General features: G+C 34.2%; 6 protein-coding genes and 2 long non-coding RNA genes across 13 annotated transcripts in view; 4 read left to right on the forward strand and 4 right to left on the reverse strand.

Annotated features, from left to right (window-relative positions):
• Positions 1–184: 184 nt before the first annotated feature.
• LOC107916539 (uncharacterized) lies at positions 185–1388 on the reverse strand. The gene is made up of 2 exons (XR_001689497.2): positions 732–1388; positions 185–433 (listed from the first exon to the last, which is right to left on the reverse strand). It is a non-coding gene; the product is annotated as an uncharacterized lncRNA (long non-coding RNA).
• A 5518-nt stretch (positions 1389–6906) lies between these two features.
• LOC107917274 (uncharacterized) lies at positions 6907–9970 on the forward strand. The gene is made up of 3 exons (XM_016846643.2): positions 6907–6974; positions 7084–7776; positions 7894–9970. The coding sequence occupies exons 1-3, from the start codon at positions 6907–6909 to the stop codon at positions 9968–9970; spliced, it is 2838 nt and encodes a 945-aa protein (XP_016702132.2).
• A 5722-nt stretch (positions 9971–15692) lies between these two features.
• LOC121205091 (uncharacterized) lies at positions 15693–16476 on the reverse strand. The gene is made up of 2 exons (XR_005900198.1): positions 16264–16476; positions 15693–15966 (listed from the first exon to the last, which is right to left on the reverse strand). It is a non-coding gene; the product is annotated as an uncharacterized lncRNA (long non-coding RNA).
• A 6435-nt stretch (positions 16477–22911) lies between these two features.
• LOC107917918 (transcription factor ILR3) lies at positions 22912–26258 on the forward strand. The gene is made up of 5 exons (XM_016847334.2): positions 22912–23274; positions 24625–24687; positions 25233–25310; positions 25391–25553; positions 25707–26258. Exons 1-5 carry the CDS (start codon positions 23135–23137, stop codon positions 25977–25979), a joined length of 717 nt encoding a protein of 238 aa, XP_016702823.1. The 5' UTR covers positions 22912–23134; the 3' UTR covers positions 25980–26258.
• A 281-nt stretch (positions 26259–26539) lies between these two features.
• Positions 26540–30104, forward strand: LOC107917899 (uncharacterized). Its single transcript, XM_016847303.2, has 2 exons — positions 26540–27616; positions 29568–30104. The coding sequence occupies exons 1-2, from the start codon at positions 26646–26648 to the stop codon at positions 29581–29583; spliced, it is 987 nt and encodes a 328-aa protein (XP_016702792.2). The 5' UTR covers positions 26540–26645; the 3' UTR covers positions 29584–30104.
• LOC107917898 (probable galacturonosyltransferase 12) lies at positions 28478–31677 on the reverse strand. Its single transcript, XM_016847302.2, has 6 exons — positions 31109–31677; positions 30361–30416; positions 30071–30226; positions 29395–29985; positions 28986–29288; positions 28478–28906 (listed from the first exon to the last, which is right to left on the reverse strand). Exons 1-6 carry the CDS (start codon positions 31320–31322, stop codon positions 28622–28624), a joined length of 1605 nt encoding a protein of 534 aa, XP_016702791.1. The 5' UTR covers positions 31323–31677; the 3' UTR covers positions 28478–28621.
• A 15192-nt stretch (positions 31678–46869) lies between these two features.
• On the reverse strand, positions 46870–52105 carry LOC107917807 (autophagy-related protein 18f). 4 transcript variants are annotated; one of them, XM_041076035.1, is made up of 8 exons: positions 51228–52101; positions 50558–51013; positions 50062–50481; positions 49507–49620; positions 48570–49400; positions 48106–48272; positions 47431–47801; positions 46870–47188 (listed from the first exon to the last, which is right to left on the reverse strand). In XM_041076035.1, the coding sequence occupies exons 1-7, from the start codon at positions 51423–51425 to the stop codon at positions 47609–47611; spliced, it is 2379 nt and encodes a 792-aa protein (XP_040931969.1). In that variant the 5' UTR covers positions 51426–52101; the 3' UTR covers positions 46870–47188; positions 47431–47608. The 4 variants fall into 4 exon arrangements, with proteins under 4 accessions (XP_040931969.1, XP_016702618.1, XP_016702620.1 ...); XM_016847129.2 differs by having other exon boundaries at positions 49493–49729; XM_016847131.2 differs by lacking the exons at positions 46870–47188; positions 47431–47801 and having other exon boundaries at positions 48228–48272; positions 48501–49400; positions 49493–49729; positions 51228–52105.
• A 13662-nt stretch (positions 52106–65767) lies between these two features.
• Positions 65768–71040, forward strand: part of LOC107917787 (uncharacterized) — an 8805-nt gene continuing 3532 nt past the window's right edge. The window contains exons 1-14 of one of the 3 annotated variants that reach the window (XM_016847102.2): positions 65768–66086; positions 66169–66257; positions 66765–66874; positions 66992–67046; positions 67363–67451; positions 68179–68245; positions 68332–68394; positions 68594–68764; positions 68893–68986; positions 69085–69164; positions 69266–69341; positions 69672–69715; positions 70270–70337; positions 70858–70943. In XM_016847102.2, the coding sequence (XP_016702591.2) occupies positions 65975–66086; positions 66169–66257; positions 66765–66874; positions 66992–67046; positions 67363–67451; positions 68179–68245; positions 68332–68394; positions 68594–68764; positions 68893–68986; positions 69085–69164; positions 69266–69341; positions 69672–69715; positions 70270–70337; positions 70858–70943 (1204 nt within the window). In that variant the 5' untranslated portion in view covers positions 65768–65974. Of the gene's footprint in view, positions 66087–66168; positions 66258–66764; positions 66875–66991; positions 67064–67362; positions 67452–68178; positions 68246–68331; positions 68395–68593; positions 68765–68892; positions 68987–69084; positions 69165–69265; positions 69342–69671; positions 69716–70269; positions 70338–70857; positions 70944–71040 lie in introns of those variants that run through there. The other 2 variants (XM_016847103.2, XM_016847104.2) reach the window with 2 other exon arrangements.

Consider the following 71040-nt stretch of genomic DNA (forward strand, 5'->3'; position numbering starts at 1 on the left):
ACATGTGCACATGGATAATGAAGTGTTTGAAACCTCCTGCAATCGCATCGTCTGTTTCGAAGATCAACTCCGTAGGATCTAGGTGGTATACCGGGTCGACGACCGATAGTCTCAGTAACTTGAAACCTTTCTGTAAGGCCCAAATTCTGCCTGGGCCCGAGCAATAAACCAAAAAAAAACCATAAACAATAAATAAATAAATCAATAAAACAAAGTCCATTTAGTTAATTACAAGCCCAAAACAGTCCCTCTAGCCCAAATCTAGTGGCCCAATACCCAATTAACCCAAGTGGCCCAAGGTTCAAAAACAGGGCAGAATCCTAACAGCAAGGAACGCCGCAGCCCTAGCCTCCAGCGTGACTCCATACGACCCCCTGGCACCTCCGTACGGTCTTCACGCACCACCCGTACCCGAACTCCAGCACACTAGCACCTGCAAAGAGACAAACAAGCAACAACAGCAAAGAAAAACAAAAAAGACAAACATTGTATTTGATTTTTCATTAATTTTTCCTCTTTCCTTTCGGCTATAAAGCCAGATTTTGAGTCTTTGTATTTTTTTTACGCAACACAAAAACAAAGATACAGATATCAAATACAAAGAAAAGACCACCTATATTCGAAGGTAATTTTCCGATTCAAACTAGTGGGCGTTCTTTTTTTCTTTCGATTGTTCTCTGTTTTTGTTTTTTTTCCTCGAAAGTGAATAAAGCGAAGAGGAAAGGATTTACCTTCGCGAATGAACTGTCGGAGACCACATCTCCTTCGCTAAAAATCGAAATCGGAGATGGGACTTCAGGGCTTAAATCGATAAACACCGTGTTGGAGTAAACGGAGGAGCAAAAGGGGGGGTCACCAAAAGTCATCTTTCATCGTCGCCGTGATGAAATGAAGGCCGAACGGCGCAGAACCTTCGAGCTCCCCTCTCCCCTTGTTTTGACTGAAATGCTAGGGTTCGGTTAACTGATAAGTTTCAGCCTTTTTAAAGGACCAAATACGACGTCGTTTTGAGCCTGTTCCAGTGGTTCAAAAACGACGTCGTTTGGTAAGAGACCCGACCCGGTCCGATTTGCTGCCCCGATGACCCGCGTGTTTTTGCGGTGAGGGTTTATTTTCAGTATTAGTCCTCCCCATTTTGTCCCATTTTCAAATTGGTGAATATTTGCATTTTCCTTTTCTTTTAAATTTTCCCTGTAATTTGCATGCGTTTTGCACATTGGTCCGCGCTTAAATACTGTGTTTTGGGGGACTGGAATATTTCCAGTTTAGGTCCTTCGACATTTACGCGCGTCGCATACTGCCTCTTTTGGTATCATTTTTGGTTTTCAAATTATCCTTCTTGTTTCAGTTTAGTTCTAATTCGGTCCTTTAAATTCATAGTTTCTTTTATTTACTCGTTTGTACATTTCTTCATTGCCTCGACATTTACTTCTTTATTATTGTATTTATTATATATAATACTATTGTCATGTTTTATATATTTTGTGCAAATGTTTTACACATTATCACATATACATGTATATGTATATATATATTTTATAATAAATTAACTTTATTCCATGCACATATATCTACATATGTAATTATATATATATCCATTTATTTGTTTTCTTTTAAATTGGTTCGTTTTAAAACATTTTTTATACATGTATATATATTATGATAAAGTCAATGTATTTTCATGCATGTCATGGTTTTTGACTCTACCCATATATTTTAGCAAATGGTTTTATCATCCTAGCATGTTTCGTATTTATATGTTTTTGTATAAAATTTAAATTATTTTTATACTTACTTATATGATTACACATTTCATTTTATATATATTTCTAAATCTATTCATTATATATATATAGTTTTCTTACATATACAAGTATGTTCTTAAATCTACTATGTAGTTTATAATAAAATAAGTTTAGTCCTATACATGTTATTATCTCTATGTTATTTTACATACGTTTTCTTTCAAGTTTATATGTATATGTATATGTATATGCGTTTATTATTTTAATAGATTCTTTATCTAAAACACATTTGCTTTACGATTTATCAAATATTCTCTTTATATATATATATGTGAAATTATTTTTAGAAGTCTAATTTTTTTTAAAATTATTAAAATCATTATTTTTAGTATATCTTCATATTATATTACATATGTGTTTTATTATAGCCTATTTTTTAAATGTTTTAATATAAGGGCATATGTATATTTTAAGTCTAACTTAGAATTTACATCATTAATCTCATGATTTCTTTCCGATAAACTTACATGTATATGTGACTTATAAGTCTATCTTGTGTATTGTGTCTTGTCATGCGTCTTTATTATTATTCTTTTATATTATATGTATATAGTTTTTGAATCATCATGTAGTTGGCCGACTTATATTTTACACGTCCATTTATTCATCATTATTGTGAAATAGTTTTATACCAAGTTGCTTCTTTGATTTGTATTTTATTTTTGTGCCTCTAATAATTTTATTATGCCATGTATACTGCCGTTGCATTTTATTCATTGTTTCATATGGCCTTGTTAATTATTATTCATACATAGTTGAAATTAGGTCATAATTTTTAGATTAATTATATTTAGTTGCTTGTTTTGCTAGTTGACTAATATTTTCATTCGTTAAGCATTGCATCTCGCATGTACATATTACCCCATTCATTGTTTTCCTTTTGATTTTTGAAATGTGGTTCTAGAAACCCAATTTTTATGATTAATTTCATCTTATTTCAAATCGAATTAATATGTTTTAAGCTAGTTTTATAAGTATCCATTTAAAAATTCTTTAAAACGAAGGCGAAATCTGATATTTGACAATTCGCGAAATAGTGCCCTAACGTGTTGGGTTGCAATTTCACGTTTGCTCAAAATAATCGAATGTCCTTTCAATATTTCATTCATGCCTTTTAAAAATTCTTTAAAACGAAGGCGATGTGCGATATTTAGCAATTCGCGGAATCGTGCCCTAACATGTTGGGTTGCAATTTCGTGTTCGCTTAAAATAATCGAATATCCCTTCAAAATTTCATTTATGTCTTCTAAAAATTATTTAAAACAAAGGCAATATTCGGCGTTTAATAATTCGAGAACCATGCCCTATCGTGCTGGGTCGTGATTCCTCGTTTGTTCGAAACGATCGAACATTCCTTTATATTCTCACTCATTTTTTTTTTAAAAAAATACTTAAAAAACGAATACGATGTTTAATGTTTGGCAATTTGAGAATCGTGCCCTACCGTGCTGGGTCGCGCTTTTTCATTGGTCCGAAACAATTGAAGATCCCTTCGGAATTTCACTCACATTTTCTAAAATCTTTCAAAATGAAGACGATATTCGATGTTTGGCGATTTGAGAATCGAGCCCTATCGTGCTGGGTTACGCTTTTTCATTTGTCCAAAATAATCGAATATCTCCTCGGAAGTTCACACGTATTTTATAAGGTAAGGCAATGGTCAATATTTAGAAATTCGAGGAATCGTACCCTATTGTGCTGGGTTTCGATTTTTCGTTAGACTAAATAGTTAAGCATCCTTTTGTAATTATCGAATTATAAACTTTCGAGCATCAAAACAAGAAGATTTTTGACAATCAACTCGGGTTATTCAAATGTTATTAAAAAAGGAACCACATTTCAAAAATATTTTTAATTTTAGACATAAGGACATTATTTAATCGATTTGGTACCAATTTTGGGCGTAGTGAGGGTGCTAATCCTTCCTCATACGTAACTGACTCCCGAGCCCGTTTTCTCATATTGTCGTAGACTAGATTCGTTGTTTTAATAAACCAAAAATGTTTTATTAAAATAACCAAATTCTTAGGTGACCCGATCACACCAAAACAAAAGGATCGGTGGCGAGTCCATATTTTATTTTCAAAAGGTCGATTCCCCTGTATTTTCATTTCATTGAAAATTTTAAAATATTTGAAAAAGGGATGGTTTCGATAGCTTGGCGACTCCGCTGGGGACTTGAGATTCGAGCCATAAAAATCGATTATTTATTGTCCTTTTGTCAAAAACCGAAAATGTATTTTTAAAAAAAATCATGTATCTTTCGATTGCATTCGATTGTATGATTGTTTTGGTGCGGGTCTTGTAGAATAGCACTGTATTTCATTGCATGACCCCTGTGGTCACACCTTCTAAGTGGGAGTAAGAAACTACGCTTTCGTGAGGTTTTCACCTCCACATGGGCTAGTGGATTGCTTCCGGGGTACATCCGTACCTATGATTTCGTGAGATTTTCATCTCCGTATGGTCATAGGGAAATGTATCCCCCCGAACTGAACTCGATCTATATGAGCCTATAATGGGTGAGGATTGAGGAATCTGCTGGTTCATGTACCTTATCCCTAGAACTAAACCACATATAGTGAACCTTAGGAGCTATCATTGGGTGAAGCTACGTCGAGCCTTAGTACTTACCCATATATGAGTTATAATTATCGTTTATATGCTTGCATTCTATCGCTATTATTTGATACTAACCGGTGTTTTGTTTTGATTGTCTTTTTGCATGACATTGCATACTAAAGGAGGTGTTAATCCATATTCAATTACTAAGTTAGAAAATTTGACATGGAGAATGAATTTCTTAGTAAAGTCGAGGATAATGCGGCCGTTCGTGCATGGTCGGAGAGGCTACAATCTGAAAGAAGGGATAGCTTGGCAGAAGGGTATGTGTCGGAGCTGCAGGATTTCACTCGTGTCAATGTAGTACAGAATGAGCTGCAAGAGTTGAGAGACATTTGGGCTAGTTGGGATAAAGGGATCAAGCAGTTGTTTTACCAAAGCTATGGTGACATATCCTACCTGCTAGACATTAGAGTGGATAAGCATTTGTTCCAAGCCTTGGTGTAGTTTTGGAATTCTGCGTACAAGTGTTTCACTTTTGGAGAAGTGGATTTGGTACCTACAATGGAGGAATACACTACGCTGCTTAGGTGTCCAAAGATTCAAGTCCGGAAGACTTATGCCCGTGTCTTTAGTAGTCAGACTTTCGTGAAGAAACTGATAAGTATTTCTAGGATGAGCGAGCCTTGGGTCATTGCTCGGGTTCAGCAAAAAGGAGACAACAAATGTATTCCTTGGGAGAATTTGCGAGATTTGATCTTGACTCATCCAGATGAAAGAAAGAGGGTCGACATATTTGCCTTAAGCATCTACGGATTAGTGATTTTTACTAAGGCTTTGAGGCACGTGGACGAAGCAGTCATTGATTTATTCGATCACCTTGAGAAGGGAATCACACCGGTACCGGCGATATTGGCAGAAACATTCAGATCTCTGAGCACATGTCGGAAGACGGGCGAAGGACGGTTTATTGGATGTGCACAATTATTGATGGCGTGGTTTCACGGGCACTTCTGAAAGGTAGACAAGGTTTCCTATCGGGTCTTTTTTGAAGATTATTCCCCGTTAAAAGAAGAGGTAGCTATACAGAGGAGAGAGGATATCTCGGAGGAGAAGTGGATGGACATCTTTCAGAACATCAAGGAGGGGGATATCGAGTGGAGAGCTTATTGGATGGTTCCTGACGAGATCATGTACCGATGTGGTAACTTCGATTGGGTGCCGTTGTTAGGAATTTGGGGAGCTACTGGGTATACTCCATTGATAGCCTTGAGGCAATATAAGTCGAGGCAGTTTGTACCCACGACTTATGGGCTTGCTCAGAGTGAATTCTCGTTTAAAGGTGCTCATTATAAGAAGAGAGTTTGGGAATTATCAGATGCTTGGAAGCAGACTTGTTGGATGAAGAGGTTAGCCGTCGGTTCCATGGTAACACTCGAGTACAATGAGTGGTTTAAGAAGAGGATTAATGATAATATTCCTAGGCCAAGCTTGGAGAATGCTCGACCTATCGGGGAACAATTACAAGTCGCCCCATCAGAATTGGAGATTATAAGGTAAGATTTCAAGAAGAAGAGTTTGGAGCTTGGGAAGAAGATCGAACAATTGGAGAAAGAGAAGATGCACCTGAGATTAGACGCTAATGTTCAGAGGTCAGAGGCTGAGAAGTGGAGAAAAGGAAAAACTAAAGCCGAAGAGGATCTAGACAGCTTGAAGACGGACTACAAGAAGCTGCGCCTATCTATGAGAACTGCGGGTTTAGCTAAAACTTCCGACCAATGGCGCCATAAAATTCGAGAAAAAAAGGCTAATACCGGCCGGTAGGAAAGGAAATTCCGAGAAGCTCAGGCACGAAACAAATATTTGGAGAAAAGTCTGTCGAAAAGCAGAAATGAGCGAGGGGAATTAAGAGCTAGAGTGGCAGAACTCGAGAAGTCTCTACATCAGTACCGAAACCGCAACACCGCATTAGAATTGAGGGCGAGCTTGAGCAAGATAGAAGAAATGAAAGGAAGAATAGAAGAGTTAGAGGCGTCACTGCAAAACTGTGAGATGCGGATCCAGTTTTTCGAGGTAAATGAGGATCGTTGGAAAGGGCAACTTCACCATGCGCAAGACCAAGTCAGAAACAGAGATTACCTTATGGGGGAAGCCATAACCCAGATTCGGGAGGTAGCGGACTACTTGCAAACTTTAGCGGTTCAGGTGGACACACTGAGCGTGAAATATGAGTTAGAGTCGGAGCGCGAACAAGAGCTGGCCTCGTTGCTTAGAAAAATTAGGACTTTAAGTGTTAGAACGAAATTTTATTTGTAACTCGACTTTTTTGTAAAAGATTTTATTTTCAAGTGAAATTTTCTAAGGGCAGTTGAATCAAAATTGATGCGTCCTTTGCATTCATGCATTTGCATTACATCATAACATTATGCATTAAATGCCATAAGGGTTTTCTAATTAATTAATTAAAAATTATTTCAGTAACCTGGAAAACAACGAAAACCAACCAACCACACACCCCTACGATACAAGGAAAAAATCAATGGATAAGAGACTCGAGAAATTGGAACAGATGCAAAAAGACATGCAAGAACAAATGCAGTCTCAGAGGTAAGAGCAGTTAGCCAAGATTCAGCGAGAGATGAAAGAGCAAATGATGGAGTCCCAGAGGGAAATGATGAGTCAGTTATCCCAATTGTTGTTGGGAGGAACGGATCAGGGAAAGGGCCCTATGGACAAAGTTAAAGAAACTAACGAGGATTCTCAATACCCCTGGCTTCACTCCGGCACATGTACCGATGAAGCCCGAGATTAATTTATCAAAACCATCTGTCACGATCATGCCCCAGCAGGTTCAGGTCGGAGCTTCAATACCGATGAATCTCCAAACTGGCTCAGGCTCTAACTTTGTCAACAACCCGAACTATCCGCTCGTTCCCGACTTGGATGAAATTGCTGAAGGAGAAAAGGCGAGGATGGATTCGAAAAAACAATTGGAAGAACGGTGTAGATGGCTTGAGGAGAAATTCAAAACCATGGAGAGCGCGGATCATCATCAAGGGATTGATGCCAAGGACCTGAGTTTGGTCCTAGATTTAGTCCTTCCCCTCAAATTCAAAATGCTCGAATTCGAGAAATACAATGAAACAAGCTACCCTAGAACCCACATCACTATGTTCTGCAGGCGAATGATAGGTTACGTTAACAATGACCAGCTATTAATCCACTACTTTCAAGATAGCCTGGTCGGGGCAGCGTCTAAGTGGTACGACCAATTAAGCCGCTCTAAAATTAATTCGTGGAAGGACCTGGCTCAGGCTTTTATGAAGCAATACAATCATGTGACGGACATGACCCCTGACAGAATCACTCTCCAGAACATAGAGAAGAAATCGAATAAAAGCTTCAGACAGTACGCATAAAGGTAGAGAGAGGTGGCCATACAAGTTCAGCCGCCACTTCTAGAAAAGGAGACGATAATGCTTTTTATCAACACCTGGAAAGCCCCTTTTTATCACTCATATGTTAGGAAGTGCCACAAAAAGCTTCTCCGACATAGTGATGAAGGGGGAAATGATCGAAAATACGGTGAGGAGCGCAAGATAGAATTGGGAGAGAGTGCCAGGAAGTCAGCCCCGAGGAAAAGAGACAATGAAGTGAACAACACGAGCATATCCAACAAAGGTCAGCCCAAGTCATTTACCGTAAATCAACCCAACACAGTGGCCACCAATCGGAAAAGTTCTGTAAGACAAGAATCCAACGCAAGGGAGAGCACGGAAAGGCCACAATTCACCCCTATACCCATGACGTATAGGGAGTTGTACCAGAACCTATTCAATGCTCATGTGGTGTCTCCTTTCTACCTGAAGCCATTGCAGCCCCCGTATCCCAAATGGTATGACACAAACGCCCAATATGAATGCTACGCGGGAATCACCGGGCACTCTATCGAAAATTGCGTTGCGTTTAAAAAATTAGTCGAAAGACTCATTAAGATGGGGATCGTGAGATTTGACAACCCAACCATGCCCAATGTAGTAGGAAACTCACTCCCCAATCATACCGACCAAGGAGTGAATGGGATAAGTGAAGGCTTGAACAAGAAGACCAAGTATGAGGTGGCAGAGCTTAGGACCCCTTTGAGGCCGGTATGGAAGGAGATGGCCAAGAGAGGATTAATCGCGTTGGATTCAATAGAAGAATCCGAAAAAGAGAGAAACTACTGTGAGTTTCACGACGAGGTGGGGCATGAAATCCAAGATTGCGTGGAGTTCAAGGCCCTAGTACAAAACATGATGAACAATAAGGAAATGGAATTCTATGAAGAAACCGAAGACTTTGTAGAGGGAGATATATGCGCATCAGAAGGAGAATCGAATGCGCGAAATCAAATAATTAACTATCCCGTGGTCATCATATTAAGACCCAAAAGTAATGAAGCTGGAGTACAAATGCCACCGAGGGTCATAATCCAAAGACCTGCAGTATTCCCTTACAAAGACAGCAAAAAGGTCCTCTGGAATTATGATTGCAATGTGACGATGCCAGGAAAAGAGAGCCCGGTTGACGCCTCAAGAGGGGATCAAGATAGGAGTTCCTATACACATAGTGGGAGACGTTACGATATAGCGAATGAGGAAGCACAGCCCATAAAAGGAAAAGCCCAAGTGGTAGAGGAAACGAAGGAAAAAGTAACCAAACCTATTAATGAGCCAGTTAACGAAGAGGAGGCCAAGGAGTTTTTAAAATTCTTAAAGCATAGCGAATGCAGTGTGGTAGAACAGCTACGTAAACAACCAGCCCGTATTTCGGTGCTAGCCTTGCTTCTAAGCTCGGAAGTTCATCGCAGCGCACTAATGAAGGTCTTAAACGATACATATGTTGCCAATGATATCTCTGTTAACAAGCTGGACCGTTTGGTGAGCAACATAAGTCCCGACAATTATATCTTCTTTAATAACGACGAGATACCACCCGGGGGCATGGGGTCGACTAAAGCTTTGTATATCACCACGCGCTGTAAAGGGTATACGCTGCTAGGTGTACTGATTGATAATGGGTCAGCTTTGAACGTCCTGCCTTTGATCACGTTAAATAGGTTACCTATAGACAGCTCTCACATGAAGGAGTGCCAGAACATCGTGAAGGCATTCGATGGCACGGAGAGGAAGGTGATGGGCAGAATCGAGGTACCTCTTCAGATCGGGCCAAACACATATGAGGTGGATTTCCTCGTGATGGATATCAAGCCCTCATATAAATACTTATTGGGGAGGCCCTGGATACATTCAGCTGGGGCAGTGCCTTCCTCGTTGTATCAAAAATTGAAGCTGGTATCGGAATGGAGGTTGATAACGATTAAGGCTGAAGAGGATATTATTGCAACTGTGAGCAAAAATGTGCCCTATTTGGAGACAGATGACGAGGCAATCGAATGTTCATTTCGATCTTTGGAATTTGTTAATGCAACCTTCATCGCCGAGGAAAGCAAGATTCTGGTGCCAAAATTGTCCAAAACCACAAGGATAAGCCTACAGTTGACGATTGGAAAATGGGCCCTACCCGGAAGAGGACTTGGGAGGCATCTACAAGGAAGGATTTAAACGCCAATACTGAAGGACAAGAGAGACCGCTTCGGCTTAGGATTTAAGCCGAATGCGAAACAAATGAGAAGGGAGCTGAAAAAGAAGTAAGAAAGAATGAGAGCACGGCTAACGGTGAAGGAAATCAAGTGGGAACCAATGATATACCACCATATATCGAAAATGTTTGTGTCTGGGGGAATCATTCACCCCGAGAGAGGCACGCCAATAACGGGAGCTATAGAAGAAAGGCTGGAAAGCTTGGACATCAACGTCATGTACGAAGATGAGACTGAAAGAGAAAATTTATCTGGCATTTGCCCCTACACACCTGAAAGTGTTCTGGACAACTGAACTGCAGAAGAGATTCCTGTAGTTTTTAGAGCAGATTTAGAGTAATGTCCAAAACACACTTATTGCTCTAGGCCTAGGAGTAATAAGAATATTTTGTGAAATAGGCCGATGTTTAAAAACGTTATTTCAATAAAATGAACGGTTATTATCATTTTTGAGTAAATGTTCTCTCGTCCTCTCAATTTCATTCATAACCATACAAATGATTACTTTTGGATTATTTTATTCTTGAAACATTCTTCTAAATATTCTTTCATTCGTCATTCATAATCATATCATGCAAACAAATGTTTCGAATTCTTTTGATTCTTTGTATCTGCCTTCATCCTCATAACAGGTCCCTAGATATTAATGATATGAGTGACACTGCTAGCGACTCAGAATTTCCTTTCGAGCGAGATGTGTGTATAGATGATTCTCAAGATTTTGAAGATGACCAACGCTATAACCTATCTCCTGATTTGTTGAGGATGGTAGAACAAGACGAAAAACAAATCCTACCTCACAAAGAATCAGTTGAAATCGTGAGCTTAAGAGAATGACAAGAGGTGAGGATCGGAACATGTATCACTACAGAGATGAAGCGAGACCTCATTGAATTACTTCAAGAATTTAAAGATGTCTTCGCATGGTTATACTAAGATATGCCCGGGTTGGACACTGACATCGTGGTACACCGACTTCCCATAAAGGAAAAATGTAAGCCAGTTCAGCAAAAACTCCGAAGAATGAGGCCCGATGTTTTGTTAAAAATAAAAGAAGAGGTTCGAAAGCACTTCAACGCCGGATTCCTGAAGGTGGTAAAATACTCATATTGGGTAGCCAACATCATCCCTGTCCCTAAGAAAGATGGAAAAGTGCGAATGTGTGTGGACTACAGAGATTTGAATAAAGCTAGCCCGAAAGATAATTTCCCACTGCCTCATATCGACACCCTAGTGGACAACACAGCAGGATACTCACTGTTTTCATTCATGGATGGTTTTTCTGGATATAACCAGATCAAGATGTATCCTAAAGATATGGAGAAAACCACATTTGTAACCATGTGAGGGACGTTCTGCTACAAGGTGATGCCGTTTGGACTGAAGAATGCGGGGGCAACTTATCAAAGAGCCATGGTAACCCTTTTTCATGATATGATGCATAAAGAAATCGAGGTCTATGTCGATGACATGATAGCTAAGTCTCGAACAGAGAAGGAGCACATACAAGTTTTGAGAAAATTGTTCTTGAGGTTGAGGAAGTTTTAGCTGAAACTCAACCCTGCCAAATGTACTTTTGGAGCCAAGTCTGGAAAGTTGTTCGGATTTGTGGTTAGTGAGAAAGGGATTGAGATTGATCCAGACAAGGTTAAAGCCATACAAGGCTATCTCTGTCGCGCACTCAGAAAGAAGTTCGAGGCTTTCTAGGAAGATTAAATTACATCGCTCGGTTCATTTCACAACTAATCGAGAAATGTGATCCTGTTTTCCGCCTCCTCAAGAAACACAACCCAGGTGAATAGGATGAAGAATGCCAGAAGGCTTTTGATAAGGTCAAACAATACTTATCCAATGCTCCGGTGCTAATGCCACCGAACCCTGATAAGTCGTTGATACTGTATTTGGTAGTATTCGAGAATTCTATGAGATGCGTACTGGGTCAACATGATGAGTTAGGAAAGAAGGAAAAAGCTATTTACTATCTTAGTAAAAAGTTCACATAATGTGAGACAAGGTACTCGCCGATAGAGAAGTTGTGTTGTGCCCTAATTTGGACAACTCAAAGACTGAGGCAGTATATGTTGTATCACACCACTTGGCTCATCTCAAAATTGGATCCCTTAAAGTACATGATGGAGTCAGCAACTTTGAATGGAAGGATGGCCTGATGGCAGATTCTACTCTCCGAATTTGACATAGTTTATGTGAATCAGAAGGTAGTAAAAGGGAGTGCAATAGATGATTTTCTAGCTAGTAGAGCTTTGGAAGACTACGAGCTTTGAACTTCGACTTTCCGAATGAAGACCTAATGTGTGTTGCTGCCACTGAAGAAGGTGCTCTGGAAGAACTTCCTTGGAAACTAAACTTCGATTGGGCATCAAACGCCATGGGTAATTGAATCGGGGCCGTCTTGGTATCCCCAAACGGGGATTATTATTCATTCACTAGTAAATTGGATTTTGATTGTATGAATAACATGTCGGAATATGAAGTGTGCATCATGGGTATCCGCGCAGCCATAGAACGCAAGATTAAAGTGCTAGAGGTGTATGGGGATTCTGCACTACTGATTTATCAACTCAATGGAGAATAGGAGACTAGAGACCCTAAGTTGATTGATTATCGAAAACTGGTCCTTGAATTGGTCAAAGAGTTCAACGACATTACCTTGATTATCGAAAACTGGTCCTTGAATTGGTCAAAGAGTTCGACGACATTACCTTCCACTACCTTCCACGAGACGAAAATCAGATGGCTGATGCTTTGGCTATCTTAGCCTCAATGATCAAGGTAAACAAACAAGAAGATGTCAAACCCATCCGGATGAGCATTTATGAAATTCTGGCCCACTGTTACAATATTGAAGAAGATGAAGAGAAAGATGATCACCCTTGGTATCACGATATATTGAAATACATGAAGAACTGTGAGTACCCGAACAGGAAAGCGAGAATGACAAAAGAACGCTAAGAAGATTAGCCATCGACTATGTCTTAGATGGGGATATCCTATACAAAACAAGAAAGGATCAAGTGCTACTAAGATGTGTAGACGCTGTAAAGGCTAAGAAAATCTTGGAAGAAGTCCATGAAGGCGTCTGTGGGACACACGCTAATAGCTTTACAATGGCCAGGCAAATTATGAGATTCAGGTACTATTGGTCCACCATGGAAGGAGACTGTGTCAATTACGCTAAGAGATGCCATAAGTGCCAAATCTACGGAGACAAAATTCATGTGCCTCCTTCACCACTGCATGTCATGGTTTCTCCATGGCCATTCTCTATGTGGGGTATGGATGTGATTGGACCATATCGCCAAAAGCTTCCAATGGGTATCGGTTCATATTTGTGTTTATCGACTACTTCACCAAATGGGTAGAAGCCGCTTCGTATGCTAGTGTCACAAAGTCAGCAGTGAGCAAGTTCCTGAAGAAAGAGATCATATGTCGATACGGAATACCGGAGAGGATCATATCTGACAATATATTAAACCTGAACAATAGTATGATAGCGGAAGTCTACAGTCAATTCAAGATCAGACACCATAACTCGTCCCCATATCGCCCGAAGATGAATAGGGCAGTAGAAGCAGCCAATAAAAATATTAAGAAGATTGTGGGGAAGATGATCGAAACCTATAGAGACTGGCATGAGAAGCTACCATTTTCCCTCTTTACGTATCGAACATCAGCCAGAACTTCAATTGGGGCAGCCGGAATGGAAGCGGTGCTGCCGATTGAAGTCGAGATCCCATCACTCCGAGTGTTATCTGAGTTAAAGTTGGACGAAGCAGAATGGATCCAGTCTCGATACGATCAATTGAACTTAATTGAGGAAAAGAGGCTAAGAGCTATCCGTCATGGTCAGATGTACCAAATACGAAAGATGCGGGCTTATGACAAATAGGTTCGCCCTAGAGAATTCCACGAAGGAGACCTGGTTTTGAAAAAGATCCTTCCCATACAGAAGGATTTTCGAGGGAAATGGATGCCTAATTGGGAAGGGCCTTACGTGGTGAAGAAAGCTTTCTCCGGAGGAGCATTGATTCTAGCCGAGATGGACGGTAGAAACTTGCCCAATCCTGTATATTCGGATTCGGTCAAAAAGTATTTTACCTGAAGAAAGAGAGGCCGAGTGAAAACCAGTAAAGGGCGCTCTGAAATCTGAAAGCAAAAAAAAACGGAGAGGCCAAGGTGAAAACCCGCAAATGGCACTTTGGAACCAAAGGGGCTTTTGAGTTGAAAACCCGAAAATAGGCAGCTCAAATTTTGAATATGGGGCATATGATAGTCTTGTCCTTCTAAAATCAACAAGACAAAAGAATAGTACACCTTGGAATATTAACAAAATACGCAGAATCTCTTGAATACACATTTGGTTCGAAGGAGCCTTTGAGAAATTGGAATAGTGAAACTCGTGCTGCGATATCTGGGGCACCTCTTTTCTCATTTTTATTTTTCACCTTATGAGATTCGTTATCCTATGTATTCACATCAAATTTTTCTTAATAAAATTCCATTTGTCCATTATGATAATCTCTTTCGAGCATTTTTGTTGAAATCGCGATTTTTGGACATGTAATATTCACACAAAATATGTTATGCACATTACTCTGGAAAGTCTCTAAATAGTGCAAGGACCTAAAACAGGGCCACTAGTCAGGACTAACCAGGTTCAAAGTTGGAAAACATTAGAAAAAGAGTAGTCCAAATTAGGACTATTTCTTCAAATTTTCTGTCAGAGATAACGGCTAAGCAGGAAGACGCGATAGCACATCAATGATAGAACTCGGATGAATTATGAGCAATAACACCTTAAGCGTTTAAAAAGAAATCACTCTCATGACATTTCTACATTCATAATCATTCATTTAGTTAGGAGCACTTGATTCATTTCGATTATAGCATTCTAGTTACTTGGCATAAACACCACGTATAGCCAGGGGCATTGGATTCATTTAGATCATGGCACCCTAATTATTTGGCATACACGGATACAGGAAACCCATTCTACACATCATGTCTTTAAAGAACAGTGTAGCGACATTGGCGAATCCAGCAAATTTGGCGTCTCTGTATTGGCGGAGAGCAGATCGAATATAGCAGATTTGGCATCTCTGTATTGGCAGAGAGCAGATCAAAGATAGCAGATTTGGCATCTCTGTGTTGACAGAGAGCAGATCGAAGATAGCAGATTTGGCGTCTCTATATTGGTAGAGAGCAGATCAAAGATAGCAGATTTGGCATCTCTGTATTGGCGGAGAGCAGATCAAAGATAGCAGATTTGGCATCTCTGTGTTGACAGAGAGCAGATCAAAGATAGTAGATTTGGCGTCTCTGTATTGGCGAAGAGCAGATCAAATATAGCAGATTTGGCATATCTGTATTGGCGGAGAGCAGATCAAAGATAGCAGATTTGACATCTCTGATGGGCGGAGAACAGATCAAAGATAACAGATTGGTGTTCCCGAGTTTCCGAGTTTTCAAGAAGTAAGTTGAGGATAGCCAATTTAACACTCATGAAGACATTAGAATAACTTTGGGGAAGATGAGAATCAAGATTTTGAGACTTAGCCAGACCGGGCAAATTTGGTCCTTTTTATAGTCTTTGCTCTATTTTTGTTACATGACAACGAACAAAGAGGGGCAGCTATAAGGCCCAAATTCTGCCTGGGCCCGAGCAATAAACCAAAAAAAAACCATAAACAATAAATAAAACAATAAATCAATAAAACAAAGTCCATTTAGTTAATTACAAGCCCAAAACAGTCCCTCTAGCCCAAATCTAGTGTCCCAATACCCAATTAACCCAAGTGGCCCAAGGTTCAAAAACAGGGCAGAATCCTAGCAGCAAGGAACGCCGCAGCCCTAGCCTCTAGCGCGCCTCCGTACGACCCCCTGCGCACCTCCGTACGGCCTTCACGCACCACCCGTACCCGAGCACCAGCACACTAGCACCTGCAAAGAGACAAACAAGCAACAATAGCAAAGAAAAATAAAAAAGACAAACATTGTATTTGATTTTTCGTTAATTTTTCCTCTTTCCTTTCGGCTATAAAGCCAGATTTTGAGTCTTTTTATTTTTTTTACGCAACACAAAAACAAAGATACAGATATCAAATACAAAGAAAAGACCACCTATATTCGAAAGTGATTTTCCGATTCAAACTAGTAGGCGTTCTTTTTTTCTTTCGATTGTTCTCTATTTTTGTTTTTTTCCTCGAAAGTGAATAAAGCGAAGAGGAAAGGATTTACCTTCGCGAATGAACCGTCGGAGACCACATCTCCTTTGCTAAAAATCGAAACTGGAGATGGGCTTCGGGGCTTAAATCGATAAACACCGTGTTGGAGTAAACGGATGAGCAAAAGAGGGGGTCACCAAAAGTCATCTTTCATTGTCGTCGTGATGAAATGAAGGCGGAACGGCGTAGAACCTTCGGGTTCCTCTCTCCCCTTGTTTTGACTGAAATGCTAGGGTTCGGCTAACTGATAAGTTTCAGCCTTTTTAAAGGACCAAATACGACGTCGTTTTGAGCCTGTTCCAGTGGTTCAAAAACGACGTCGTTTGGTAAGAGACCCGACCCGATCCGATTTGTTGCCCCGATGACCCGTATGTTTTTGCGGTGAGGGTTTATTTTCAGTATTAGTCCTCCTCGTTTTGTCCTATTTTCAAATTGGTGAATATTCGCATTTTCCTTTTCTTTTAAATTTTCCCTATAATTTGCATGCGTTTTGCACATTGGTTCGCGCTTAAATACTGTGTTTTGGGGGACTGGAATATTTCCAGTTTAGGTCCTTCGACATTTACGCTCGTCGCATACTGCCTCTTTTGGTATCATTTTTGGTTTTCAAATTATCCTTCTTGTTTCAGTTTAGTTCTAATTCGATCCTTTAAATTCATATTTTCTTTTATTTACTCGTTTGTACATTTCTTCATTGCCTCGACATTTACTTCTTTATTATTGTATTTATTATATATAATACTATTGTCATGTTTTATATATTTTTGTGCAAATGTTTTACACATTATCACATATACATGTATATGTATATGTATATATATATTTTATAATAAATTAACTTTATTCCATGCACATATATCTACATATGTAATTATATATATATCCATTTATTTGTTTTCTTTTAAATTGGTTCGTTTTAAAACATTTTTTTATACATGTATATATATTATGATAAAGTCAATGTATTTTCATGCATGTCATGGTTTTTGACTCTACCCATATATTTTAGCAAATGTTTTTATCATCCTAGCATGTTTCGTGTTTATATGTTTTTGCATAAAATTTAAATTATTTTTATACTTACTTATTGAGTACACATTTCATTTTATATATATTTCTAAATCTATTCATTCTATATATATATAGTTTTCTTACATATACAAGTATGTTCTTAAATCTACTATGTAATTTATATTAAAATAAGTTTAGTCCTATACATATTATTATCTCTATCTTATTTTACATACGTTTTCTTTCAAGTTTATATGTATATGTATATGCGTTTATTATTTTAATAGATTCTTTATCGAAAACACTTTTGCTTTACGATTTATCAAATATTCTCTTTATATATATATGTGAAATTATTTTTAGAAGCCTCATTTTTTTTAAATTATTAAAATCATTATTTTTTAGTATAACTTCATATTATATTACTTATGTGTTTTATTATAGCCTATTATTTAAATGTTTTAATATAAGGGCATATGTATATTTTAAGTCTAACTTAGAATTTACATCATTAATCTCATGATTTCTTTCCGATAAACTTACATGTATATGTGACTTATAAGTCTATCTTGTGTATTGTGTCTTGTCATGCGTCTTTATTATTATTCTTTTATATTATATGTATATAGTTTTTGAATCATCATATAGTTGGTCGACTTATATTTTACACGTCCATTTATTCGTCATTATTGTGAAATAGTTTTATACCATGTTGCTTCTTTGATTTGTATTTTATTTTTGTGCCTCTAATAATTTTTTTATGCCATGTATATTGCCGTTGCATTTTATTCATTGTTTCATATGGCCTTGTTAATTATTATTCATACATGGTTGAAATTAGGTCATAATTTTTAGATTAATTATATTTAGTTGCTTGTTCTGCTAGTTGACTAATATTTTCATTCGTTAAGCATTGCATCTCGCATGTACATATTACCCCATTCATTGTTTTCCTTTTGATTTTTGAAATGTGGTTCTAAAACCCAATTTTTATGATTAATTTCATCTTATTTCAAATCGAATTAATATGTTTTAAGCTAGTTTTATAAGTATCCATTTAAAAATTCTTTAAAACGAAGGCAAAATCCGATATTTGACAATTCGCAGAATAGTGCCCTAACGTGTTGGGTTGCAATTTCGCGTTTGCTCAAAATAATCGAATGTCCCTTCAAGATTTCATTCATGCCTTTTAAAAATTCTTTAAAACGAAGGCGATGTGCGATATTTAGCAATTCGCGGAATCGTGCCCTAACGTGTTGGGTTGCAATTCCGTGTTCGCTTAAAATAATCGAATATCCCTTCAAATTTTCATTTATGTCTTCTAAAAATTATTTAAAAGAAAGGCAATATTCGGCGTTTGATAATTCGAGAACCATGCCCTATCGTACTGGGTCGTGATTCCTCGTTTGCTCGAAACGATCGAACATTCCTTTATATTCTCACTCATATTTTTTTAAAAAAAATACTTAAAAAACGAAGACAATGTTCAATGTTTGGCAATTTGAGAATCGTGCCCTACCATGCTGGGTCGCGCTTTTTCATTGGTCCGAAACAATTAAAGATCCCTTCAGAATTTCACTCACATTTTCTAAAATCTTTCAAAATGAAGACGATATTCAATGTTTGGCGATTTGAGAATCGAGCCCTATCGTGCTGGGTTGCGCTTTTTCATTTGTCCAAAATAATCGAATATCTCCTTGGAAGTTCACACGTATTTTATAAGGTAAGGCAATGGTCAATGTTTGAAAATTCGAGGAAACGTACCCTACTGTGCTGGGTTTCAATTTTTCGTTAGACTAAATAGTTGAGCATCCTTTTGTAATTCTCGAATTATAAACTTTCGGGCACCGAAACAAGAAGATTTTTGACAATCAACTCGGGTTATTCAAATGTTATTAAAAAGGATCTACATTTCAAAAAATATTTTTAATTTTAGACATAAGGACAATATTTAATCGATTTAGTACCAATTTTGGGCGTAGTGAGGGTGTTAATCCTTCCTCATACGTAACTGACTCCCGAGCCCGTTTTCTCATATTGTCGTAGACCAGATTCGTTGTTTTAATAAACCAAAAATGTTTTATTAAAATAACCAAATTCTTAGGTGACCCGATCACACCAAAACAAAAGGATCGGTGGCGACTCCATATTTTATTTTCAAAAAGTCGATTCCCCCGTATTTTCATTTCATTTAAAATTTTAAAATATTTGAAAAAGGGATGGTTTCGACACTTTCATTACGTCGTGAATATACTTCTATAGTCATTGACCTCGCCATTCGACGGTTTGTAGTAATTGCATCCTTGAAATCTTCTACAAACACGTGTCCCGCCTCCATTTGGTTAACTTGTTGTTGACCCATTCTTGGCATCAAGGTAGCCAACCTGTAGAATGTAGCTGAGAAGATAGATGGAATTGGAAGATGTCGTGTTTTTAACAACACAACATTGATCCCCTCCACCAAATTTGTTTTCATTTGACCATAACGAAAGCCCTCGTCAAAACTTTGAGCCCATTGCCATGGCTCCATAGTACCTAACCACTATCGGAAAGATGTGTTTGTTTGACCCTCCATGTCGCTCTCAAGTTGAGTCATTCTTTGGCGAAAAACATGTGGCTCTAACTCGTGCGCTGCATATGTATTAAGAAAAGATAAGTTACAGCACTGCCCTAAAACATTAAAACTTATATTGAAAAGATAAGGTAATCCTTTACCCATTATCACAACTTGTCTCTTCCAGTCTACATTCTTATAATCTCGCTGGAAGTTAGCCGCGATGTGCCGGATGCAGTAAACGGATCTCCATGGTACACCGGAATGCCTAATGGCGGCAATTAATCATTTCCCTCTATCGGAGATGATGCAAATATTATCGTTGCTAATAACATACATCGGTAAGTTGGTAAGGAAGAATTCCCACGATTCCATGTTCTCCTTATCGACGATGGAAAATGCTATCGGGAGCATGTTCCTGTTGCCGTCTTGAGCAATAGCAAGAAGTAGGATCTGTGTATATTTTCTATATAGTCAGGTCCCATCTACTTGCACAAACGGCTTGCAGTGAGGAAATGCATGCACACATGGATCAAACGTCCAGAACATTTGATTAAAAATTCTTTTTCCTGATTGTAGTTGGTCATCCGACCCGTAATAAAGTCGTTTCTGCAACTCAATGACAGTCCTCGACACGTACTCCCTCATAGCGGCTATCCATCCCTGTAACTCATTGTACGATGTATCGAAATCTACGTACAATTGTTCCATTACCATTTGTTTAGCTATCCATGCCTTTTGGTATGATACTCGATACTGGAATCATGCTTGTATTTTGGCAATCAGTACTGAAACTTTAATGGTAGGCATGTTTTTCACCATTGGCATGATGCACGTACAGATAGTTTTGGAATCAAGTTTTCGATGATCTTCTGTCATACGTGTTGAAGTACATGTGTGAAGCCCAACAAATTTTCGTATCTCCCACATATGCGACTTCTGGATAAATGCAGCTCATATCCGCCAATTGCAGCCTTCCGCCGACCTCTAACATTCTCCAATAAATAATGTCGGTTTAGACGTTACAACTTTATAGTCTACTGATATATTCATGCTATACCGCTTAATGGCAAAAACGCATTCTTCCTTACTTTCGAATTTCTGGCCCAGAACAACTCCTCAGGATTAGAATATACAGCCATCCGGTGAGCAGATAGTATTTCAAGGTACTCCGAAAACTCAGCTGCGTGCGCTGCATCGGGATCTATCCGAGACATGTGTACCCCAGGATTATTGTGTATCACAATACGAAGAATCTGGTTCCCGACTGAAGACGCATTAACGTTTCCATCATCATTCACGCCTTCATCGTCAATATCATCCGGGACCTCGTCTACGTCGGGATTACTCTCACTTCGACTTCGTGGTCAGAAGGATCACTACTATGGTATACATCATTACCAACCACATCAGTCTCGGATGCAACATTAAGATCAATGTCGATCCCGTGTATAGTTGATTGAATATCAACGTACGATATCGAAACCATTATACACGACTCTTGAGCTCTATCTTCTTCACCTAATGAAGTGGGATCTTCAGTTGCCTCTATACCAGCTAACTCAGCAAATAACTGAATCGATGCATTTTGGTTGTTTCGAGTCCCACAATAAAGAGCGACCATTGTCTCCACGTCTTCATCTTCGAAACTGGAAACTGGAAATAACTTTTATGGGATTCGTCGAAACTGGAAACTTGTAGAAAAGTTTCGACATCCTTCTCCCACAACGTCTATAAATTTTTTCACTAATTTTTTCCTTCATATCATCAAATGAGATATTTTTATTAAATCTCATTGCTACTTATTTGCGACATTCAAATATACATCCCACGGTTGTTATCAAAATTTCTCTATCGAAAAAAACACATACGAAAAACTGATTCTCCATCCTAGATCTGTTAAAAAAATTTCAAAATTTTCAAAACTATTTCGAATAGCAAAAAAATACATAAAATTTTTAATGCAAAAATTTTCATTCATAAGTTAACAAAATTAATAACCTAACAAAATAGCTTTCAAATAATAAAATTACTAACAAAACTTTACATTTTATTTGCAATAAAATATACTAAAATACCTTATCCTCCTCCTTGTTTTCTTCTCCTTTCTTTTTTTTCTTCTCCCTATCTTCTTATTTCCGTTCAACTTGCTATGCTAAATTTTGTGTATGTGTTCATTTGATTTTCGGGGTATATATAGGGCAAAAGGTAAGCACGTATGGGCACCATTTGCGCCTCTGGGATAGGCACAACCATTTGCGCCTCTGAGATAGGCACAACCATTTGCGCCTCAGAGAAAGGCTCGATTAGTTGCGCCTCTCAGGTAGGCGCAACCTATATTCGTATTTATACACGAGTCATACTGACCTGAAAATAAAAAAATAATATTTTATTTAAAAAATAAAAAATAATATAAAATAATGAATCGCGCCTGTCAAATAGGTGCGAATAAAAAAAAATCTCATTTTCATATATAATCGGGCTGACAATCTATTTTGATAAATAATTTTTTTAATTTATTTTAGTAAAAAAGCCAAATAAAAGATATTATGTGGCATGAAAGTTAGATTCAAAATCTATTATACTAATCCTATTAGCTATTTCTCATCTCCGATAGTGAGTTCTCTGCTCAACAGTGCTTGCATCAGTAGGCATAGGAGGCACCATTTTGAGGCTTCTTTATTAATCAAATTAAACACAAACAAAACTTGTTATTTATGTTCATAAATAAATTTGTTTAAAGCTTATTTAATTGTTTATTATTTTATTAGTATATATTAATAAAATTATTATAATTTGTATGATTATAATTATTAATATTTATATTAAACTATTTTATATCTAAAAGATTATATATTATTTATTTGTTATTATTCATGAACACTTATGTTTATTTAATTTAAACGAATAAATATAAAACATATAATTTTAATAAATAAATAAATAAATTTATAAATAAACATTGATTTAAGTCTACATGAAAGAAAAGACAAATCTTAAATACAAGACATTGATATGATTGAACAATAAACACACTTATCAGAAAAATGATTGAGCAATAAACATGAAACACACGCTTCCATCAAAATTTGAGCTAAGTTGCCCCCAACTGAGCTTTTGAACCCTAAAATAGCCCAAATAAAATATTCCAATTGAACAGGCCTGTCTGCCTGCCACCTACCTCCATTCCCCAACATTTTCCACCATTCTTCCCCCCACGCCCATTTCTTCATTTTCTCTCTTAACAAACCCTTCTTCAAAGCCGGCATATCTAACCTAACACTTCAATCTTTCCGGCCAAGATCAAAGTCGGCGGAGAATGGTGTCCCCTGAAAACTCCAATTATTGGTCTCACTTCGATTATGCTACCTTGATCGACGATATCCCTGTCCCTGATGATCCTTATGCCGGTTTTGCTTGGTCTACGCAGCCAATCGACGCCCCTTCTAATGTTGTCAGGTATCCTCCTGGGAAATCTCTGCCTTTTCTCCCTATTTTTTCTTATTTTCGATTAGGGTTTTGAGATTTTTTTTATTTCATTGTTTGGCCTTGTGGGATTATTTTAACCTTATGGGGATTTGATTTTGTTTTCATATGATTGGGTTTCATGGAAACTTTCTTGAAGTTTCGATTTTGCACCTGTTTTCCTGGAGAAGTTACGAGATTTTTGTGTGTGGGCAGTATATCTTTTTTAAGAGTAAATTATGTAAAATGTTTGGTTTTTTATCTTAGATTCGTGAACTTAGTTCTTTTAAGGGATTTTATTGTTAGATTGTTATTTAAAAAGGTTATTAGTTTATTTTATTTTTTCTGAAAATCTAGTGCTGAGGATTGATAAATTTCATCTATGCTTCATCTTAGCCAACGGTTTAGATTCTCTGAACTAGACAAGGAGGCACTATGTTTCAAGTAGCTTGTTAAGTCTTGCATTTGCTCAAGACTGTGCTGTTTGTTTGTATGTTATAATACTTGAAATCGCATTTATTGAATGCTCCTATGTTGAGAGATGTGGTTTTGTGTCCATTTTTTATTCATGCTGTCATGCATCATACATTCTATCAATTGCTTGGTTTGAAAGGATTTTGTGTTTTAAACTTTAAATACAATTTTTCATGTACTGGGTTTTGTGGTCAAACTTCTCTTTGAAACCAAAGCAACGTTATTATTGGAATTTGGAAGTAGAATTGGTTGAGTAACCATGTTTTGTAGCTGTTGAGGGCTGAGGATGCTGTAGGCTTGTTCCTTTGCAGCGTGTTACTGTGCAATAACAGTGTTGATGTGCACTTCATTAGGCTTATTCTTTTTACTGAATATGTGATTTTTTTCTGTGCTTCTCGAGTCTTTGAGATATTTATGGAATTAGAATTCTGATCCATTGGGAGGGTAGGAGTGTGTCTTGACTAACATTTTGGAATAGGTCAGTGGGAGCCTAATTGAGGTCTTTGGTCAATGGTCCTCACTCCCATGTGCTCCTGTGTTTCGTGCTTTGTCCACCACACCGAGAAACCTTGGTTCTGAAATGGCTTATGATGTAAGCAGATGTCGCCATTATTGTCTTTATGTGTTTTGGGATTTTAATTTTGGCACATTTATAACTTTCATTCCAGTTTTAGATCTACCAATTCTTTGTTTGTTTTCATTTAACCTTGGCTGAAATGTCATACTTCAATACTATTGGCAAGCTAGAGGGGGCACCCCGGGGGGTGGGGGGGGGTAGTGGTTCTTGTACCTTTTGACTTGGATATTTTGCTGCGTTTCTTTCTCCTATCTTGTAACTTTTCTTTATTGCCGGTTATGATATGTTCCTAGTGTGGAAATTGATGGCTCATTTGGAGATTCAGACGGTCTCAAGGAATCTGGTTCAAAGAAGAGGTAATGTTCTATTCTGTCTTTTCAAGCTCTTTATGATCTGGTAATAATTTTTTCTAAAAAGAATTAAAATATATGTCACCCCTTCCACTTCCTCACTTATTCCCTCATATCTGTGTTTTGAAAAACAATTTAATCAGTGGACACTTCTTTGGGGCTTAGAATATTTTTACTAAAGGAATAATATAAAAATATTCCAAACTTTTTAGGCCATGAGATATTGAGTAGACAAAACGTAAAAATACATAGGGGCATTTATGTAACCAAAAAAAAGGGGCATTTACTTTTGAGGAGATAAAGCATTTTCATTTATCTTAGCTTTTAACCTGCTGCGATACAATATAGTTCGTCAAGTATGCAGCAGTTCATGTACTTCAATGAAATTATTTAGATGTAGCATGAGCTTGAGAATCTTTTCAATATTCCTTCTGTTATATTATTGACATAATTGACTCTGAATCTACAATTTTTTCAGTTACAAAAGCAAACTGACCTGACACGAGTTTAATATCAGAGGAATCTCATCTCTTATTCCATTTCTGTTGCAGGGTTAGGTCCGAATCGTGCAGTGCATCTAGCTCCAAAGCATGTAGAGAGAAGTTGCGTAGAGATAGGCTAAATGACAAGTACTTGCATCTCCCTTCTTTTGCCTTTTCTTTGCTTTGCTTTTTTCCCCTTCCAAGCGTCAATGTTTGCGTAATAACAGGTTTATGGAGTTGGGTTCTATTTTGCAACCTGGAAGGCCTCCCAAAACTGATAAGTCTGCTATTTTGATTGATGCTGTCCGAATGGTGACCCAGTTACGAGGTGAAGCCCAGAAATTGAAGGATTCAAATACTAGTCTACAGGAAAGGATTAAAGAGTTGAAGGTGAGGCTGCTTTGAGTGTCTTTTTTGCATAAAAGAAAGTCGGAATCTTTAGCATGCAATTTTATATTTGGAAACTGCTGGTGTTGTGAAAATAATTAAAGAAGTATCAATTATATCCACTGCATCATATTAAACTGGACTTTCTCTTTTTAGGCTGAAAAGAATGAGCTTCGTGACGAAAAGCAAAGGCTGAAGGCAGAGAAAGAAAGGCAGGAGCAGCAACTCAAAGCAATGAATGCACAACCTAGCTTCATGCCACCCGCACCATCAGCAATCCCTGCTGCATTTGCTGCGGCTCCAGGTCAAGCTCCTGGGAACAAGTTGGTACCTCTCATTGGTTATCCTGGAGTTGCAATGTGGCAGTTCATGCCGCCTGCAGCAGTGGATACTTCACAGGACCATGTCCTCCGCCCTCCGGTTGCCTAAGTTGGCAACCAACAATGATTGGGGTTGCATTTTGATGCAAACAAGGGTATAAGTTAATGTTCTGGGGTGTTTAGATTTCACTGAAGTTTTTCTAACTGGCTTTGTTGGGTGACTGTCATTGTACTCCTACGATTTGGTGCTGGTAATCACATGTAAATTTCTAATAAGTTAATCTGGCAACCTTTGTTTCTCTTTGTGTTCTGGGTTAAGGATAGGTACTCATGTTTGCAAAACAATTTGTTTTGTGCTCAATTTTTATAATTGATTTTACTTTGCTTCTATTAAGAGCATATTAATATCTAATTTAATCACATTCAATTATTTTGTTTTACAAATATTAATTCTTATTTATTAATACCCATCTTTTTAATAAAAGAGTTAAATAGGGAAATAAATAAACAAAAAAATGTTAATATTTAATGCAAGTTTTATGTTAATAATTAAAAACTTAATTATTATTCAGGAAATAAATAAAAAAGACCTAATTAATATTTTAATTAAAGATACCTTTTATTACTATTATTATTTTCAGTTTTGAAATCCCACTTCTTGATAATGTTTGATTTTCCTTCTTGTAAGGCTGCAAAATGCCCATCATACCTTATCTTTTTGCACATCTTTCAACTACCTCTGCTCAAAGTATCAAAATTCAGTACACCTACAGATATGGCATCCAATTTTCTCAAACTTCATCTTCAAACCTCTAAAACCCAGATACCATTCTCTCCCACGCACCCAAACTATCATTCCCATCTCTCTTTCATCAACCCGAATGCCTCCTACAACCACAAGTTCCCCACTTTAACACTACATGCATCACTTATTTCCCCTTCTACACCTCCCTCATCCAGAGAAGAAGCCATTCTCCAAGCCAAAACATGCCTTTCCACCTGCTTGGAGAAGCCTCTCAACAATCCCAAGCTAGTAGGCAAGCTCAAGAAGCTAAAACAACCCAGGTTTCAAGTTGAAATTCCACTCATTGATGACTGTCCATCATCTCTAGCTCAACTAGCTCTAGACATCTTTAAAGATATGTCACTCAAAAGGAAAGGTTCTTTAGTTGAGATTTTAGTTCTTTGGCCTGATGTTCGTTTAAAAGAAGCTGGAATTCAAACTTTTGAATCATCCTCCTCGTTTAGCCATATTGAACATATTGACTTACCTTCAGTTAGCAAAAATAATAGAATTTTGAGTCCTTCAGATGTAGCTGTCTTTTTGGCCCCTGAGCCATCGCAGCTTGCTCTTATCAAAGCAATAGCTGACAGCTTGTATCCAAAGCCATTGGTGATTTTCAATCCTAAATGGGGTTCTGACGAAGACAATGGCTTTGGTGATTTGAAAGGATTTGTAGGATCTTTTGAAGTGATTTATTCATTTATGGGCTTAGAAGTCAGGGGTGTTTTGAGTAAAAGGAAAGGAATGGTTTTCAAGTGTGTGAGAGATGGGGTTTTGAGTGGAGAGCAATGGTCGGTCCTCGTTGAAGAAGATGGTGAATTGAAGGTAGTTTCAAGGTTCAAATCAAGACCAGGCATTGAGGAAGTTGAGAATGTGTTGTATAATTTGATGGCTATTAATTCTCCCATTACAAAATCTGCCAAGTTCTTGAGGGATTTGGTCTCTAATGTTACAGGAAAAAAGTAAGTTTAGTTGAAAATTTTCCAAGTTTTACAGGGCTTATCTATTGAGCTTTCTCATGCATGAGTAGCTTGCTGTCTACTTACTACTACTAGTTTTATTGAATTTGTGCTTCTCTGATTTTGATTTTCTCGTATACTTTTTCTACATTCATTGAGATTAATAATTTCTTTTGTGTGTATTTTGGTATAAGAATTTTCCTATCCCTTCAACTCCCTGGATATGGAGGTTTGCTGTCAGAAATGGACATAGGGAAAAGAAATATGAAAAGAATGGTGTCATTGGCAAAGTGGACAATGAGAATATTTTTTCAATTTGATTAACAAAATTATTTCAGTTTTTTGGTGAATAAAAAAGGATTTGGAATATTGACAATAAAGTCGTTGCTAAATAGCAATTAAAAATTGCAGATCTCCAATGCTGACATACATATATATAGTGAAATGGACATATCAAGCAGGTAAACTTGCCTTGTAGCTCAAAAAGGCAGCAACCTGTTATACTAGTTGGTGTTTGATGGTTGAATCCTTCAACTTGATGTTATAGCTCACCACCCGCTTATGAATATCCAAAATTCAGCTTTGCTTATTCAATTGATAATTAATAATTCAGTATTGACTTACATTACAGGTTTTGTAGTTCCCCTGTAAAATCACAAACCTCAGCCTTTCTTATTATGATTTTTCTTTTATTAATAAATATCACAGTTTTCATTATCTAATTTCATGTTTAGTTGGTTAATACCAGGTATATTTGCAAGCTTTAATCTTTTATCTCAATACAGTATGAAATTATAGAAAAAGAGAGATCATCATAAGGGAAGAACAGTTTGAGAAAAAAAATATAAAAAGAGCAGAAGCCTGTTGGTGTTATGATTTTCAGAATCTGTATTGTAAGGCCTTGAATTTGCAAAGAACTCTCTCCCCCTTATCTTCTTTCTCATATACAAACATGTATATTTTTATCATCATTATCGTAACTCACTATATACTCTCAAAATGTCTTTGTTAAGAAGCTCTAATATGACATCCCTTTATGAACTTATCCGAGAAATCGATGTACTTAGCCCACAATGGTCGGAGTTGAGGGAAGGCTATGTCGAGCCAAGGCTTTGCTCTGCCATTGAAATGGATGACCCCAGCTGTTTCAGCATCAGCTAATGTTGTATTATCTTGGTACCCCAATCCCAACATGTGCCAAAATGGATCAATCACATGAACATGCCCATAGAATGCTATTAAACCAGGGGGTAATGTTCCTAGTTGCCACAAACTGAGGTCTGATTTGAAATTCTGCAGGTACCATTGAAATTATTCCCCACATTTATCTGATATATACTAAAATCAAAGTGTATATATGTATGTATATTACCTCTTCAAGCCAGTGATAGTATGTGAGGCTAATATTTGTCTTCCTCCAGGCCTCGAGATCGAAAATGTTCATGCCATATGCCCATGCACATTCGTTAGGGTCAAAATTCTTTGCAATTAAAGGATGGGAGAAGTTGAGATAGCTTTTGAACCGCTTCGACATGACGAACGAGTCTTCACCCCTACATGTCTCCACTGCTCCATTAACTTTTCCATTCATATCGATGTCCCACAGAGGTGAAAGATCGGTTTGAATCACGATGTCATCGTCTAGGAAGACTACCTTGTTAAGGCTCGGAAACAACTGCAAAGAAAACGGAGCTGAGTAAACTAGTAAAGGCCATTTACTACTTGTCACTATATCTTCCTTTTCCATCTACTTAAACTAACAAAAGTAGTTCATTTATTACCTCTGGTAAATGTATCCGAATGTGATTCATCAAGGAGTTGTACTTAGGACTGAGTGCTTGTAGTTTCGCGGCGATAACTTGAGGCTTCTCAGTGTTATTCGCTACGATTGCAGATGATCCCCCTCTGAACTGTGACCTTACTCTTTGATCTTTTTCCATTGCTTCCAAAACAGGAACCTTCCCTTTTGAAAGCCAATCGAATTGATGCAAAGCCTTGACCTCAATTATAGCAGGGTCTAAAGGATGCAATGAGAACCAGGCCTGCATAGGGGAGTAAGTTTTCCTATCTGTTATAATGTGGAGCACGAATTTTTCGGGGCGTAACGCGTTTTTAACAAGGGATGTAGCGACGACCGAGGCTGCAAGCACATTATCTGAGGCAAGGACAAAGTGGAAGTAAGAGTTATCAACAAGGGCCGGGACGAGTTCGGCTGAAGGGAGTTGGAGGCGAGCGGCTGCATTGTTGGAGTGTTCATTGGCTAGCTTTAGTGCTAAGCAATGAAGCTGTTTCGGTATGCTGCTCGATGCTACATGGCGATACAAATATTCTTGAATTTTGGCTGTTCTGGTTCTTTGTTCAAGTAGAACTATCTGAAAAACAAATGCCAAATTGTTCATTAGCTCCAATGATATCTTCATTAATTAACTACAATATATGTATTCAAGTGAATAATACCATTTCTCTAAGCCTTAGAGCAAAGGCTTTTGCATCTGATCTGCTTTGTTTCATTTCAGACATAAACTCTTGTAATGTCTGAGGAACATCAGTTTTTCCTAGTACTTCATCTTTGCTTACTGGTTCTTCTAGGATTCGGTATATCACCTCTGGGACCTGTTGCAATAAACCTCAACCGTATTACTTAAGCAAAGAACAACAATAATGAAAACAATTATTCGAAAAGAAAAGCAAATATTTTAATGAAAATAAGTTGTTAATTAGTAACTAGAATGAGAGTAGGAATTTACAATTGATTCTATCCTTCTTCCCAAGATCCTTGGTCCTATTCTTTTTCCCAAGCAACCTGCCATAAATAAATAAAAAATCAGTAATTAATTAAAAAAAAAACCAAATATCTTGTCATTATTATTGCTTTACTATACTTGTATGAAGTATTTATGTATTTGTTTTTTCCTTGCTAAGGATTAGGTTGTGAAAACAAAAACTGTTAATTAACCGACCATCTACAGGCAGAAATAATATCTAAAGTACTTTCACATGCTTAATGGTGATCTATAGGAAGTGAGCATAGGCATGCATACATACATTGATATATTTATATATATATATATCATACACAAAGATATCCTAAATAAATATGATGGCAAATCAAGGGCACTTTTTTAAATGCAGCTATATCACTTTGTATATTGTCAACTAAGATTCTCCATCTACATCTCTCAATTTTTTTTCTCTCTCTCTCTCTCTGTGGCTATGGATAATCATAGAAATCACAATGCCGGCTTCGGCATTTTCAAAGCACATCAGATAACAAATTTTATGTTAAAAAACTCATACATAGGAGTTGCTTTAAAAGAATATCGTTTTCAAGTTTAGTGATTTATTGTACACACATATATATATATATTTAAGTATAAAATTCATGTTACTAGTAACATTATCCTATATGAAATTTTTTCCAGGATTTTTAGTTTATTTATCTGATATCTGCAACATTGGAACTTGAATTTTAATAGAAGACAAGGGAAAGCTTACCAATGGTGGAACACTTGGGATGGTCTCCATCAATGCTATCAATAGTTGACAAAACAAAGATAAAGCGGAGAAGGAATGTGAAGAAGAGAAGTGAGTAGAAAAGCATCCGATAAGAAACCTTTCTGGAACCAACCTTCACTTTGATGAATTCTCTAACACCTTTCCCTGGAAGTACTGTTACATGTCTCAAACTTGGCGAGATATGAAGCTGCATGGTTTAATATATTGTGTTAATAAAAAAAACCAAAGAACCAAAACACCAAACAAAAATAAGCCTGTGGGATGATCCTCTAACAGTTGATTAGGGAAATGGTATGGAGACGGAGGTGAAGGAGGAGGAGGGATGAATAGAGGCAAGTAAGGAAATGGTGTAAAAAAAGGAAGGATTTGAAAGGGGAGTGTTTTAAATTGTAGCTGTCAGTTACCTAACCTTGCTTAACATAGAGGCTAAATATATAATATACACAAAGCCATGGGAGTAGTAAGTTTAAGAAGAAGGGGGGGGGGGTTGTTAAAAGAGAAAAAGACATGGGACTTTGTTCTTGTTGAAGTTTGGAGGTTTGGCTTGGTTTTCAAGTAGGGGAGTTGAGAGATCATCAAAAATAGAAAATTCAAAGAAAATAAATTAAAAGAAAAAAATTTATTTTGTTTGGTGTTACTTAGCTTTGCCTGCACATGAAGGTTTACGTTATTACTGGTTTACATCCATGGTCAAATTCTACTATTAGTCCCTGTATTATTAGTAAGATATGAATTTAGTTCTTGTATTATAATTTGGTCATTTTAATTCTTATACTTTTCGAATTTTAAAATTTTAATAATAACACGGTTAAATTCGTTATACCAAATTATTCTATTAGTCCCCTAGTAAGTGTAAGTTATGGATTTCGTATGTATTCTCCAATTTGATCATCTTTAATTTTTACACTTTTTGAATTTTGAAATTTCATTCATTTCTCAAACGGTGGTCATTGAATTAATTCACTAAAATAATGTGACTTTTTTAAGTATTTTGTGGAATTAGCAGCTTCACATGACATTACATATGTGATCATATGTTTTCGATATAAAATTCTAAAAATAACATATTTTAACTTAACGACTATTTGGGTTAATATCAAATTTTCAAATTTTAAAAAATGTAATAACTAAAAATAATCAAACTAAAATATAAAAACTAAATTCACAATGGATTAATAATAAAATTCGACCTAAATAAATCAATTTATTAAAAAAAATCAAAATACATTAGATTACTCTATTTTAGGTGAATAATGTGCAGGGCATGGCACCATTGCTCTTTGTACGCCAATCGGAAAATAGAGTTGCTCATTATCAGGCTAATATAGATTTAAAAAGAGATAATTTATTAATGTTTGATATGATTGTTAATATTCAATAAAGAGTTACGATATTTTGATAAAAAAATTTAGATTAATTCTGTATTTTAAAAGTTAAAAGTTAAAAATTAAAATTATTTTATTTTCTGATTTAGTTTGTATTTTTTAGTCAAAATTTTTCAATAACATATTTATTTTGTCAAAATAATTTAATCAAAATGTCAAAAAAAAAAAACCTTGACGGAAAATACTGTTAATGTTAATAATTAAATTAAAATTTTTTAATTGAATTGATTTTAAAATTTAAGATGTAAGGATTAAATTTTAAATTTGACCAACGTACAAGGATTGACAACATATTTAAGCTTTTTTTTTTTTTGACAGTACAGAATTTCTGAAAGGAAAATGACATTCTCTGACACCTGGGGGTATGAATCAAAGGGAGTTTGGTTGTTGGAATGAAAACTCAGCAACATCTACTTCATTTTTTTTTTGTATTATATATATTAAAACATTCATTGGCCAAAATCTTGACTGAGTTTTAGTTTAGTCACGATTTCAATGTTTTAATATTTTGGTATTTGATTTTTTTAGGAGATAAAAATAGTAAGATTTTTTTTAATTAATTGGCTTCAAGGTGTGTATATCAAATAAATTATTAATTATGGAAATGTGAGAATTAAGTGAAGTTACCTTTAGAATTTTAATAAGTAGATGCTTAAATTCATTTTTAAAAAAAATTAATTGGGTTGAAAATTTTAAGATTATGTATAATTACTATGGTATTAACTTAATTAAATGAGGTGATGATAGGAAAATGTATTATTTCCTTGTAAGGAAACTATGTTTAGCTACAGATTATTATTATACATGAAAATTATAACATCACCTAATATCATAAGAAAAAAGCTATAAATTTACATTCCAACACCACTTATTTACCTCATAAAACAATCATAAGAAATCATCACACTTTCAACTATTATTAAACTTTTAGAGTTTGATTTTTATGCATCTAATTTTATCACTAGCTATAAATTTACATCAGCTGGTCAAACACCAACTATTTGCCTTGTAAAACAATCATAAGAAATCATCACACTTTCAACTATTATTAAACTTATCTCCCTCCAACGTGGAGGCAGAATTTGATTTTGATGCATCTAATTTTATCACTAGCTATAAATTTACATCAACTGTCAAACACCACTTATTTACCTTGTAAAACAATCATAAGAAATCATCACACTTTCAACTATTATTAAACTTATCTCCCTCCAATGTGGAGGCAGAATTTGATTTTGATACACTAGCTATAAATTTACATCAGCTGGTCAAACACCACCTATTTACCTCGTAAAAAATCATAAGACCACCTATTTACCTCGTAAAACAATTATAAGAAATCATCACACTTTCAACTATTATTAAACTTATCTCCCTCCAATGTGGAGGCAGAATTTGATTTTGATGCATCTAATTTTATCACTAGCTATAAATTTACATCAGCTAGTGAAACACCACCTATTTACCTCGTAAAACAATCATAAGAAATCATCACACTTTCAACTATTATTAAACTTATCTCTCTCCAATACGAGGCAAAATTTGATTTTGATGCATCTAATTTTATCACTCCAAAAGGGAAGGAAAGAAAGATAATTATTTAATTATAAAAATGAATTTAGAGTTAAAATTAAATGATTATTATAAATTATATCAAATGTAACGCCCTAAAATGTAACGCCTCGAAATTTTATTGTGAGAATCTACAATAATTAGATTTCTATATCTTTGGTTTTGTGCTCTGCTTTTGTGTCTAAGGTCTAAAGTTTGAGTTGCGTCATTAAAAGGTTTTGTTATTTTAAAATCAACCCTTAGTCATGCTTTACCTGGTTAAGTCCAATTCAGTGTGAAATTGTGCTAAGAATGAGCCTGCTCGTTCATTGGTTAAGTATCTATCTATATCTTGTTAAGTCATGTGTTCTAGTCCTGAAAGAGACAATAAGGAATCTTTTTGACAAATGCTAGAAATCTGCTTGGAAGTTAAGAATTTAATTAACGTTAGTTTTCTTTTATTTTTATTTCTTCTTCATCGCTTTCATCTTCTTCTCCGTTCTCTTTCGTTTTATTTTATTTTATTTTGCTAATCGGAACCATGGGGGATACGGGATTAACGAAAATTTTGTTGTTAGTCACTGGTCAGAAGGCTATCGGGTAAGTAACTGTCAACGTGAATGTTCCCACAATTTACTTTCATTTTCGTAACTTGCATTAAATTATTTGTGAGTTTCGAGAATCTCTGATAAACGATCATTTGTTTCCTAATAGGCGAGAATATTAGCAATAAGGAGTAGCAACTCGACAACTTCTGTGATTGTTGCTGAAATTTCGGTGAGTTTGGGTCTGTCGAAGGTTTTGTGTCAAAACTTTTGACTTAAGCATTTAGTACGTAGTCGGGAAATTCTGCTAATTAAATGGTTAAATTGTGTTACTGAATGATTGTTTTAGGCTTTGAGGATCTTTTACGTTGTTGTTACTTCGAAATCTCTTCAGGTGCGTATCGAAAACTTTAGTTTTTTTTCAAGTTTCGATCGCCGAAAATGGTAGCTGTCGACACTACACGGCCAGGCACATGGGTGTGTGGCTGACCGTGTGGTTAGCCATGTAACTCACTGTTTATCACTTTACGGCCATACGGGCAGGGACACGGGCGTGTGTTTAGGTCGTGTGTGGCCATATTAGTGTAGGGTTCATACGAGCAACGAATACAAGTGTGTGTTCGGGCTGTATAACTCACTGTTTATGGTATAAGACCACACGACCAGAGACACGGGCGTGTGCCTTGGCCGTGTAACTCACTATTTATGGTATAAAACCATACGGTCAGGGACACGGGCGTGTACCCGGGCCGTGTACCCGGGCTGTGTGATTCATACGGGCAGGGACACGGCGTGTGTCTAAGCTGGTTAACTAACTGTTTATGCTTCAAAACGACACGGGCAAGGCACATGGGCGTGTGACCAGCTATATGGCATGTTATTAGGACCCAAAACCTATTTTCGAGGCTGTGAATATTGTTTAACACTGATACTGACTTCCTCATTGTATGAATGGTTGAATTTAATTGTATGAAAGCTATCTAATATTCTGAGACTGATGTGTGAATAACATAATTGCATATATACTATGACACTTATTCTGAGGTTGAACTACCTTTTCTGTTTGTGAAATAAAATAGAATGACTGAATACTCGATATGGATATTTTTGCTCTGCATTTGCATGGGTTGAGATATAGCGAAGAAAGAAGTAATTTGTTCTGAAATAGTTGCTAAGCCACAATAGGTATAAATCTGACTCTGGCACTTTGTTGCATTCTGATCTAGCAGCTAAACTGCGTCTCCGTAAAAGTGTCAAATGGACACTTTAAGGTGTGCAGGGTTGGTTGGGCATTAAATGTCCTTAACGATGTGTTGGGATGGCTGAAGACGGTGTGTAGCAGTTGGGGGTAGGAATATTGCATCTGAATTTGATCTATACTATATTTGGAACTGAATTTACTATATATATGTGTGTAACTAATCTGCTCTGAATCTGAACTAAAAATTTTGTCTGTATCGAAGCGAATCTTTGAATTTGGAATTTTTTATAAATGAGCATTAATTGAACAAACTTCTTTTACGCACTGAGTTCACAACTCATTTTTGTTATTGATTGGATTTCAGGTGGTTCTCAATCTTGAATGGGTCGGTGCCGCGGGAGCTCGGTCAAGCTTTTACCTTTCTTTTAAGTGTTATGTTAGGACTTTCGGTAATTTATGATAGTAGAACTTTGGAAGATTATGCACTAGCTAATCTTTATGAGGAATGAAGCATGATTTAGTATTATTGTGTTACTTGTGTGATATGTAAGTATCGTTGATGTAACTCGCTAAACTTGGACTGGACTTCTAGGCCGGGTTTAGGGTGTTATATAAAATATCATATCAAAATAATTGTATTTAATTAAAAATATTACATCACATGAAAACTGTATATAAATTATTTACAATGTAAAATTTTATTAAAATCAATAACAATTACAGTAGATCAAAAAAAAAACAATAACACAGTATGAATATATGATTTTTTTTTATTTAAATCAACTCGCTATTAAAAATTATATAAAATACACAATAACAACACACAAATGATTCTCTAATTTGAATCACTATGTAAAACAAAATATAAAATAGTTACACTTATGTTAAGATAAATATATCCTCCTCCTTTCCTTCCTTTTTATCATTAACCTTTCTTATGAATAAAGAGTCATAAAATGCATGAAAAAATAAATTATTAGCATGTAATTTTGAATTTATGTACATCATATGAAAAATAACTTGAATGTATGAACATGATAAAATTTACACTATTACAATAACTTTTAATTTTAAATCCTATAACTTCATGTGTGTTTCTTAATAGTCATAATCATAGTCAATGTTATATTATTTTATGAAAATTTTCACACATAATAAATTTTTTTTGGATAGATTTTAATATTTTTTAATATTATTTTCATGTAATTTTATATTTTGACATTGGGAAATTGTCACGTCCAAATTAGATCATAATAGAATTAATTACTAAATATTTTACTTATATTTTTTCATTTTTTAAATTTATTATAACTTAGTAATTTAAATCTAATAACACCAACATTTATCTAGTTATAATAATTATAAACATGTAATAATTACATTATACAAATGTAAAATAGGATACAATTTAATAAATTAACAACATATACATATTACAATATATAACATAAACTATTAACATGAAAAAAAAATTATATAAATATTTAGATAGAGAATAATTTTCTATTGGTATTTTTGTGATGGAATGAGGGAAGCAGGATAAGAAAAGACCTTGGATGGTTGGGACTAGAGGTGATCATGGGTCAGGTCGGGTCGGGCCGGGCCTAGATAAAATTTTAGGCCCGTCTATTAGGCCCAAGCATGTCCCGACCCAAAATATGGGCCTAAAAATTTGTCCAAGCTCGGCCCGAAATAAAATTACTAAGCCCGAGCCAGGCCCGGCCCGACCCATATTAAATTTTTTTGCTTATTTCATTAAATAAAAAATTTTAAAAATATAATAAATCAAATATATTTAAAAACATAAAAATAAATATTAAGACAAATAAAAATAATACTAAAACAATTCTTAAAACAATACACAAATTGACAATATAATAAAAAAAGGTTATATTAAAAATTTAAAATGATTAAAAATAAAATAAAATAATATATTAATATATAATTCGGGCTAGGCCGGGCCCGGGCCAAAAAACTCTTACTCGAGGCCCGGCCTGTTTTCTAAACGGGCCTCTTTTTTTGTCCAAACCTATTTTTTGGGTCTATATTTTTACCCAAACCCTCCTATTTTTCAGGCGGGCCTTCAGGCCGGGCCGGGCCGTCCAGCCCATGATCAGCTCTAGTTGGGACAGCTTGGAAAACTTTATCAAGAAAGAAAATGAAGGGGGAAAATGTTGTAGGGAGGAAACTCTAATTCTTGCTTTTATTTGTTTGTATCGAGAATACATGATTTTATACACCGAGTAAAAACAATAATTGTTGGTAACTAATTACCAATAACAATTGTAAAGTAACTTATTAAGACTAATTGCACTCAACTAATAAATTAATTATCAACAGACCTTTAGTAGCTATTTAGCTAGCATAGCTAACTCTATCATCTCCTTTTGCACTGGCGGAGTGTAGTAGAGACCCAATAGGGTCATGGCTCCCTCTAAAATGGTAAAATTTTAAATTAGTCCCTTTTATAATTTATAAAATATTAAATTAGTAATAGTAAAATTGCACACTCAAATGATAAAAAAATAGATTAACCCTTTAAGAATTATAAAAATATATGCTATTAAAATGATGAAATTGTATTTTTACTATCGTAAAAATATGCAATTTAATTTTGGTCCCTCCAAAAAAAATTCTGGCTCCACCACTATCCTTTTGGTCCTTAAGATACTACTCATCTTCCTTAAGCTAAATCGATGACAGAATACACCCTAAGCTTCTTCCTAAAATAAGATGTAACACCCCTCACCCGTATTCAACGCCAGAATAGGGTTACGAAGCATTACCAAACTTATAACACTTTTAAACATATATTTCATATACAATTTATCAATTCAAATACAACAAAACCATAACCAATCATAGTGTTCTTTAAACGAGCCAATGAGGCCTTAAACATGCATTGAGAGTGGTTCGGGACTAAACCGAATACTTGGGAAATTTTTCAACACTTAGTAAAATTTTTCCCAAAACAGGGGACACACGCCCGTATGTCTTACAAGGCCATTAGACACACCCGTGTCACAGGCCGTGTGAACATTCGAAATGGAAGCACATGGCCGTGTCCCAGCCCATGCCTTACCTTGTGTCCAAACAAGTGAGGTTGCTGACTTGGGTCACACGGCCAACCACACGCCTGTGTGTCTAGCCTGTGTGCCCTTCGAAATAGACATGCACGCCCGTGTAACAGGCCATGTGCCAGGCCGTGCCAATCCTATGGGGTATACTGACTTATGCAATACGGCCAAGTCACACGCCCGTGTGCTAGGTCGTGTGCCAATTAAGGGGTGTACTGACTTGTACCAAATGGCCAATCACATGGCCATGTGTGAGACTGTGGGGAGAATACTGACTTCATTTCAATTTTAACATCAGGGGGACACATGGTTGTGTAACATGACCATGTGTCACACACGGTTGAGACACACGCCCGGGTCTCTGCCCGTGTGGACAAAATAGGCTATTTACGAAGCCATTTTACCACCCTATTTGGTACACACATTCACCTACACATATGGCACAAAAACAAAGCAAAATAGGCAATCCAAAACAACCAAATCAACCATAATTCCTACCATTTCATCTAAACATTTCTTAGCCTAAACCTCAATCACTAACATCATTAATTTATCAACCATTTCCAAGTAACGTTAAGAACTTCACAAAATGGCATTAGCATTTCTAAAAACATTTACCAAACATACTTTATTTTGTTCCAATTCATAAGCATAATACCAATCCCACAAACCTCATAATATAAGCCATAAGCACACTTATATATACATAATCAAACTAGCCAAATTACGTCAAATCTCATGACTATATAAATACAAACCAAAACACAACCATTCACAAGCTATCCCAAATGGCAAAACTCACTACTAATACGTCCATAATCCTATACATGCCATATGACCAAACCAAAAGCTCATAAGTACCAAAATTATGGTTGGATAATGTGACGTAGCCTTTGACAGTCCCCGTATCCGAGCTAGCTTTGAAATCACTATAAGACATGGGAAAATAAAAAAAAGTAAGCTTTTTAGCTTAGTAAGCTCGTATAATAAAAACTTAACTAATTACAAATACACCTTTCATCAATTTAAACATATTAACATGTACGTTATGATTACTAACAAACCTTTCACAAGCTTATTCATAAGCTTATATGTAAACTTCGTAACTTCTTCGACTTAAAGTTCATAATATGCATGTATATACTTGTACCAATCCGTAACAAGCTCATACCTATTCAAAATACCGTTGAATACTCAAAATCTCGCATATAAGTTTTGTACATAGCCGAAGCTATCTCAAATCGCACACTTAGTGCCATATATAGCTGAAGTTATCTCGAATCGCATACTAAGTGCCATATATAGCCGAATCTATCTCGAATCGCACACTAAGTGCCATATATAGTCGATTTGTCTTCGAATATAACTGTAGTTTCGTATATACAATTTATACAATATCAAAGCATTAAAAGCATAATTATTACATACGAACTTACCTAAAATATTAAAAAGGCGAATCGAGTCAATTAGTCGATAACTTGCATTTTTCCCCAATCCTGATCCGGATTTCATTTTTCTTGATCTAAATATATTCAAAATTAACTCATGTAATCAACTATTTATTCAATTCAATACAAAATATACATTAAGGCTATTTTACACATTTACCCCTAAACTTTCACATTTTTCACAATTTAGTCCTTATTACCTAAAATTGCAAATTCATGCAATTTAGTACAAACCTAAGCTTAGCCGAATTTAATACATGTTACTAGTAGCCCATATTTTCAGTTTCTTCACACTTTTAACCACCACATTTCACATTATCACAATTTAATCCCTTTTTGACATTTTTGTCAAAAACCACTTTACAAAAGCTATTAATCTAACATTAAACCTTCCAAATCTATCAAAATTATCAAATTGCTCAAGCATTCAACAATGGAAACTTAATAAATCTTTAACAGTTTCAAAATTTAAGGTATGGGATAGCTAAAATACGAAGCAATGATCTCAAAAACATAAAAATTATTAAAAACCGAGTCAAAATCACTTACCAATTTAAACTTGCAAGTGCCGAACCCTAAAACACAACAAAATGTTTTCTTCTTTTTCAATATTCGGCCAAAGAAGATGATAATGAAGTTTAAATTGATTTTGTTTTATTTAATAATTTATTAATAACTAATTTACCATTTCAACCTTAATAAAACATTAATATATCACATAAACCATGGACATAAATGTTCACTAACCTTAACAATGGTCTAATTTCAACATAAGGACTCTCACAATTTAATTTCATAGCTATTTAATACTTTTAACTATTAGAAATCCAGTTTTACGCTTTACGAGATTTAGTCTTTTTTATCAAATTGACCAACTAAACGATAAAATTTCTTCACGAAACTTTCACACACACATACTATCATGCCGTAAACACTTAAAATAATATTCAAATAATTTTACTACCTCGAATTTGTGGTCCCAAAATCACTATTCTGATTTGATTAAAAACGAGCTGTTACATAAGAAAATAATCCAACTGTTAAAGGTTCTGTTAAGATGTCTACTACTTGCTCAATTGTAGGATTATGATTGACTTCTAGTTTATTATCAGCAACATGTTCTCTAACAAAGTGCATTTGGAGCTCTACATATTTTCATCTGGTGTGCAACATAGGGTTACCAGACATAGCAATGACACTTTTATTATCACCCTATATTATTGGAATACATAACAATTCAACAAGTTCATCAAAGAATGACTTAAGCCACATCAATTTTGAAACTATGCTAGCAACACTATTATATTATGCTTTGGATATGGCAACTCCAAGTTGCATATTGGAGCTCAAAGAGGATTACCTCCTAAAAAAACAACATACATTGATGTTGGTTGCTTTCCCTCCTAGCTACTTCCCCAGATAGCATTTTTAACACCCCGAAACCCGGTCCAAAAGTTTCGACAGGGTTCTAGAGGTCACATTGGCCACCAAAATGGCTCAGAGCAGAACGACGATCAACTTATGAAAATTTTTTTGAAATTTTTTTTCCTTAGTAATTTACAAACATTAAACATTTTTATCACTCCAAACCAGTTTAAAATCAAGTTACTAATTATATATTAATTTTGTAATCAAATCAGAGTTGTAATTCGAGAAAAACTAAAACCCCAAAATGAAATTGTAGCAGAAAATTTGATGTCTTTTTTTAGTCGAAAAACCCATAGATTATTACCTTAAAAATCGTATGCTTATAAATGAATAATAATGATTTGGTGAAATTAAACCCATGCATGGCATCCAAATTTTTTAAACCAAAAACAAATAACCATAACCCATACCCACAGTTTATATAATAGCCTTAAAAATTGATTAAAATCACCATACCAAACTTATGAAAAACTTATTTATACCAAACCAACACGAAACATTTTGAGACCTCAGATGTGTCGTGTTAGAGATCAAGCTACACGAACTCCCTAAAAAGGCAAACTAAATGGGTAAGCTATATGAGCTCGGTATGAGTCCAGAACAAAAGTAAATAGTAAATGACGAAGAGCTAAACAAAAGAAATTACAAAAGCATATTTACATACAACACACAAGAATCTTGAACTGACAGTCGGATATATGAATAATTTCCATTAACATACAAAACACAAACACAATAAACCAAACAAACATGTTACTTAACACACCATATTATTCAAATTATTTCACATACGTTCCAACATTCGCACAAACAAATATAAACTCAGATACAAAATGAATATAATAAGTAAAAATATTCCTGCCCAACCAACCAGAACACCACTCTGACCACCCTGCACACCACAATTGGGCTATGGTAGGCCCATCCACCCTATATACCACAAAGGCTATGGTATGCTCATCCACCCTACACACCTCGATAGTGGATTTAACCCACTCAAATAATAGGTATATGTAGCTGAGCTGACATATATAAATATATTGCGATAATAAAATATTACAGTTAAACTGTCGAGTCAGACTTCCTTCTCTTCAAACATATCCTAAACCCAAATGCACACGCAAATAATTTACAGAAACGTATAAACTTATTTTCTAATTTCCTTAACCATCATCCTTAATAAAAAATAGCTCAGATTAACCGAATCAAATCAAACATGTTCGTAAACAGTTATAACATCATGAACCACATTCTACATATCCAATTAACAAATACCACATTTAAGCATTTATGTAATTAACATAACTAAATCAAATAAACTCACATACAAAACTAAAATTATACAGTAATACTCTCTTACTAGACCTCCCTCGAACAGTAACGGTGTCCCAAACACATTTACAAAGGCTTAAAACAAGCGTTGAATTACACAGAAACCAAAACGAGTCAATTATGAACAAGGAATAAAAACTGAAAAAATAGGGCCACACGATCCTATAGAAGGATCCAGATTGTGTGAGAGGGATACATGGTCATGTGACTGAGACACATGCCCGTGTGACTGAGTTACATTACCGTACGGCCAGGCCATGTAAGTCACTGTGTCGTGCGACAAAATTAACACATTTAAGAAGCAAGGAGGACAAGGTCGTGTGACTAAAACACAGCCCGTGTGGCTAAGATATACGGTCGTGTGGCTAAAACACACGCTCGTGCGCGATTGAAAAAAATCCCCAAACAGGGGTTACACGGCAGTATTGTCAACCCGTGCAGCTTACCCCAAACCGTGTGACTCGAAAATAAACTTGTTTCTAGGATGGCATACGACCATGTGGACCACCCGTGTGGCCCCAAAAACGCACCAAAATCGACTAAAATTCGTGAAATTCATCAACAATATGGTCCCTAACTACATTAGTTTCAGAAACACACCTGATTACGTGATTCCAAGCACCTACGAATGATCAATACCCACTGTTATGCTGATCTGAAACTCAATTACACAAATACACCAAAAACTAAGAAAGTTTTCGATGGCAATAGCATGGAAATCTTCGAAGGCAAATGATCAAAACTCAAACAACCAAACTTGATTCAACATTTAATTGAACAAAAAACGAAAGGCAACCGAACCTCCTAACAGATAGCAATCAACCAAAATATAAAAGTCTCAAGAAAAAAAAATTAACGATCCATATGAGAACGAATAAAGAAGGAAAAACACTTTAAAAAATCAAAATGAAAAATTTGAAGAAGAGGACAAATGTGAAAGAGATAGAAACGTGAAAGAAAGAAAGTGAGTGAGGGAAAAACGTGGAAACAATTTTGGGATTATTTTCCCTTTTTTTTTCAAAATTCAACATTAAAGCAAATAAAATCTAATTAAAATAAAATTAACAACTTTGACTCATTTAGATTTTTTTTAAAAAATGGATCTAAAAATTAAAACAAAAATTCTCATTTTACACACATGAGAATTCAAACACAAGACCAAAGGTAAATTGACTTTTTACCATTAGACCAACAAACTCATTTTTTATCTCTCAAACGCACAAAAAACATAAATATCTAACGAAATTAGCATGACCCACCCTACAAATTTAAAAACTTCTAACCCTAATTTCGGAGTGTTACAGCATCTGAGTAAGCAAATAAGCTCATACTCTCTACTAGTCAAAATAAGATGCCATAGTTACAAGTACCCTTCAAATACCTATATGTTTTCTTCAATGCACCCCCCCCCCCCGCGCTAAGTAGGTTGATTCATATACTAACTAGCCATGCTCACACCTAATATTCATAATCTTCCTGGGTTTTTTTGTGCAAATAATCTTAGTGGTTGATTTGTAAGAATAGAGATTATGAATTGCATCCCAAATTGCAAAGGCAATATCACATATCACCAAATTAGGTAATATATGTCTGAACTAACAACAAATAACAACTAGGATGTTGATGAACTATCTTTATTATCATATGCAATTCTCTCAAGATTTTTGGTTCTTTAACAAGACTCATCAACTACAAACTTAGCAAGAACTGAATAAGTTCCTTCAAGATATATAACTTTAATCTACAACTTTTTACGATAAGATATACCTATTTTATTTTTACAAAGGAAAGTTTGCCTCATCCAATTAAATATTGATTTATTTATTTGTAAAGTTATAACGTCATCTAATAACACTATTGTTCTACAATTGTTATTTGTAATTTTAAAAAATGTTTTGTTTACATGACACAATCATCTACATCACTTGATATGTAGGCTCTGATACCATATTAGAAAACTTTATTTAACATTGAAGAAATCATTTGGTTGAAAAGAAAATGAAGGAAAAGAAAGTGTTGAAGAGAGGAAAAACTTTGATTCTTGTTATTTTTTGTTTATATCGAAAATACATTAGTTTATATATAGAGTAAATAAAATAGTTGTGGATAACTAATTACAAATAACAATTATAAAGTAACTAATTAAAATTGATAAATTAACTTCCAATAGACTTTTAATAGCTTGTTAGTTACCATAGTCGACTCTATCAGGCCAAGCGAAAAAAAAAAGTTATTTGGTCCAACTTAAATGTAACTCAAACAAAGAAATGCCTTGCAAGTTGTAGGTTTGTTTTAGAGGTAGCTTTTATCAAATACTAATATTCATGGAGGTTTGATTTGGGAAAATAGAATAAATGGACATGAATGTTGGATGTTAGAATAATTTGTTTTCCAAGACAAAAGTTGATGTTGTTCTCAATATCATGTTTAGGGTTTAAGATTTTCTCATAATCTCATACTATGAAATGAAATGTTATAGTGCAATGCTTACGCATTACTAGATATCATTACTATGTTTAAAACTAGACAAGACTTGAATTTTTTTTGTTTTTGATACATTACATTACAATTTTAAGGTAAAAATGTCATTGTCAAAACTTGAACTCCAACATTTGAGGTCGAGAGCTTCAATATCTATAGAGCCATCTACACTACTAAGCGGTCTTTTCTTCTTTTTCTTTACTTTTTCTTTTTGGCATTATTAACATATAGTTAAATTTCAATTTGGATCCCTTTATATTTTTAGATTATATAAAATGATCAATTTTCAGTTTTGGTCCCTATGTTACCTTTTTAGATTATATAAAAATTATCAAATTTTAATTTTGGTCTCTATACTACACTTAAATTTAAATTTTAATCTTTATACTTTAATTCTTTTACATACTTTGATGCCTTAACATTTATATTGTCATTAGTTAGTCTAAATATTTTTTCCTAATTAAAATGTTGACGTATTGAATCTAAATTTTTAAAGAATTTTTTAAAAATAAAAATATGGAATTAAATTCCAAATATACAGAGAATATTAAATCTTTAAAATAATTGTTTTTTAACTCTATATTTTAGCCCAAAAATATTAGCAACGCGAAGCATGAATCAAAATCGATGCTAGTTAAAAGTAAAAACCCAAATCAATATATCAGATTCAAAGGCACTCAATTCCTTGTTTCTGCAGTCATTGGTTAATATGTAAAAACATCATTTTGGTGCAACATTTCAGGTGGAAGGCCAAACATAGCATTACTTAGAAATGATTCAGGTGTGCTTGTGTAGGTGAAAAATGAAGGAATGTGAGGAGAGAGAAGAAAAGTGAAAAGAAAATTAATTTCTGAGTATGTTTCCTAGAAAACACTAGTGACAAGAAAGAAATTAAGAAAGGTTGATCATTTTCTATCCTAATTTATAAAAATCAATCATTTTAAATTGAAATGATAAGAGAAAAAAATGAGAGAGAAATACATCTTAGTACAAATTATGCATTTTTCAATTTTTTTTTTACAACTCTTACCAAATAATAGAAGGAAATAATAATTTTCTTCTTATTTTTCCATCTTTCCTATCAAGCACATCTATGAAAAAAAATTTATATTTTCCATCATTTTATTTTCTCACCCCTTCAATTTTCCATCATTCTAATTTTCTTTCCACTCTATCAAACAACGCAGTATTCTCTCTTTTGCTAAGCTATACAGCGAAAACAAGTTGCTGAAACAATAAAATCTACAACAATTACTATTTACTGCTGGAAAAAGAAAAAAGAAAATAGAAAATAGGGGAAACAAAGTGAAAGAAACTTGTATTTATCATGTTGCTATAATCTCGTTCTTTCATATAAATACAACTCCGAATGGTAACAAATAAACATTTAAAATTAATAGAACAGAAATGGGTTTGGGGCTATAAAGTAATGCTATCACTTACATTACATACCACCACTAAATATTGGGGAATTCATTCTGTTATTTACAAATTTAACATATAAGAAACCTAACAACATAGTATCCACATTTCAGCTTTTACCCCTTTTTTCTCTTAACAACCCAGAGTAATTACCAGCCTCTGTGTAGAATCAAAAGGATATATGCATACCTGAAATTAGAGAGAAATGTCAAATTCAGCTCATAATCATAATAGAGACAGAGCTTCTTATCAAGTCAACACTAGAAGCATAACAAGAAACTAGGAAAGGATAGGTATAACTAATCAATATTTAGCGAAGGAACCCCTAAGAACTGCTACATCTCAGTTTACACAATGTTAAAGCCTAAGGAACTCCCTAACATAATTACTAACATTCAACAGATGATTTAAGCTGGAAATAAAGAGATTACCTTTAAACAAGTTCATTGCCTTCATCTCCAAAATGATTGTCCATTTTGGGACCTTCAGTTCACTGTTACTATTTACAAACTTGATTTGAGCTTCCATTCTTAAGCTCTCTCTATATTACAATCTCAAGCTGTGTTTCAGTGTCAGGGCTACGATTGTTATTTACAAAGCCCCTGGCTCCTATAGAGGCATATTAGGACCATTCAAACCAGTTTCTTGGATGCCAGTGTGAAGTTCAGCAACCGCAGCACCATTTTCAGTCATGAAGTCAAGAGAGCCAGAGCTGCTTCTACATGAAAGCCGGCCATTTTCAGGCAGCCCAGACCTCTGATGCAACAGGCATCCATTGTTATTGGTATATACAGTTGGAATACTGTAGTCAAAGATGAGACTTGATGAGTTATACATAAATGTCAACAAAAGCAAATTGAACAGTTGTAAGGAATGTCATTTGGTAATAAAGCATAGAAAAACAAGGGCTAAAGAAACCAAAAGCATGATACACATTAAGGAATTAATTAAATATTCCTCACGTGGAAGTTAAATAAATGCATTATCTGAAAATGATGCTATGAACCAAAAAGCTCAAATATCTGGACATGAGAGCAGTGCAGAAACAAAAGATTTGACAAGCATCATGGGAATCAGTACATAGACATAAATTGCATTCAGCACACCTTGTCTGCGGGAACTTAGGAGTTTGAACATAGTCAAAAACCGGAACCAAGCTTTTAGACCGTGCTTCAATCATTTGGGCTGAGAAGTTTTCAATTTCTATTTCCCCACCAGAAGCATTTTCTTCAGCCATTTTGATGCCATCCATCACCATTGACTGAAAGTATATCTGGAAAGAAAAAGAACAAGAAGAAAGTTAAATATCTTTACAAAAATGCAGTGTTTAATATGCATTAGCTGGATTTACAGAACAGGAAAATCCCCCTCCCTTTCTATTTCTCACAATAACCTCTTCAACACCCAAGTATGCACAGATATAAACAGCATTAGTAGTGAAGGTGAGAAGCAATAACAAGTCCTTGAGATAGCCACCAAAGAACTATACCAAGTAAGTTACCTGGCACCTTTACACATGGGCATCTCTCCACAAACAAACATCAAAGAAATTCCGAATCAAGTCTGATACCTCTGGTTTTGCCCACAGTGGCATCCGAGCTTCATGCATCTGCAGTTCAGCTTCTGAGATATACAAATTATGTTTTTCCTCGGCGTTTGCATTTGCTTTCTTTACAGTATAGGAGGGGTCAGGGTATGTACTTCCCTCTTTCACTTCTTCAGGATATATTTTACTGTTATCCGTAGTCCCGTTCTCACCATATATGTCTACATTATCTTCTTGCTCCCTTCGCGTGTGTTTCTGACATATATTCCACTTCTGAATTGCGTCGACTACCAACCTTCCATCAGAATCTGCAGTTGACTCATGTGTTGTGTTTAATCCGGTAACAATAGGTGTTGAATCATCTTCAGCTGCTAGCCGTAAAGCATACTGTATCATACATCCAGAAGGAGAGAAAACCAGAAGGTGGTATTTTGCCTTTGAAGAGCTGCTTTCAGAAAACAAAAATTTATTGTTCTTGCAGTTATGAAAAGAGGAAGCAATGGCCCCTGAAAGGGGACTCATCCTGCCAGTTGCAGCTGCTGCAGCTCCACTTACAGTGTCTCTCCAGCCATTGTTCCCATTCTTTATTCTGCTAACAACAGAAAGTGTCACAGGGGGTCCAGATGCACAAAGACTTGTTTGAGTAGGTGTTTGTACTCCTAAATTAGGCAGCCAAGGAACTTGTGGCTTAGTCATAACACCCACAATGCTATTCTTATGGGCAAAATCAGCATCGCCAGACTGAGAACTTACAGATCCTCCCATTGGATTGATAGCAAAGAGATGGCTTGTCCCTCTCGAAGAACTAATCATAATCCAGTTGCTATCATCACTGAAACTAATATCCTGTATTACCTGAAATCTCAAAAGAAAGTAAAAAAAATTAAGAAAAACTCCAATTGCCAACAACAGATAAGACTTATACTCAACATTAATGCTAGTCTTACAGCATTTGTAATACCACGCTGCAGCCGGTATAGATGTGCGTACGATGCTGGTGCATTACATGCAGAAGAGCTTCCTTGAAGCCCAGGCATAATCTTGAACACATTGATACTGTGGCCCTGAACTGAAGCTGTTACAAGAAGGGTCCCACTGGGATCAAAGCATAATGCTGAAATAGGATGCTTGTGTGCCCTAAACTGAGCGATTACAAATTTACTGGCAATATCTCTAACAATTACCTGATAAGCCCAGGGAAAAATATAAAGTGAAGTGTAAAAACTGGTTTTGCTTGTAACCTTTTTGCAGATATAATTGGCACATAAGAGAGCACCATGGAAAAGTCATTTGAGCTTAATTAGAGGAAATGCAAGCCTTAGACTAAAACATATATATGAATACATAAGATATTGAACAAAAAATTTTCTACAAGTCTAACTTCACAGAGTATTAGCAACTTGCAGATTAAAAGTAAAGACTACAAATGGGACCAAATGTGCAAAAGACAACTAAAAAAGGGGGAGGGGCTGAAAAATACTAGTTTCGAATCAAACTTAGGGCGAATTATACGTACCATTCCAACATTATCAACACCCACTAAATGACCATTAACAGTTCCATTGCCTTTCCAGCCAGGACCTCCAGATTGCAGATAATTGTATGAATCAGGAAGGTATCTTGACAGTTTCTTATATCCCATGTCTCCTAAGGTTACAATGCCAGAAGCAAGTTGCTTGCTTGATTCTTTTGCATAGTGTGCGACAAGGCTCCCATTCGAAGAAAAACCAGGGAAACTTGCGGAAGGTGTAAGATGTTGTGGACTGACACGTCCACAATCGGAACCTGGAACAGGACTTCCACTGTAAGCCAGCCACCTAGGACCAACAGCCAGAGGTCCACAGCCTATACCTCCAGAACCAGGGAAGCCTGAGACTATAGGATTTGTAAGAATGCTAAATTCCCTCTCTAATTTTGTGGCACCAAAACAATGTATCTGCAAGCCATAAAAATAAGTTCTCAAACTCTGACTAAACATAAAGTGCTCAAAAAATATGCATAAGGTAACATACCTGAGCTGCTTGACCTACAGCAACAATTCGAGAACTGCACCTTACAGAATAAACAGCTGATCTAAACTTTAGCAAATGTACATAAGATTGAGATCTCAAGGAATAAAACCGGACAATGGTAGGCACAACACTACCATTCCCAGAATCACGGTTGTTTGCTATGCTTCCATTATAAGCACCATCCTGTATGCAAGTATCCTTGGAGAGCGACCCATCAGCAGAAACTACCAAAAGGGGACGGCTGTCTGCAAACTTGTCATCCGGTCTGATTTCTGGAGCCGGTTTTGGTAGCATTTGCATAAATGAAACAGGACCATCACATTTGGAAACCAAGTCACGGACATTATCTGCTTCTTCAACATCCCAAACCTGGAAACCAGACAGATAACCAAGAAGAAGAACTTGTCGAATGACATCTCCCTCACCTTCTAAATTGTCAAAGCCAGCCCAATGAACCTTTACATCATAAACACATTTGACAGAGGAATGTATTACTAGTCATATTTTATGCTCTTAACTTCAAATTACATATAACAACAGTCAGCATACACATTTAGAATAAATTGAAGTAAACAATTTTTCCAACTCTATAACAAGGAAATTAAAGAGAATATATATTTAGACATTAAAATTAGAAGGAAAAACAAAAGACCCCTCTTTTATTTCTTACCTGATCATAGCCAGAATCATCTTCCCTATCCACAATCGAGGATGCCACAGAAACCGCCGACCGTGCGACGGTGGAAGCACCGGAAGAAACGATCCTTAAGTAGCTGGAAATGGCACGGAACGAACTCCGAGCAGACCTGGAAACGACACCTCCGCCTTGTGTTCTAGACTGCCCTTGTCCATCTCCACTGTTCCTCATAATCCCCAACACCTAATTAAACAAACCCGAAATCAAAGCAATCCACCAACTTCTCCTTTTACTAACCCCCAAGGTTGTTCCTTATTACATTCTTTTAAATAGCTGGGTTTTTCGGGAAAATGAGAAATTATGAAGAATGGATGAAAACCCAGAAAGAAAGAAACAGACTTTTAATTGAAGAAATTTTCAGGGTACAAATGTCTCCATTTGAAGCAAATAAAAACAATCTTCTTTATGAAAAACAAGTGACAAACAAAACAAGATAAAACAAAGTCTGAAACTAAACAAGACAAAAAGACACGGCTTTGATTTTGATTCTCTGTTGTTTCTCTGAAAACTCAAAACTTTTATATTCTAAAAGAATTGTACAAATTAAAATTTTCGCAAAGGTATTAACCGGGATAAAAAGAAAAGAATTTTTTCTTTTAAATTAAAAAAAATAAAAGAAATAACTTTTTTTGGGGTTTGGAAATCGAATTAATTTTTTAACAAATAGAAATGGGAAATTAAGAACATAGAAAATAAAATGATCAGTAGAGAGTGGTTTTGAGGGGATTTTGAACGAAAATTTAGGAAACGATCCAATGAAAGATTGAAATATGAGAGAGTTTTGAGAGAGATAGAAAGAAGGTTGGATACTGAAGAGATGAAGTTGTTCTTCTTCTTTTTTTTCCCTTTTTTTCTTTTTTAACTCTCAAATTTCAATTCAAAGGTTTTTTTTTTCCTCCTTTCCCTATGAGGATTTTTTTTTGTGATTTTTTAAGGGTAAATGTTAAAATAGTAATTTCAATCAGATTAAATTTTAATCATTATGTTTGAAATATTACGTTTTAGTCACTTATGTTATTATGTTGTAACATTTTAGTTACTAAGCGTTAATTGTCATTAACGGTGTAACAGTAAATTAATGTGGCATGTTAAATTATCATTTCAAATAAAAAATTTTAGGTTAAATTATACAATTGATTTTTATATTTTTTTTATTTTGAGTAATTTAATTTTTTTCTTTATATTAAAAGAAATGGAGAAAGGAGGAAATAGAGTGAAAAGTAAAAGAGAATGGAAGATAAAGAAAAAAAAAGTTAAAAGAATATAAAAGAAAAAAATTGGTCAAAACGAAAAAATATGAAGATCAATTGTATAATCTAACCTAAAATTTTTTGTTTGAAATGATGATTTAACGTGACAGATCAGCTTCTCTTACACCGTTAATGGCTCAGTGACTAAAATGTTACAACACGTTAACATAAGTGACTAAACCGTAATATTTCAAATATAAATAACTAAAATATAACCGATTATTTTTTTTAATGTATCCTTTTAGTATATTTGATTTAGAAAATAATGGAGTTTTCATTTTCTATCTTGGAAAATTAAAAAATATATTAAAATTATTTTTAGTTTTTTATATAAAAATATTAAAAATTATTTTTTAATAATGAAATAAGAATATAGAAAAATAGAAAAATGGTAATTATCTCTATTAAAAATGCTTTATAAAATTAAAAACTATTAAAAATTAATTAATTTTAATTGAAAATTTAACGCTGGTTTAAATATGCAAAATCAGCTTTAAAATATATCAAATCTCTAATCTTGGTATAAATAAAAGAATTTTTATTTTATTCTTATTTTTTATTCAAAAAGAAGTATCAAAAGTTTTTTGCATTTTGTTTTTGAAAATAAAATTTTGTTTTTTTAATAAATGTGCTGTAAATAAATATCATATTATTTTTAAATAAAAATATGAAATAGTTAATTATCTTAAAGAAGAGAAAAACGATGCTTTTATTTTTTTTATTTTTACCTTTTATGCAATTAATAAATTGTAACATTTCAAAATACATAAAAAAAACATATTTATTCTTTTTTATTATTTATTTAAAATATTTAATTTCTAAGTTTATTCTATTTGCTTTGCAAATAGTTTTGGGAATTTTTTTGAATAATTTAATGCATAAAACAATAATTAAGAAGTCCAAAAGGTTACTTTCCCTTAAATGATGATATCAAATAGCTTGGTCTTTAATCACTAGTCATCAGTTTATCAAAACCGTTTAATAAAACGAATAAAGTTATATAGTTTTTAATTTTTTAAAGAATTTTAATATATTCTAAAAGGCTGTGTAAGCCTGCATTATATTTTCAATTCAACCACAAAAAAAAACACTATTAAGGATAAACATGTTCTTTCTCTTCTTTTTTATTTCTTTAATGAAAATAAATCAAATTTTCTTTGTTTAATTTTTTTTATTTTTTTTCTTAATTGAAAATTTAAGAAAATTAGAAAAAGTAAAATTCTCTCCAAGTTCAAGAGCACCTGCAAGTAGAGGTGATCATCCTGAGTTCGAGCTGAGCCTCAACAGAATTTTAGGCCTATTTTTTAGGTTTAGGTTCGGCCTAACCCGAATAAAATTATTAAAACCCAAGCTTGATCTGACCTGTTCGTATTTTTTTATAATATTATTTTTATATAAAAACGAATATAAAGAATAGAATACATCAAATACACTCAAAACATTAAAATAAATATTTCCCAACAAATTAAAAATAAATTAAAAAAAGTATTTATACTTAAATAACACTAAAATAGGTGTAACTAATAAGAAAATATCTCTAAAATAATAGCAAAATTAACAACAGAATAATAATTATACAATATCCAAACAACAACAAAATAGTAATAATATAATACCAAAATGATAGCATAACAACAACAAAACACAGAAGCAAAGCAGTAGAAATATTTTTTTTTGTAAATTTGAGTCGGGTCAGGCTCAGACAAAAAAAAACTTATCCAAGGCTCAACCTGTTTAGAAAATGGCTCTCTTTTTTTAAGCCTATTTTCCAAGCTTATATTTTTATTCAAACTCTCCTATTTTTTAGACGGATCTTTAGGTCGGACCGAATCATGATCAAGTCTAGTTGTGAGTATATAAAGGATTTGACTTGCTTTTATAACTGTCTATTTATTGAATGAGAGGCGAGTGTAGGAATTAGGTAGAAGTGCGAGTAGATGAAAAAAGTTTATTATACAGCATCCATCTTGATTGACTACTACATCTAGGGAAGCTCAATTGGTAGCTAGTTCGTGATGTGCCGCTGCAGCTTCTTTGTAAAAATAGAACGCCAGTAATGACAATATATAGTAAAGAAAAAAGAAAAAAAATAAAGAACACACAAATTTTTACGTGGAAACCTTTTTGGGAAAAAATCACGGGCAAAGGAGAAGAAAATTTAGTATGTCGAATTTAAATAATTACAAGAGGAATAGGCTATGTCTATTTATAGGCTTGTAAAACCATATTCTAATGGGAGTGTAGTAAGATTGAAACACCTTATTCTAATCAATATCAAATAGATGGAGTTTAATAATGTTTAAAAATCTTATTCTAAAATAAAATAAAAGAAGTGTAGTTCTATATAAATTTTACTTTTATTTTTTTTACCACTGTATTTTATTTAAATAAGGATTCGAGTCATTTAATTCTAACAATCTCCACCTTGACACGAATACTTAATGAATAAGTTCTTCATCGTGAACTCTCAATGAACAAGTTCTCCACCTCTTCCATAAAACCCCTTAAGGGTTTATATTCAACAATGAACATCAACCAAATCTAAACAATGCTCAAACTTGGTTATAGGAAGTGACTTAGTCATCATATCTGCAGGATTTTTATGAGTACTAATTTTACTCACAACAATATCACTACGAGCAATAATATCAAGAACAAAATGATAATGAACATTAATGTGTTTTGTTCACTCATAAAACATTTGATCTTTTGTTAGGAAGATGGCACTCTGACTATCACAAAATATTGTACTGATTTGAAGGTCTTCATTGAGTTCACTAAAGAGTCCATTCAACCAAATAGCTTCTTTACAAGCCTCAGTAATCGCCATGTACTCAGCTTCAGTGGTAGACAAAGTGACTGTAATTTGCAAAGTGGCTTTCCAACTGATTGCACAACCTCCGATTGTAAAGACATAACCTGTGAGAGATCTTCTTCTATCAAGGTCTCCAACAAGATAAGCATCAACATACTCAATGACTTCATCTCTAATTCTTCCAAACTGTAAGCAAACATCAATAGTACCTCGTAAGTATCTTAAAATTCACTGAACTATTTTCCAATGTTCTTTACCGAGATTCGTCATGTATCTGCTAACTGCACTAACTACATATGATAAATCTGGATGTGAACAAACCATAGAATACATGAGAGATCCTACTGTACTAGAGTATAGAACATGTGACATATACTCAATCTCATCATTTGATTATGGAGACAAAACCGATGAAAGTCTGAAATGGGCTGCTAAAGGAGTACTAATAGGTTTAGCACTCTGCATATTGAACCTGCAAAGAACTTTCTCAATATACCAATTCTGGCTTAGGTACAATTTGTTTGTTTTTCTATCTCTGAGAATCTTCTATTTTATTTGCTAGTCCCAAGGTCTTTCATCTCAAATTCTTCACTTAGTTGGGCTTTGACCTTTCTTATCTCTTATTTATCTTTCGCTGTTATCAACATGTCATCAACATAAAGGAGTAGATACATAAAAGAACCATCACAATTTTTCTTAAAGTAAACACAACTGTCAAAACTACTTCTTTTGAAATCATGAGAAGTCATAAAGGAATCAAACCTCTTGTACCACTGTCTTGGTGACTGTTTCAAACCATAAAGGGACTTTTTCAACAAGCAAACATAGTCCTCTTTTTTTGAGACTGTAAAACCCTCTAGTTGTTGCATGTAAATATCCTTTTCAAGTTCTCTATGCAAAAATGTAGTTTTTACATCTAATTGCTTAAGCTCCAAATCATGCATGGCCATAAATACCAAGTAAAGCTCGAATCAAACTATGCATCACATCTGTAAAATCCACTCCTGGAATTTGACTGTAACCCTTTGCAACAAGCCTTGCTTTATATCTGGGTTCTTCAACTCCTGGAATCCCTTCTTTCTTTTTAAACACTCATTTACAACGAACAGTCTTTTACCTTTAAGAAGTTTTACAAGATCTCATATTTTGTTTTTGTGGAGTAATTCCATCTCCTCTTGCATAGCAAACATCTATTTTTTTTGAGTCTTCATAGTTAACTACCTCAAAATAATTAGATGGCTCTTGGTTTGCATCTATATCTTCAGCCACATTTAAAGCATAACTAACTATATCAACCTCGGCATACTTCTTTGGAGGTTTAATTTCTCTTCTAGTTCTATTTTTTTGCAATAGAGTATTGTGGTGAAGAAGCAACTCTATTCTGAATTTTTGTACTAGTTTGAGGAGTCGACTCTGTTGTAGATTCTAGATTAATCTGATGCTTCACATGCTTTTGATTTTCTTATTGGAAGAGTCTTTAAGAGATAAGTTAGGTGGCATAACAGTTTCATCAAAAACAACATCTCTACTAATCATAATTTTTCTATTTTCAAGACACCATAACTTATACCTCTTTACACTAGCTTTATAACTAAGAAAAACACATTTAATGGATCTCGTTTCCAATTTTCCATTATCAACATGAGCATACGCAGGACACCCAAAGATCTTTAAATCAAAATAATCAACAGGATTATCAGACCATACCTCTTGCGGAGTCTTTTTCTCATTAGCAACGGATGGAGATCGATTGATCAAAAAAATGCAGTAGAGGTTGTTTCGGCCCAAAAAGACTTTGGTAAGTTGGCATTTGAAAACATACATCGAACCTTCTCTATGATCATTCTGTTCATTCGTTTTGTAACGCTATTTTGCTGTGGAGTATGACAAACTATCAAGTGTCTCACGATCCCTTCTAACTTGCATAGTTTATTAAACTCATCAGAATATAACTCTAAGCCATTGTCTGTGCGAAGGTATTTTATTTGTTTTCCTGTCTTTTTTTCAATCATAGTTTTTCAAGACTTAAAATACAGAAAACACATCACTTTTCTGCTTCAGGAAGAATGCCCAAACTTTTTTGAAAAAATCATCAATAAAAGTTAGCATATAATTAACTCTACCTCTCAAAGGCACTCTTGATGGCCTCCACAAATCAGAATGAATATACTCCAATATTCTCTTTGTGTTATGGATTTCTCTGGTGAATCTATGAATATACTCCAATATTCTCTTCGTGTTATGGATTTCTCTGGTGAATCTAACTCTCTTTTGCTTCCCAAAAATATCATGCTCACAGAACTTCAGTTTGCAAACTCCTTGCCCATCAAGAAGTCCTCTTTTGCTCAATTCTACCATGCCATTCTCACTTATATGCCCTAGGCGCATATGCCAAAGTTTAGCAATATCATCATCTGACAAGGAAGAGGTAGCGACAGTTGCATCACCAGTAATAGTAGAACCTTATAAAAACATATAACTTGGTAGTCTTTCTCCACCCTTTCATCATAGTGAATGAATCTTTGGAAATATTTAAAACCCCACTTACAACTGTGTATTTGTACCATTTTGAATTAAGAGTATTGAACGAAATTAAGTTTCTCTTAAATTCTGGAATATGTCACACGTCACTGAGTGTTCTGACAACTCCGTCAAACATCTTAATTTTAATCATTCCAACACTTGCAATTTTACACGAAGCATTATTTCCCATCAAAAAAACACATTTAGATACTGTTTCACAAGTTGTAAACCAATCCCGGTTGGGACTCATGTGGAAGGTGCAACCCGAATCAAGGATCCACTCCTCGCTCACTTTAGAATTGTTGATAGAAGTGACAAGAAGTTCACCATCGCTGTAGTCTTCTACAACACCAGCTTCACCGGAATTTTCTAGTTGTTTTTCCTTTTAATTCGTAGCCTCCCTTTTTGATCTTGTTCTGTAGCTTATAGCACTCAGATTTAATGTACCCTTTCTTCTTACAGAAGTTATAAGTTTTACCTCTATTTGAAGACTTCGATCTACCATTAGATTTACCGCGAGGATTTCGTTCTTGCTTCCTTCCACGATCATCGTCAACATTCTAATCTTGTCTCCCACGAACAATAAGACCCTCTTCCTGAGAGTCGGGTTTAACCACAAGATGCTTCATCTTATCATACGAAGTCAAAGAATTATAAACCCCATCAACTGTGAGAGACTCGTGGCTATATAAAACCGTGTCTCTAAAGGATGAATAAGATGGGGGCAACGAACAAAGTAGAATCAACCCTAAATCTTTCTTATCATACTGAACCTCCATGGCCTCCAAGTTTCAGAGAATTTCTTTAAACACTGTTAAGTGTTCATGCACAGATGTACATTCCTCCAAACGATTAGTATAAAGATGTTGCTTCATATACAACTTGCTGGTTAGAGTTTTCGACATACATATTTGTTCCAACCTCCTCTATAATCCAGTGGCAGTCTTCTCCTTCATCACATCCTCTAAGATTTAATTAGACAAATGCAGATGTAATTGTGTTAACGCCTTTCGATCATTGCGTTTCTTCTCTTCCTCCGTCAATATCGAAGGCATCTTATCTACCCCTAGCAAAGCTTCCTCTAAGTCTATCTGTGTAAGAACTGCTTGCATCTTTATTTTCCACAATGCGATTTGGTGTTGGGATCCAATAATAGAATTTCATACTTCAAAGACGTCATTACCGTGATTGAGATGAACAACTCGGAAGCTCTGATACCATTATATAAAAATAAAACGTTGGTAATGATAATATATCGCAAAGAAAAGAGAAATAAAAATAAAGAACACATAGATTTTTACGTGGAAACCCTTTCGGGAAAAAACCACGGGCAGAGGAGAAGAAAATTCACCATGTCGAATTTAAATGATTACAAGAGGAATAGACTATTTCTGTTTATAGGCTTGTAAAACCATATTCTAATGGGAGTGTAATAAGATTGAAACACCTTATTCTAATTAATATCAAATATATGGAGTTTAATAAGGTTTAAAAAACCTTATTCTAAAATAAAATAAAATAAAAGATGTGTAGTTCTATATGGATTTTATTTTTATTTTATTTTACCACTGTATTTTATTTAAATAAGGATTCAGGTCACTTAATTCTAACATATCCCACGCTTTCTTAATTCTCAAATAGAGATATATATATAATTTTGGGGGTCCTTTAACTAGTCATTTTTAAGCATAAAAAAATGTAAAAAAGAAAATCTAATGTAAGTAGATTATTACAATCTCTTATAAAGTGTAGAGATTGCAAGGAGATGCAACTGTGATGGGATAATTTAACAATTATTTTTATGTAATTCATTTTTGTAACACTAGAGACTTATCCTTTTGCTAGGGTTCGATGTTAACGATTACGCATTGGCATCCGATTTCAGTCATCATCTTTTGTATTCTATTATGCTATGTATTCCAAGTAATGAAATTTAGGGAAGTAGAAGAAAGGAAGAAGCATGGAGAATATTAGCACATTTGCTAAATAAATACCAACACTTTTAGTAGTCTACCATTCAAATACGTATTAATCCATCGGAGCCTCTCTTACTAAGTTGTGTGCTACAAAGAAATAATAGTGTGCTGAATTGAGTTGATTTTCGATTTGAACGATTAAGCAAAATTTGTTTAAATTGTACATAGGTTAGTTATTTTAGTAAGCTTTGTAGATATTCTTGTAAAATGTAGTATGAGTCTTATTAGGTGTAATTGGCATGTCATAGGATAGCAATATTGCATCTCTATTTATAATTGTGTTTGTGAGGTGCTTAAGTTGCATGGGAGTACCGTTAGCATTTTGCATGTTGGAGTTCAGTTGGTATATCATTTAGTACTTTGCACTCTCATAGTATAATTATCGGTCATTGTTAACATTTTGCACATATATAATGTGTGAGTTGAATCTATGTATTTGACATTGATCTTCTCTAGTGTTTACATATGGACAGTATTATATTAAAATATAATTAATGATAATTGTTAACGAATCAAATGTTAAGGATATTTTTATAATAAGTTGTGAATTATGATTAATATGATTATTGATTCACACATAAAACCAAATTAGGTTATCAATCATAATTATTGAGTTGAATATCATTTATGAATTGTGAAATGATTGTAGCATTGTAAAGCATATAAGTGCTTTATTATGCTTATCAAATAAACCGTTGAATTGTATTAATGTAACAACATTAATGTGCTTAGTTGAATAATTGATAAATCATTGATGAATAAAAGTCTAAAGTTTAATTGACGCTAATAGTAGTATAAAGAATAAAGAGTTTAATGAATTTGCTAAGTGAATGGAGTCAATTATAAATAAAAAAAAGTGAGTGTCAAACAATGGATTAAGGCTATGAATTAATCTTATTTAGTCATTAAGTTATAAATAAAGAAAAGAAATACATTTGATAGAATGGGCACAACTTGTTTAGTTACATGCATATATTGAATTATAGATAACTAAAATAATTCAAGGGTGCAAAGTCTTCTTATGTCTTACTTACGATTCATGGAATCACATTGAGCATTATAAAGTTCAGCATACTGTTGTTATATGTACGCAAGTTAGTCAAAATAAGATAAGATTATAGGAAGAGTTGCATCACCTCCTACAAGTCACAACCACCATATGTAAACTTTTGTTCATTTGGTCCATCTATATTTTAATGGTATGTACATAAGTGACCTAAGATTTAAGTTCTTTTGCATTTTGAGGCTTGTATATATATCTGCATGTCTTATATTTCTATCTTAGTAGGAGTGGATGGTTGTCTTCATCTTATATATGTTAGGTTTTGATAAATGGGCTTATGTTCAATGAATGTAAACTGAGGTAGGTAATGAATTTTTCATGTTTAGATTGTAGGTTGATAAGTAGCTTTGTAGAATTCAAAGATCGTTTTGGTAGAGCTATTTGGCATCTAAGCCTTGGAACTATAGTCAAATAAGTTAGAGTGTTTTCCAAACAATAATAGGGTTTTCTGAAAGTAAAAAACCAAAGTTTGACCCAATTTGTATATTTTTGCACCCAAGTCTCAAGACTTAGGGCCATGGTATGTAGACCTTAGAAGTAAGTAGCCAAAATTTGGAAAATAAGAGACCCAAGTCTTAATACTTGCCAAGTCCTGATACCTACACTTTAAGTATTAGGACTTATGGGTCGAGTCTACAAACCTAAGAAAATAGTATCAAGACTAAGAAAGGCAATATAAAAACAAGAGATCTTGGTATCGAGACTTGCTATCTAAGTCTCAGTACCTATATTGCCAAGTCTCAGTACACTCTCTTAGAGGTATTGATACTTTATAGTTTCAACCGTAAAGTGTATATATTTCGAATGGTGGGCCCAAAGTTATCAAGTATCATTATAAGTTGATCCTTTAGAGTCAAAGGTTAGTAAATTCATAGATTATCACCAACCACCAATTGTATATTAGAAATGCCTCCGGGGATTGACTATAACACCACTACGGGGTATTGCAAAACTTGTTAGAGTTAGCACAATGAATTTTTTTTTCTAAAGTGGATCTTTATCATGATAGGTAAGGTAATAAATTTGATCAAATAAATTACATGTATTATGAGGCTAGAAAAGATGCTCAGATTGCAAGAGGGCTTTAGGAGATAACTGAATTTTTTGCCAACTTGAATTGAAGTCCAAAGTTTTCAATCTTTCAACTGAATGATCTTCTCTGTTATGAATGATCTTCTGTGCTATTCTTGAACTCTCATATACTTCAAGAGTGAACTTTAGCTCAAAAACCAAACATAGGAAAAAAATCAAGATTTCCTAGAACTACCTAAAGCCCTTCTTCCCCAACCCATAAATAGGAGGATAATGAGCTTCAGCGCACACGAACCCACGTCCTCTTGTATTGGCAACAATGTCCATGCCAATCGAGCTAAAACTCAATCGACAATATCAACCTTACTTTTAACTTAAAATAATTAATTAATTTGGAACAATTTAAGTCTAACTAAGACTTCTTAGTCCCATGGCCAGTGGCTCTTATGGGGAAAATAACACTACAAGTCGTGGCACATTAGCCTCAATTATATGAGCTTACCTCTCTTGATTTAAATAAAAAATCAAGTCACATATTTAATTAGCTTAATAATTAAGTATTCTTCGAAACAAGTATATTTTTTTAAAAAAATTAATTAATTAATTCAATAGTAAGACTAAAAAAATACAAAAAGGGGATAAATTGAGATTTTAATTTTTTTTTCAAAAAGATGAGAAAATGTAGAAAAGTTTTGCACAATCGATTTATAGTGGTTTGACTCTAATGACTACCTCCATTACCTTAACCTCACTTGCCAAAGATTTTCCCAATTCACTAATATGAAATGTTATCTTTCAAGGATAAGCTATAACCTTTACAATCCGTATATATTGTAAAGGCTAAAATAGAACTTTTCTCCTAACTTTCAATGCTTAACTAAACCCTCTTTAATTTTTATAGCTCAAGCAGGAACCCTCAAATTTACAATTAATGAAATGAGTAAGTCTGCGTTTACAAAATTAAGGCTGTAAAAGAATGAAGAAAACTTTTGTGATAATCATTAAATTACTATGTACAAGAGAATGAAAAAAAAAAAAAACTAAAAGGTATTCTCTTGGTTTTGATATTTAGATATTGCTCTCTTCTAATTTTTAGTGTTCTTGAAGTTTATTCAGATCACGAGTTTAAATAATTTTGAGCTAGCTTTCAACTACATTCACCTAAGGAAATATTGTCTCAAATTGTTGGAGAATGCTACATAATAAATCTTCCCAATGGGCTATTATGTTGTTGTCGAACTCTTACAACTTTGATAAACAGAATAGGTGATAAAAATTAAGGCGCTAACCAAATCGTTATCTTGAGACAATATACGCATTTCTTGTAATAAGAATCGATGCAAAGAGATTATATTGCATGATGCCCTTTAAAATACAATAAATTAATCGTTTATTATACACATTGCTAATTTGTACTAATTAGAACGTATGCTCTGTGAAAAAAAAATATATTTTTTCACTTAAATAATTAGAAGTTTGAAAAAAAAACACTCATTAAGATTTTATTAAAGTAATAAAGGTAAGGAAGAAAACTTTTGTTTGAATTACTTACTTTTAAGAAAATTAATTTTTAATGTTACATGTAATTTTATATGTTTATTTAAAATTTATTAAATAATATATTTTTGTAATCTCAAAAGAATATATTTTGTAAATTAAATGATGATTAATCTAATTTATAGTACAAATCAATCAATTTTGAAAACAATTTTTAAAAAATAAAATAACTCTTTAAAAGCTAGTGAAATAAAAAAATTTATTTAGTGATTGAATAAAACAAATATAAAATTAAAGTAATTTTAAAAAGTAAATATATAAAATAATTAATTACTCGAAAATGATAATTTCTTTTTATACCATACTTTCATTTTTTCTTATTTTTTTAATTAAAAAAAGTTAGTTTGGAATTAATAGTCTGACCGATAACATTTACCAAAATAAAAATATTTAATAAAAGTACAAAAAGAAAATATATTATTACATTTTTCATAATATAATAATCTTTAATAATAAAATTATACTTAACAAAAATCATCTTAGAAGCAAAATCATAACAGTAAATGTTTTTGTAGATCAAAAGGTTGCTTCATTAACAATAGTATGTAAAGTGAAAAAGGTTTTATCAGAGACATTTATAAAAAAATATTTGACACTTGCAAATCTTACATGTACATAGAAATCAAATACAATAAATATAATAAATAGCCCAAAATCATAATTGTATCCTATTTGTAAAGTTAAAATTTCTCACAATGTTTAGAATTATCTATAACTTCTTTTCAATCTATAAGTAGGAGGATAATGTGCTTTAATACACTCAAACCCGCGTCCTAATGTATTGACAATAATATTTATACTAATCGAACTAAAACTTAATCAGTAATATTAATCTTACTTTTAACTTAACACAAATTCCATCGAAAACAAAATATTGTATTTTAAAACTTCGATTATTATTAAAGAAAACATTTTTTCCCTTTTTTTTAATGCTTGAATTTGGTGCCTACTTTGAAAACTTAACAAGTCATTAGGCACTGTATTAATGAGTTGTTGACAAAATTTCACGATCATTATTTTTTAAGGTCATCATTAATAGTATTAAAATTTGATATATTTGTATTATACTTAATTAATAGTATTATTAAGCTTCAAGACCTGGTCGTGTATCTAAGTTGAAACGTAGGAAGTAGTCAAATAACTAGAAATTAGAAAATTCATGTATTTTTTTATCACATTAGTAATTTAGTATTGTTTTCATGTTATAATACTATTTAAAATATTATAATTCATGATATTAAAATTTATTAGGTTCAAATATCCATATCATGTTTATATTATTTTCAATGTAGGGTGAAACATTAAACAATAAATTTATTAGGGTGTGGGGACAAGAAAAAAAATAATTGTAACATTCCAAAACATGCCAATATGTTTGGTATACAAAGTCTCATAATCACATTTATCCTTTGACAAAAACTCCCCTTCCTTTTTATGTTGTGCCTCATATCTAGGCTATTATTGTCAACAAAGTGATGGGAATTGAGAAATGCAAAAATTAATCACATCATTAGCTAAACTTTACACCCCAATACCACTTGCTAATATGGTCAAGGTATCATTAACTTGTAATCAAAGAATAAAATAAAGCAAATTCCATTTAATATCTATAAATTTTGGGATATAAAATGTTTTAGGCTATCTCAATTATTTTGAGATGTATAGTTAGATATCATAATTTATTTGACCTAATGATGGTGGTAGATTTTGAGCGAAAATTTGTATTTAAATAATAATATAAAATCAAATTAATATAAAATATAATTGTTGAAAAATAAAATAGGAATCAATTCATAGAATAAAATACATATTGCAATTATTAATGTTAAAAGACCCAAACTTTATTTAATTAATTATGTTAAAATCTCATTCATTAGAGGAAATCAAATGAGATAGTTAATAAGCAAAGCAAGAAGTTGATAATTATAACAAGTCCATCATATTATTGATCTAATATTAAGTTTATTGATGTTTGATTCAATGTTTGATCTTATGTTTATAAATTTTTTGTGTAAAAAAAATACAGTAATAATTTTAATTAAAAATAGTTAAAAGTGATTATTTTTTTGAAATAAAATTATTTAAATTATTTTTAATTTTTTTATCACAAGTCGATACTTTCCTTGCTTAAGACGAACCGACAAATCAACTCCTGACACATTCCCAAGATCCAATGCAGGAAGCAGCTTTCAGTAGCCCATCTTTCACATGTGCCGTCCAGGGAACTCGCACGTGCCACTTCTCCGCTGCGCCCCTCCGCTTTTCCTTTGCTAAGATTCCTCCACCTAAAACAAATAAATCAATTCAAAAAAGGAAAAAAAAAAAGGAGAAAGAAAAAGAAACTCCCACCATCAAAATCTTAAAAACCCCTAAAATTTTTAGGGGTTTTCGCTAAAAAAAATTGGGAATTTCTTCCATTTTTCATGAATTAATCAGCCTAGAGTTAGGTTTCTAGGAAGTTTGAGAAGAATTTTCTTTTTCTTTTTGTTTGTTCAAGCTGAAAAATGGAGTCGATTTTAGCTCGAGCATTGGAGTACACTTTGAAGTACTGGCTTAAATCTTTCTCAAGAGATCAGTTCAAATTACAAGGCCGTACAGTTCAACTTTCCAATTTAGGTATATCTTTTGATCTTTGGATCTAAATTTCGGCTTCCATTTCAGTTTTTTTTTCTTTTTAAATTATGTTTGGATTTGATAGATATAAACGGCGATGCTCTTCATGCGAGTATGGGATTGCCGCCTGCTTTGAATGTGGCGACTGCAAAAGTTGGAAAATTGGAGATCATTGTGAGTTTCTTCTATTTTTTTTTTGGGGGGGGGGAATTTGGATTGGAAAACTGATGATTACTTAGGTTAATTTCTAGTTTTAAGTCATAGAGCCTTTTAGATGCAAGGTTAGGGAACCGATTATATTTCATCTTAGATTGGGCTTTTTTTTAAAAAAAATTGTGTATGGGGACAATTCAGTGTGAAGTTAAGAGGTTTTTAATAGTTTATTTGCTCGTAGCTAATATGAAATGTGGTTATCATTTTTGCTTTCTTTGGGTTAGGATGAAATTTGAGGTAACTGGTACTTAGTTTTGGATACTGTTATACATATATTTTTCTTCATTCTTAAATGAAAGAAATTCATCTATACTTGCTTGAGTTGACCTATATGGGAAGGAGAATTTGGTCTTGAGACAGTAGAAATGTAAGGTTGACATTGTCCACATTTTTCATTTGTTTTGCCTCAGCATATTGTGATCTTAATTTCTTGAACTTATAAAATTTCCCTAAATTTTTTCTTGATAGCTCCCTTATGTCAGTAATGTGCAAATCGAGCCAATTGTAGTTCAAATTGATAGGCTTGATTTGGTTCTGGAGGAAAATTCTGATGTTGATTCTCCTAGGAGCTCAAGCGGGTAATGCTGATTTACCTTCAATGTTATGTTTCACAACTAAGATCACATTCGTAAATTTGTAGTTTGGCATGTTGTACTGTTCTTAAAAGCAACTTGTATCCACTTCTGTGCTTACAGCATGCAATCGTCCACCAGCCCAGGGAAGGGTAGTGGTTATGGGTTTGCTGACAAGGTTAGACACTTTCTTTGGTAAGGTTGTAGATTACTGTTTGCCTTGGAATGTCAAACAATTTATGGATTTAAGTGCTAAAAGGTTAGCACATTTGTAGTGCCTACTTTGTCTTCAAGTTGCCATTTCCCTATTATAGTTTTGAACTACAATTAAATCTTGATCTTACATCAAGTAAGTGAAAATAAAATTCCAGTAACTAAATTTACAAAATTCCTCAATTTGGTTGAATTACTAGTTTGTGCATGTCATTAGCAACATGGAAGAAGGTTTAGATTCAAAATACATACTTCATGTTTTGTCCTTTTATTATTTTCAGATTGCAGATGGAATGACCATTCAGGTTCAGACAGTCAATCTTCTACTTGAAACTCGTGGCGGTACTCGTGCCAAAGGGGGAGCAGCTTGGTAAAATCTTTTGTTTTCAGTTTTTATGCTAATTCTTGGTCAGAAAATGTCTGATTTATTGGTTGGTAGTTGACATATGCATACTGTCTAGTTATTTGTACTTGTCTTCTTTTGTGTCTGTCATTTGTACTGATGGTTATAATAGAAATTAATTTTAATTTGTAGAACTATGCTGATTAAAAGAAGAAATTATCCTACAATAAGAGTGCCCCTTTTTCTTAGAAGTTTACTTGTACATTATGTTTATGCATTTCATTTAACTGTACATGATCATTTTATAAGTAAAAGAATCCTCTGATTGTGTTACAAAATATATTTTTTAAACTTCTTATTGAAGTGCATTTAGCTTTGATATTGTCTCTAGATTTTTGGAAGTTTCAAAATATCAGATTCTTGCTAGGGTTCAGTGCGTTTTTCATTGCAAGCGATCTTATCTTCAGTAGAAGAGGAATATTTATGAACATTTTACATCTTTTATATTGTTTATTCTGTATCTATTTTTGGGAAACCAGTTCATCATTTAGTTCCTTATTGGTGAACTTGATGGGGGATTTCAATATTTGCATTTTTTACATATAAATTACTAAAATACCTTTCTTATTTTTCCCCTTGTTGTGCACTTCAAGTGGTTAATTTGTTCAAATAACAAATTTCTTTGATTGTCAGTGGAACTTGTATGGATTTCTTACCCTGTTGCATTTCTTACTCATGTTATGCGTTTTTTCAGGGCACCCCCCATGGCATCTATCACAATGCGCAACATTTTACTATATACAACTAATGAAAATTGGCAGGTAAATTGTTGCATATTTTTGTGTCTTAATCTCTCTAACAGTTTTCTTAAGTATGAATGCATATTTAAAAATTTTTGTTTTTTCAGGCTGTAAATCTTAAGGAAGCACGGGATTTCTCCTCAAATAAAAATTTCATATATGTTTTCAAGGTAACATAGTATAGACTTGCGATTCCCTCTCTTCCTCCATAATCCATCTATATATGTGTGCATAGGGGTATGCATATTCCTTACTGCAATGCTTTATGTTAAATGTTTTATCCATTTGTGCCTTAGTTTTCTGTCATGAATATATTTAAGTTATTTTTTTCGTCACAGTGCCTAATGATACTAAATTCTTTCCTTCCAGAAACTAGAATGGGAATCTCTATCCATTGATCTCCTGCCTCATCCTGATATGTTCAGTGATGCTAATTTAGCACGTTCTCAAGTGGGATCAACACAAAGAGATGATGATGGCGCAAAGCGTGTTTTCTTTGGTGGAGAACGTTTTCTCGAAGGCATATCTGGAGAGGCTTATGTAATCAGATCATGCATTTCCAATTGATTTTGGTGAACTTTATCTTATTTTAAACTGTTGTGTGGTGGCAGAGAGTGTTTTCTGGTTTTCAGGATGTCTTTAAAACTTTTATTTTTTTCTCCCTTTAGATCACAGTACAGAGGACAGAATTAAATGCTCCACTAGGCCTTGAGGTTCAGTTACATGTTACAGAGGCGGTTTGTCCTGCATTAAGTGAACCAGGTAATAAGGTAGCCAGTTTTCTAACTGCTTGTTTCATCTTTCGAATTAAATATATGGTACTAACAAAGCATGTAATTGTGGGACAATTACGTAAGCAGGGCTCCGAGCTCTTCTCCGCTTCTTGACTGGATTGTATGTATGTCTAAATAGAGGAGACGTTGATCTAAATGCTCAGCAGGTTTTACGTTTTATCTACTATCATTCACGTGATACTTCTGTGTCTTCTAAATAACTTGTTATGGGCAACTTTTACTGAGTTTTTCCTTTCTGAACTGGCAGCGATCTGTTGAATCAGCAGGACGGTCTTTAGTTTCTGTTGTTGTGGACCACATATTTCTTTGTATCAAGGACAATGGTTTGTTTACTTTTTGGTGATTTTGTTTTACGCACATGGACACGGCCATATTTTGATAACCAGTTATGTATTCATTTAGAGTAGCATATAACACTCTTAGACCTAAATGGAAGCTGAAGCTAAAACTGAGTAGAGTAAATGGGTAGAAATGTGAGGAGTCAGACTGTAGTGTGAACCACATTATCCGCTTGTTGAGAGGAAAAATTTTCGTTAATTTATTGCAAACAGGGTAGAGCAAGCTATTTACTCTTTCACCTGCCCTCTTCTATTCTAGCATACTGCTAATTATTTATTATAACTTTTCCCAAAACTGTTTGAATTTACTTGCAGAGTTCCAACTTGAACTTCTGATGCAGTCGCTCCTCTTTTCTCGGGTATTTTCCTATGAAACTTGGATCTTTTTAACATGGTATCAACTTATTTTCCTGATTAAATTCTGGTTTTATAGATGCATCTTATTTTAATTTTCTGACAGCGAATTCTTGTATGATTATAACTTATCAGATTTTTATGACTTGCAGAAAATGAACAATTAAACATCATATTTTATAAAGCCTTAATTAGAAGGCACCACACTGTCTTTTCATGTAAAAATTTGAAATATAAATGATACGATATTGTCATGTTTTGAGATAATATTTTCGCTTTTGATTGAAGGCTTCTTAATTTGTTCTAAAAACAATCCTAGATTTTTGACACAATCTACTGATCTGTATTAGTAACTTCTAATAGCTCCTTAGTACAACTGGCTATAAGCATTACCTGTCTTTTACTTTGCATTATCTGCTCTCCAAACTTCTTCATTTTATTTGAAAATGGTATGAACATCGTGATATTTGCTTCCATGCACTTCCTATAGACTGTTGTTATGGAGTCATGTTATGCTGGGATGTAGGCAATCTTATGTTAGAATGTTCTGTTCCTGCAGGCCAGTGTCTCTGATGGGGAAAATTCTCGTCATTTGTCTAAGGTTATGGTCGGTGGGCTGTTTTTAAGGTAAATTTTGTCATGTTTCACTTTTCCAATGAATTGTCTGTGATGGTTTCAGACTAGCTATGATCTCCTATTATTGCTTCTTCTGTATTTGGGGGTTTAACCATCTTTGTGGGTTTCCTTATCTTTTTGGGTATAATCACCTGATAACTTGATTAATTTTTATTTTAGGGCAAGTTAGCCTTACTTTTATGATTAGCAGTTATAACTTCTGAAAAACTGGAAATTTTAGCTACAAATGCCATTTATTATCTTTATGGTACTTACCCATAGCCATTTGAAGTTTTTTCTTCTTGAAGTTCTACCATACCATTTACTATCAAGTCAAGTTCAATTCTTATTTTCATTTTTTTTTTCCTGCAGAAAAGATTTTTGTACTTCAATTTTTTCTTAAGCCTAGTTCAAAACTAATACATGAATGTGTGTATGAATGACCTGGAGTCATCTTTTCCTTGCTTGTTCATCTTCATTTTGTAAGTATTACTGTTTATGTCGAATTTAAAATGTCGGTGGCATGATGCAGGGATACATTTTCGTGGCCTCCCTGTACGTTAGTGCAACCATCTATGGAGGCTGTTACTGATTCTTGTCTTCATATTCCTAACTTTGGTATCAGTTATTATTTTATGTTACATAGAAATTTTCATCATGTGAATGTATATATAATCTGCTTATAGTTTAGATTACTAGAATTTATGTTTCTGTT

The sequence above is a fragment of the Gossypium hirsutum genome, chromosome A01 (genome assembly GCF_007990345.1).
Source record: "Gossypium hirsutum isolate 1008001.06 chromosome A01, Gossypium_hirsutum_v2.1, whole genome shotgun sequence".
Taxonomy (NCBI): Eukaryota; Viridiplantae; Streptophyta; class Magnoliopsida; order Malvales; family Malvaceae; genus Gossypium; species Gossypium hirsutum.

What these genes read in the sequence shown, in the direction of transcription:
- LOC107917899 (XM_016847303.2), top strand. Translation starts at nt 26,646, where the DNA reads ATGGCATCCAATTTTCTCAAACTTCATCTTCAAACCTCTAAAACCCAG.
- LOC107917918 (XM_016847334.2), top strand. Translation starts at nt 23,135, where the DNA reads ATGGTGTCCCCTGAAAACTCCAATTATTGGTCTCACTTCGATTATGCT. An exon ending in AGAGATAGGCTAAATGACAA is followed by an intron (nt 25,311 to 25,390) that starts GTACTTGCATCT and finishes GCGTAATAACAG; the next exon opens with GTTTATGGAGTTGGGTTCTA. An exon ending in AAAGGATTAAAGAGTTGAAG is followed by an intron (nt 25,554 to 25,706) that starts GTGAGGCTGCTT and finishes TTCTCTTTTTAG; the next exon opens with GCTGAAAAGAATGAGCTTCG.
- LOC107917274 (XM_016846643.2), top strand. Translation starts at nt 6,907, where the DNA reads ATGGATAAGAGACTCGAGAAATTGGAACAGATGCAAAAAGACATGCAA. An exon ending in GAACAAATGCAGTCTCAGAG is followed by an intron (nt 6,975 to 7,083) that starts GTAAGAGCAGTT and finishes GGAACGGATCAG; the next exon opens with GGAAAGGGCCCTATGGACAA. An exon ending in TCGAATAAAAGCTTCAGACA is followed by an intron (nt 7,777 to 7,893) that starts GTACGCATAAAG and finishes CTCATATGTTAG; the next exon opens with GAAGTGCCACAAAAAGCTTC.
- LOC107917807 (XM_016847129.2), bottom strand. Translation starts at nt 51,425, where the DNA reads ATGAGGAACAGTGGAGATGGACAAGGGCAGTCTAGAACACAAGGCGGA. An exon ending in CACTGTGGGCAAAACCAGAG is followed by an intron (nt 48,273 to 48,569) that starts GTATCAGACTTG and finishes TTTTCTTTCCAG; the next exon opens with ATATACTTTCAGTCAATGGT. An exon ending in CCTAAGTTCCCGCAGACAAG is followed by an intron (nt 47,802 to 48,105) that starts GTGTGCTGAATG and finishes CTTTGACTACAG; the next exon opens with TATTCCAACTGTATATACCA.
- LOC107917898 (XM_016847302.2), bottom strand. Translation starts at nt 31,322, where the DNA reads ATGCAGCTTCATATCTCGCCAAGTTTGAGACATGTAACAGTACTTCCA. An exon ending in CTCTAAGGCTTAGAGAAATG is followed by an intron (nt 29,986 to 30,070) that starts GTATTATTCACT and finishes TTTGTTTTTCAG; the next exon opens with ATAGTTCTACTTGAACAAAG. An exon ending in ACTATCACTGGCTTGAAGAG is followed by an intron (nt 28,907 to 28,985) that starts GTAATATACATA and finishes TGGTACCTGCAG; the next exon opens with AATTTCAAATCAGACCTCAG.